This window comes from Coturnix japonica, chromosome 3 (genome assembly GCF_001577835.2).
Source record: "Coturnix japonica isolate 7356 chromosome 3, Coturnix japonica 2.1, whole genome shotgun sequence".
NCBI classification, from domain to species: domain Eukaryota; kingdom Metazoa; phylum Chordata; class Aves; order Galliformes; family Phasianidae; genus Coturnix; species Coturnix japonica.
Window position 1 is genome coordinate 57,875,316 of NC_029518.1, and position 72,089 is coordinate 57,947,404.

Sequence of the window (72,089 nt, forward strand, 5' to 3'; positions counted from 1 at the left end):
CTAGTTTCAATAATATTTACACAAAAATAACTGTATGACAATGCTGATTTAAAACTAATGGCAGATGGATGTAACATAATTTATCTCTAAGTTATAGCTGAGTATAAGATTTACAGTGCCAAAAATCCAAATAGATTTCCCAGATATTTACAACCAATGAGAGTAATGCCTGTAATGCCTGATGGAGGATGCTGCTTGAATGGATTTGGTGACTTCTGGCTTGGCTTTGTCTAGGAGCCTCGTGCCTCCCAAACTCCCTGCCTCTGCAACAGGGCTGGGTGCCATCTCTTCCCCTTCTTTTGGTTTTATTGCAGGGCATGCAGGGTGAGCATGTCCAAGCACAAACTCCTTAGAGAAGGGGAGATAAAAGGAAACAAACTTAAAGGCAAACTCCAAAGCAAGGAACTTCCTTTATTAATGCAAAATTATGTTAATTATGTTAATGTTAATGATTGCCTTAAATGTATTTGAAGAGAGCTTGAATGTTTTTGTTTTTTTTAAATATCTTGTGTAATACCAGCAAATGGGTTTATAGACTATCAGCCTCTGTAGATATCGGGATATACTTTCATTTCCAAATCACATGGTACTTCACATTTTCTAGCTCATGTTGTTCAATAAATAGATTAAGTGGAAGATATATGAAATAAAGCCATGCAATTTACCTCTTGGTTTAAAAGATATGATTGCAAAGGGGGAACACTCTCTGCACAAAGCCTGGAATGAAACTGGTAAGACAGTTGATTAATAGACATAATGAAAAGTAGCCCTTTAAGACAGAAGCACTAAGAAGAAACCCATGCATGACATGTGCAAAAAATGCTAGCAGTCAAAGACACTCTTTGCAGCTGTGAGCTTCCAAGTTAACTGGGAGAGGAGGATTCATATTCACACCTACATACAGGATACAAGAAGCTGAGTTGTGCAGAGAAGGGGGGCCACAAAGTGAAATTCATCTAGTCACAGACTGAGCTCATGCTTGGAGAGAGGACTATCACTTTCCTGAGACTGCCAAGGAAGTACAGAGGAAGCAGAATACCCAGCTAGAGACTCTGGTTATTGTAGAAAACTCTGAAGAACTTCAGACTGGTTCCAAGGGAAGCCTCTGGTTGGACAAACAGGGACAACTCATCTGAACTGTGTGGAAATTACATCATTCCACTTTCTCTGAGCCATGCCTCATAAATATGTGTCACTAAATAAATTCTGTTGCACAGCTGTTGCATTACCACAGTGAAATGGTTATACAATCAAGGAAAAGAAACATTTTAAATGTAATTTGTCATTAAAGGTTAGGTTTAATTCAGTTAAAGAAGTGAAAAACTGCGATTGACCTCAACTGAAGATATTTAGAATCTCAACATCTTTTTCAAAGGGGTTGATACAGTAAACCTTACAACAAATGCTTAGGCCTACGTCTAGGGGTGAGTTCTAAGCCCATATGGCACTGGAAGTCATTTTTATCAGGGATTTTAATGAACTGAGTGGGCTTTTTTTGTTTGTTTGTTTGTTTGTTTGTTTTTTAACCAAAGAAGTATGCTATGGTGAGTTATTTGCAATTGAGAAAAACCTACAAGTATAAGCATTTAGAAGATATCACTGGATCATTTAATTATCTGTCCTGGTAAAGTATGATATCGATATCTTCTCTATGCTCATTTATCTTCTTCACTGTACCTGTTGATTGTACAGGAAATTTAAACTCATAAAGAATATTTGGGAGACTTTGTGATTTTTAGGCAAGGAATTTCAAAGATCTAGCAATAAAATTGATGTAGTCATCGCTGATCATATTTGTGCTTGATCTGGAGACTGAGGGTATTACTTTAACCATTTCATTATCAAAAGCAACCCTCTAAATAAGGGTAGACACATCTCACACTGGGTGGCTGTCCAGAAGAGGTCAGATAAATTTTCCCCCCCCTCCCTCCAAGAGGAATTAGTACAAGATGCCTAGAGAAGCAAAATAATTAGGACTTCTGACTTTAAAATTTAATGAGATGAATCCTGTGTTGGAGAACTACAGTTTGCAGTATAGTGTGCAAAAGGCTGTGCATTGACACATACATATAAAAGAATGTATTTTAAATGTCCCTTTGTCATCTTATGGGCATCAGCTGTACTGTGCTGGAACATGGGTGAAGCAGTACACGGTGATGCAGTTCAAGGCTCTGTCACAATGCATTCATACAGTGAAGAGGTGTTAAGATCATTTGGGCAATTTTAGTTCTTAATTGTGAACGTGAAGTCATTGGCTTATGTTGGATTTTCCCCAGTATAAGTGAGACTTCAGAAGAACTTTAAATTATTTTTTAATGAACTCCATCTTTGCTGGTGAAAAATATGAAACAGTACACAATGAGCAAACTGGTGTTATTAACGTGCTCAGAAAAGTGTTATTTTTTGCACAAGTTGTTTTTTTGCACAAGTTATTTCTATTATTAAAGAATAGAAAAGATCACTTCAAAGTGATTTGCTTGCAAAATACTATTCCTCCTAGGTTCTGCATACTGGATAATGTAGCTCAAAAAATTTCACTCTTTTCCTGCCCTGTTTTAATTCTGTGAAGAAAGCTGTCAATAAATCACTAGTGAAGCATGTCCCCAAATGTCCTTTTTCCTCAAGAGGTGATAATATTCCTCTGGAAGTGACATCTAGCACCAGCTACTGAAACATGTTGTAACCTGATTGTATTGTTTAAGGGTTACTTCATGTGATGAGACTCTCATCAGTAGTCCAAATAAAGGTTTATTTCCATAATGTTTGTTTTAGAACTGTAACACTTATGACAGCTTGGGCTTAATCACACTGAGGAATTTTCCCCTTACAGGTATCACTTTGGTAGACCGTTTGCAGAATTGGTAGCTTTGTAAGCTCAAAACAGTGATGGACTAGAAGGGGTCAGCAGTAATGTTGCTTCATGCTAATAGTATGTAAAAATAAAGAAATAAAGAAATCATTTGGACAAATCTGTCTGTAATTAAGTAAGCTTTTATTGACAGAGTGAAAGAAAAGGGGAAACATAAATCTACTGCTATCCAGTGTTTTACTCTTCCAAATTCCTTTTGTGAGCTTCTAACTTCTTTGCCCTCTCTGCTTCTCATATTGACTTGCAGTACAGAGAAGAAATTATTTTGGTGAAACCATTAAACCCTACTTATAAGCAGACTTCTTAGGAATCTTTATCTGTTACCATATATACCTGGTCACCTTGGTGATTTTTCTGCTATCTGCTTCAACAGTATTCCATATACAACACACATAACTAAGTAGTAATGTTAAATAGTGTATATGGAAAATCAGTATAAAGGATTGTGAGCTAGATAAAGCAGGGGGCATTATTTTTCATGTAGCACCCTGATTCTCTGCGAGCCTTAAGGCTCTATGATTACACAAAACAGTGATGTGAGAACCATCAAGTTCTTTTCTGCCTTTTGGTAAATCTCTTTTATGGAAAGAAGTCAGAGATACTTTCACCCAGATTTCAGCTTTGGAAGATGTTGGTTATTGCTGTCCTGAACTGAGACTTCAACCAGCAACCAGTATATTTTCCAACGTATTACAATGACACAGCATCGAAGAACGGCACAGAGAGACAATTGTTTAGGTATGACAGAGCATTGGTAACATTTTCTGTGAGAAAGAACAAACATAATGTGTGAGATGCGAATAAATACTTCCATGCTGCCTAGACTGATAGGTGATAGATAGATGGGATCTTGTTCATCTGTAAACTGACAGGGATCTATTTACAAATACCATAAAAAAGAAAAAGAAAACATTTTACACTAAGGTTACTATAGTGTCTTTAACTCACCCTGCAATCTGATGGGAACTTTAACTAATGGTTTATGAGTTGCTGTATGATGATTAGAGTTGTAATTGGATGAATTTCAAGATCTCTTCCAGTGCAGGCCATTTTTGATTCTATGATTTCACATCCAGTTCTTAATTCTGGCTCATACAGGGGTGCAGAATGAATGCATTACTTATATCTCATTTTAGAAAAGGTGGTAAGTAAGTGAGATTGCTTTATGGATAAATATTTATTTCCTGCTGTCATTTTTTTCTTCTTTTTTGATGCAGGAGAAGTGACACAAAGGACCAGAGAAAGAAAATATTTTAGTGTGGATTGTGTAGTAAGATAAATTTAGCTCTGCTACCAATTAGTTTCATTGTCAAGTGAAAGCACATGTTGTATTTACTTTGAAAGATGGTAAAGATAACATGTAATCTCATGGGACCTGTAGCTTTAATGCGGAGAACAGAAAAACAGGTTTTGAATATAGAAATCTAAAGTCTTTAATTCTGTTCTCTCCTATGGTGTCTTTTTAAAATCCCTGCTTCCTACATGGAAGCTTCCACTGTAGTGCTTGCAGTTTACATTGTTCTGTAATTCTTTGATTCTATTCAATATTTTCTAGGCAAAATCAAGAAGCAGAATGAATACAGTTTGTGTGCACATCTTTGTTCCTCCTCTTCCTATACATTCAAACATAATTTTTTTTTGAAAATTCATGAAAATACATCCTGATTTTCCTTTGCTATTTATTCTGCTGTTTTATCTGTTACTATAAAACTTGAGGATTTCCACAGATAGCAAGAGGAAAACGTATTTTAATGGGAAGTACTTAATGCTACAGAGCTGCTGGGTGCATCTGACAAACAGGGAGAAGTAGAGGTGCATGTACCTTGGGGATTTGGTTTAGGAAATTGAAACTGCTTGAACAGTGTGATTTGAATGAGGAAAAATAATTCATGGTGATTTTGAAAAGGCATTAACCAGAATTTGGTTTTAGGTACATTTCTACTTTAGTGAAGAAAATTATTATACATTATCATGAGAAAAGAGTATGAAATTTGAGTTTTACCATAAATAAGAGAGACATCAGGGTATCCTTTAGGATCACATTCCTAACCTGAATTTGGCCTTGGCTCTATGCAAACACAAAGCCCACACGCAAAAAGAACATAAGACTCATGCTAGGCTTAATAAAGTACTTCTGAGCCTTATAGGTCATCCCACAGTAACAAATTTGTGCCTGGAAATATTTATTTGTTATGATACAGCCTCTGTGAGATAAAGATGTGTTATCTACTCCATTAAGCCTTCCCTGTTGTCTTTGTGGTTGTTCTACCAGAAAATAATAATAATAATAATAATAACAATAATAATAATAATAATAATAATAAAATCTCATTTAAATAAAGATCAAGACTGAAGCCTAATAAAAATAAAATAAAATTAGGCATGGTCTGGCCTAATTTTAATTATATTATTATTATTATTTTAATTATATTATTATTATAATGATTAGTCATTCATCCCAGTGGGTTGTACTGGCAAGTAGCAGTTAATCCTCTCAGACTGGTGAGTCTTGAAGGCAAAATGGGAACAGGAGCTTTGACATTCCACAAGCAACTCAGTTCTATTGGGTTGGGCTGGAGGACACGAGGACAGTAAGGAATGAGGCAGTGGGGAGATGCTCGGACAGTGAGAGCCATGTGGGATGTGAGAGGACTATCCCTCTGCAGGGAGAGATGGAACGAGAAGGGCAGCTGGGAGGGTGGTAGGGCTCAAGTGGGGGGAGATGAAAGGAGGAGAAACTGAAAATAAGTATGCACGCCTCCGGGTCTCCAAAGGCTAAAGCTGTTAAAATTTGGAACCGCACTGGCTCCAGGAAATAGCTGAAGTTCACATCCTATCCCCACAGTCTGCATTTAGCTGCACATTTACTCTTATGTTTATTTTTAGTTTTATAGCCAGTCCACATGCCACTGATTGGCCTGCGCTCCTGGCCCTGCCGTGCTTACTTGGTAGAGTCAAATAGTTTCTTTCTTCTGTGTTGACGACTCGGTAATCAGTGTATCTCTGGTTGGGGTTGAGCTGGTCTTCTTGCAGATGTTCTTTCTATTCTTTTTTCTTGTCTTGTTCTTCTTTTTTCTGTTCTTCTTGCTTGTCTTTACGATGCAGAGTGTTTAGATGCATGGTTGATGATGTATCTGGAGAGCATCTCTCTGTGTCTCGTTTTGTGTTTGACGCTGATATATTAGATCGTCTATGGAATATTCTTGCAATTTCGAGTACGTTTTTCTGTTTCTTCTTTCTTTTTTTCTTTCGTTCCTTCCTTGCCTTCTTCCTTCCTTCTTCCTTCTTCCTTCTTCCTTCTTCCTTCTTCCCTCTCTTTTTTTCTCTTCTCACGATTGCCTTTCACTTCCTCCTCTTCCTTCCTTCCTTCTTCCTTCTATCTTCCTTCCTTCCTCGCTTCTTCTTCTTCTTCTTCTTCCTTCTCTGCGCTTCGCTTCCTTCTTCCTTCCTTCCGTTCCTTCCTTTTCGTCTTCTTCCATTCCGCCTTTCTTGGCCTGTCTTTCTGCCATTCCTTTCTTCCCTTCCTTTCTTGTTCCTTTTTGCTTGTTGCTTTGCGTGTTGTGTTCTGTCGTCTTTGTTCCTTCGTTTTCCTTCTTTCCTTTTTCCTGTTCGTGTCTTTCGCTGTGTCTCGTTCTTTCTGTCGCTTCTCCTTTCCTTCCTTCTTTCTTTCCTTTTTCTTTTTCTTTTTCTTTTTCTTTTTCTTTTTCTTTTTCTTTTTCTTTTTCTTTTTCTTTTTCTTTTTCTTTTTCTTTTTCTTTTCTTCTTCATTCTTTCATGATCTTTCTCTCTCTCTCTTTTTTTTTTTTTTTTTTCCCCACGCTCCCACTTTGGTACAATTAAAAAGAAAATGAATTCCACATTCCCACAATTCCTTAACTCTTGCTGGTAATTCTTTTCAGGTTTCTTCAGAAACAACAACTTTAGAATTATGCAAAGGGGTCAGATAAGCAAGGTGGTTAAACAGTTAAGATGATGAAATGATAATAACATAGGAATCTGTCACATCATTAGCAAATGAAATGCTTTGAATCAAAATCCTGAAAGCTTGATCTAGGGAGTGGAGGAACTGAGCACTTCTCTGAAAGTCAAGTCCCAGCCCTTCCTAAGACTGGGAATCTCAGCTGGCAAATCTGGATCCTGCTCATAGCAGGCACCCAGCCATACAAGACCAGCTTCTGGTCTTTGTCACTTCTCCTATAGAGGGAGGAGGAGGTGGCAGGAGGTATCCAAGCTGTTCAACTGCAGAAGGACCGAGACCAAAAGGAAGCCCATCAGGGGATCCTCCTTTAGGCTTTCTCAATCCACGGTGGGAATACAAGAGAAAATTCATCAATTAAGGGAACATCTGTAGTACATGGACTTTCTCCACAAACTCTAGTGGAATCTGAACACCCACAGTAGCAGTAAAAATGGCAGTTTTGGCAATAATATTCATCTTAGCTTAGTTTAGACACACACTTCTCTCAATGTAGAATGTTCACAGGGAGATAGCCATATAAACCCAGATGGTAAATCTATCCACAACACAGAAGGGTTTACCATAGATGAAGCTGGAGCTATGGTGAACTCACAGCTAACTGAAATGTCTTTAGATCATCTCTGACTAATTTTCACATGATGTTTAAAGCCTTTCCACATTTGATAGATGAAGGCTTTTGATTGTTTGTTTGGTTGGTTGGTTGGCTGGTTTTTAAACTATACCTAGTTTACTGTACCATTTTTCTCTTGATAAGTCATATTTACATTAAGGAGAACAATTTAGGAAAGCTGGATGAGGTTTCAGGATGAATTTTTAAAGAAATGTCTTCATCTAGCTCATTTGGGGATCATCCTGTGTTACATCTGTAGGAAACACTCATACTGTCACTTTAGTCATTAGTGCTAGGACATCTCATCAAAGCCCTGCAAACAGTGCCATGTTTACGTGACATTAACAGAGTTGACTTCTGCAGGATGTTTTTAAGCACCTAAGTACATGGTAGAAATCTGACATAGAGTGGGAAAAATGAAGGTTTACTGGCACCACAACAGTGTTAAAATGGGGATTAGTATTAGCATGTGCTTTGAATTCAGAGTAATAGAAGTAAAACCAGGCGCGTTTTGTTTGGCATCCATTCCATGTCCCAGTGAAACTGGCATACCACCATTTGATCAGGCACGAAGCCATCTCAACAGATGGTCTCCAGCAGCAGCAGCCAAGAGACCATGTATGAACATCAAATGTGTTTGTGAAGGGCAGGACTCCAGGCTGTGAATGTTGAAATTGTTTTCCATTCCCAGCTTCTGTGCTGATGGGGAATGGGGCTCTGCTGGTTTTGGGACATCCCAGTTGCAGATCTGACAGAGCAGGCCCTGCCCAGCACCTGTGAGTGATTTTTGCAGTGCAGGTGTTTACCTGACCCCGGTATGTTCCAGCTGTTCTCTTCCAAATTCTGCATCTTTTTCTTGGGGAATAAAATCACTGAGGCTGTGCTGAGCCCTTTGCAGACCCTGGCTGTCATCCTCTGGTATGTCATGGGACAAACTCCTCCTCTCCTCCCTTCATGTGTTCCTCTTCTGAGGGAGGACTGTGTTGCTTTTTTGCTGTTTGCTGTACAGTGCTGGAATGGCTGTGTTCCTTGGAAAGGCAACAGGGCTGACACTACAGACACAACATCTGTTTCTTCCTTTCTCTTACCCTGCTCCACAAGGGAGTGTGTTTTGGCACCACTCCATTCACAGTTTCCCTGTGTGAGAAGGCCCCTGAGCCCACCTGGCTCTGCCCAATGACACTGGCATGGCATAGAGAAACCCCCATAAACCTAAGGGGTGATCCCCAGATTGTACAGCATGCAGGAGTCACCATCTGTCTTCTCTGCATGGCTGTAGATACGATGGAGAGGATTTTTGCCCTTTCATCATTCTCTGCAAGTTCTTCTGCTTCACCTTTTTGAAGTACAAAAATACTTCAGATTTCTTTTGGAGGCCTCAGGGCTGAGGATCAGCCTCTCTTTACTCACGTTAATGGCTTCATTGCCATCCATTGCACATCATGGTGTTGTCCATCAAGAAGGGTGCTTTCTAAGGTCTAACAAGCCAGACACATAACCATCACAAGCATGCAAATATCGATGTATGTAGTCCAAATGACTTCTCTCATTGCTGAAGTGCAGCCACCCTGCCATGAATTGTGGCAGTTTTTCAACAATGTGCAGCTGCATTACAAAACTGTGCAGGATAGGAAGTGAAGGATACCTCATTTCAAGGAAACCCAGGAGGAATCTGAGGTAGGCTAAACAGAATTAATCCTATGGGAATTTATCTCCTGACCAGGTTAAATAGTTGGCAAGTGAAAAGGAAACAAAAACATATTTTGTTAATACCCGGGCTTTAATTTGCTTGTATTTGAACCCCTTTGTCTGCACGAACCTTGGAAATAGCTTGTGATTCAACATCAAATGCTTTCGTACAATTGTCCCGCCAAGTGAAACTTGTTCGAGCTTCATTGATGTTCCAATACCAACAACTGATACAATCTGGCTAACCCCTAAATTTCCATTTGTTTCACTCTTTGAATATTTCTGATACTAAAATAAGTGTCAAAATTGAGATGGATCCACAGATAGGCTGGAGAGCAAAAAGAGGGATTGTATGGTCTGATTTGTATATTCATTGAATATCAAGCGCTCTTGAACCTGACCAGAGTGCCAGAATTCACACCAAACTAACTCCAAACAGCTTTTCAAATAGCATCTCTCCTCATTAGAGGTCACATGTGCACCCAAGTCTGGAAAACACTGGCAGGGTCAACACGGCATTTCAGCACCACCTCATGAATTGCAAGGCTTTCTCCTGACAATACCTGCAGGTCTGAGAGCATTCCTCAGTCCATACAGACAGAGCCTGAATTCTGAGGCAAAATACATGGCTTGGAAATAATACCTCTGCCTGCAGCTCCAATCTAAAATCTCACCCAGGAATAAGTGAGAAACATCCTGTCTGTAGCAGCTGTAGTTTGGATCAGACTCATCTGACTTAGCAACAGGCTTGCTATGGGTATGTAATATTTTGTATAGGTTCAGTATTTATTTTCTCCTGGAATTAAAACAGTAAAGACATAGCAATGCTACATCAGTTCTCTATGCATGCAGCAGCAGATTCTTTGAGAGTCTGACATAGAGCTTTGCTTGTCACACTGACAGATTTTTGATCACCTTTTTCACTCACTGAAAACAAATACTGGGAAGCAGGGAAGAAAAAAATCAGTTTTTTTTCTTGTCTTTCTGTTATGGAGTTTTGTGGATCCATCGGTGCATGCTGCCATGTAAACTAGTAGCAGCAATGAGCTCTCAACCCATCTTAGCGGACATTTTTGGTCTTTTGAAGCAAGTTGCAGAGCTGTATGGAAGGCTGTGCTGCCAGCATAGTGCTTGAATACTCTTGTGATGCCCAGGAGCAATTTCATATTTTGATCTTTAATGGGATTCTTTACAGTTCAGTTCAAACACCAGACTCTTTTGCCTTTTAAATTCTTCTCCCAGTGGGCACACTTTGCCTCCTCGAACGTCCTGGCGTTTGCTCGCAGGGAGCGGGTGCGCAGAGTTTTCCCAGCTCTCCAGGGCTGTGCTGCCACCTCCCGGTGGATGTCGGCGAGTCGCGGCTGAATCCTGAGCGGGACGGAGGCGAGAGCGCGGATTCTTCCTCCCCAGCAAAGCCAATAAATGGCCTCTGATCTCCAGCGGTATCAGCACGTGCTTTGCAAGGAACCGCTGCCCTCTTCTCTTACTTGCTCTATATGCTTGGCACGAGTGTTTTTACGGAGGAGAGCCGTGAGCACTGCACGCTTATTTGACTGCCCCCCCCCTCCCCCCCTCCCCAAGGGTTTAGGAGGGGCAGGATTGATGCTTTCTGGGAAAACGAGGAACATTTTCGAAATTAAAATTTTCAGAAAACTCAACCTAGATTTTAGGAGTGCTTTTTGAAACATCCAAACCCACCTTTTTGGATGCATTCACTAGATTCCCACCTCCAGCCTACGGCTCTGAGCCCATCTTCCCCCTTCCCCACCTCCGTACCTCGCCCTCACCTTCCACTCCTCCCACTCCGTTTCCTGCGCTTGTCGTGCAGCGCCCGCCAGGGGGCGCCCTAATGGAGGCTTGCGCTGCCTTTCGGCCCCGCTGCTGTCGGCCCCGGCCGTGTCCGGAGGGCTGCAGCAGTGCTGCCTCGGCAGTTTGCTTCTGCCTCAGTCCTGTGACCGATACCGGGCCTTTCCCCTCCCCTGCCCTGTCCCTGTTTCATTTCATGTGTGTGTCAGTGTGATCTAAAGAAACATCACCACTCCTTTTCTTTTCTTTTCTTTCTTTTCTTTTCTTTTCTTTTCTTTTCTTTTCTTTTCTTTTCTTTTCTTTTCTTTTCTTTTCTTTCTTTTCTTTTCTTTTCTTTTCTTTTCTTTTCTTTTCTTTTCTTTTCTTTTCTTTTCTTTTCTTTTCTTTTCTTTTCTTTTCTTTTCTTTTTTCTCTCTCCTCTCCTCTCCTCTCCTCTCCTCTCCTCTCCTCTCCTCTCCTCTCCTCTCCTCTCCTCTCCTCTCCTCTCCTCTCCTCTCCTCTCCATCTCCTCTCCTCTCCTCTCCTCTCCTCCTCCTCTCCTCCTCCTCTCCTCGTGCCTCTCCTCTCCTCTCCTCCTCTCCTCTTTTTATTATTTATTATATATATTACTTTTTAATTGTTTTGCAGGAAGACGTTTCATTTGATTTCCTGTACTGTAAGATTTGAGGAATATGTTTGTTAGCTTGAAAAGGACAAACAAAATCATGGTCTGCCCTTTCCATGCTTTTATAACAATGAATATTTCCCTTGCCAAAACAGGGTGGCTTTCTTGTATCTCAAACAGAGTGATATTTATAATTTTGCCTCTACCCCACTGTTCTCATCTATTCAGGTTTATTTACCTCAATAAGTGAGCCATTATAGGAATATCTTTTAGCAATAAGGCATGAATTTGCTCTTAGGTTCTTTCTAACGCAGTAGTAAAGACTTAATGACAGCATACCACCTCTCTTGCAGTAGGTTTTCAGTCACTAAAGTAATGGCAAGTGGAATAAGAGACAGGTGGTGGTATCTATAAACTGCTAATGGCCCCATCAACATATGTTTAATGTATTCTAAACTATATTTCACATCCTACTGTTGCTAGTATGTTTCCTCTGGCACCTCTTCTCAACAAAGAAATTTGGAGAGGAAAGGAAACATTGATAAATCCAAAGTGTTTAATTTAAAAGCAGATATAAAGTTTAATACTGTTCATAAGAAGGCTTTTTTAACGGGAGATCGGCTTATTATAGACCTCAATAATTTTGTTGCTATCATTAGTGAAAGGCTTTGAAAAAGCAAAGGCTTTTTAGATACAGATATGGCCTTTCTGCTCTGCTGCATTGGTCGTTTGATTATGTCATGCAACAGTATTACTTTCTAATGGATTACAAAAGTCACATAGTCCTGGGCAAATGTTTGTTGGAAGAAAAGTATGGTCAGGCCTAGAACAATACATTTTCCACCACTTAGCTTATGAAAATAAAATATCTTCCTCTATCTAAAATGTATATTGTGCTCTTATGCAAGTCTGTATTCAGGCTGTATTCAGATCCCCTGATTTTCTGAATGCCCTGAAGAAGCTCATACTGTCATTTCATTTCCTTCAGTTCCTTTCAGGCCATAGTCTTGGGAAGGGCCTTCCTCCTCCATGTGCCAGTGCCACAGAGTCACCATCCCAGTCAGCATCACTAAGTTCTTTGGGAACAGAGACAGCAGCAGTGGCAGCACCAATAGCACTTGTGTGGTCAATACGTATACAGAGCCTTGCCAACGAATTTGGAGTGAGATCAGCTGTCTTCAGAGTGCAGATCTCCCATGAAGAAGGACTACCATGGAAGTAGTTTCATCTGTAAGTGTGTGAAGCCAACACCCCCAAGATTAGGACAAAATTCTATTTGGCCTACTAACAAAATCCTAATAAAAATCAAGACTTAGCATGTCAGACAAAGTTTGGAAGCACAGTTTGTAGCTGGACTACAAAAGTTTTACTGTGTGTACTTCATGTGAAATGACCACTGTTTGGTGGCCTGACTAACTAGCATGATCATGAGAAATACTTGCTTCCAAAGAGCTGCTTCTTGAATAACACTAGACCTTCTATGTTAGCATACTTATCTCGGTGATGTGTTTATTGAGTAATGATAGTGGCCAAAATTCCCAGTCTTACTTCATTATTCTTAGCATTCCTCTATTTAGCAGTATCCAATTCAAGCTAAGTCACTGAAATCAATGTATTTTCTCATACTGTGCTCAGGATATAACACCCATTCCAAGCAGTGGGCACTGAATGTGATGCTGGGACTAAAAAAAAACAGTCAGAACCAGTTATGAAGTGTCAGTTCAGGTGAGATGAGGATGAAGATTATGTAGTACCAACCCCCAGCTAGAATTTATGTATGTGATCCATGTGATATGTCTTGATAGTAGCTGGCTCTTCATAAAAGGCAGCCTTCATTTTTTGTTCCTAAGTGGAGCTTTCTCTTAATAACTTTTTCCTCAAAGTACCTGCCCAGGCAAGGGTAGGCCCAGCAACATGTTCCTCTCCTGCTCAAGAAAAGTTCTGAATCCAGCATTGTGCACTAAAGGTTTAGGCCATGGTTATTCTGCGTTAGAGCAGTTATTAAGGAGCTATTTGCTTAAACAGAGAAGTAGTTCAGGAGCAGAAATGGCAACCATATCCAGCATGCACTGTGAGAAGAGACTAAGGCACATACTTGTGGGTTCTGCCTTGGGCTCAGATTTTTCAAAATGCTGTGACTGTGCCTAATTACTTTGAATTGATACCCCAGGTACTAAATACATTCTTAGGGTAAAAATGAGATGTAATTCTGTGAATACAGAAGATATTACTAGAAATTCAGAAGGCCTCTACAAAAGCTCTGAAGGACTATTTTTTTTTAGATAAAGTAACAAAACCATTCATTTAGAAATAACAGATCTAATTACTTTCTGCTGTTCACCCAATGCCAGAGTCATGGTATGATTTTCAACTAAAATATTTATTTTTTTATTTATTTCTGCTATTACAGAGAATCTGTTTGCTTCTAATGAAATTAAATACTTACCCTACACACTGTCTTAACTGAAGGTTAGCGTTGTTACTTATGTATATAAAGTTAATTTCATAAAATTGAATCTGGGATATGTAGAAAATTGCAGGACCAGGCCTTAGCAATGTTTCCTCTTTCCTCTTAATGATTAAACAGGATTATTCTTTAGATTCACAAGGGTATTTCCTGCATCACACTTTAGCCAGTGTAGCTCTCAACCCTTATTAATAACCCGAAGGAAAGAGATCACCTACTAGAAACTGTTATTTAACTTAGTGAGTATGATCTCAGACATCCAAGGACTCTCTTCATCTCCCAAACTCTGTAAAAAAATGTAAAAGCTGTAACACAACTGTGAGAACTCCTAAGAGTTGTAGTGTAACTGCCAGAACCCATTTCTTCTTTTACTTTATGTTCTGATTTTGGTTTGATGTCAGTGTGAAGGGGTCTTGAAGATGATCTCACAGTTATTCATTTTTGCTTTTGTTTTATGAGTCCATATGTCTTGTCGTCAGCACATTAGACTCTGCTTTATCAATCGAGGGTGGTAACACTGCAGCGTCTCACTGCGCTTTGTACGTATCTTGAGTGGTGATTATCCTATGATGAGTCAGGATGGAAGCAGATGGGACAAGATTTTAAGTTGTTGCTAATAAAGCAGAGTCAGGTTTCCTCTGATGTTTAACATAACCTTTATGAGGAACACAAGACAACAGAGGGAGTGTTTGTAAATACTAAAGAATATACAGAAGATCTACACACTCAGTAAAGACCAAGTCTCTCAGCTGCAAAAGTACAGATTAGTGAAACATTCCTAGCATTTGCTGTATAGGGTTCCTGCCTCCCTCCATGTGAAAGGTCAAATCTGTGACGTTTGTGGCACTGTTTCCAATTGGGAATATTAGTCAAATTTGTGCCATCTTTCTTCATCTTTCCTTCTCATATTCCTTCTGATACTGTTACTTTTTTTTTTTACATAGTCTGACATAAAACACCGTTTACTTCACTGAATGGTATTTTCATTTTATGTATTAATAACTTCATCTTCTTGCTCATCCTTTTTCTTTTTTTAATTTATTTCTTACCTCTGTATTAATTAATTTCTAGCCTGGTGTTAATATTTGTCTCTGCTGTGTGATTGCAGTGCTGGACATCACACACGCTGTCACTGAGACTCACCTTGCAGTATAGTATTGCAGTTTGTTTCCTTGGGTTTGTTTGTGACTCTTGCAGCAGCCCATTGATACTAAAGCAGAGATGGTTAACAAATACAAGCTGGGAAAATCAGTTGATCTTCCGTTTACTGAAGGCCTGATGGAGAGCTGTACTGCAGTAGCTAATGCAAAGTTCTGGTTAAATATTGTCCCACCGTTTGCACTATGCCGTCTGTTGTTTTTACACTAAAGGCTTAGCAGAGGTTGGAGGCAGTATTGACTTTGTAATTAAACTATTTTAACTTCAGGATTTTGTAATCACTGTACTTAAACCATCTGTTGTGGTGTATGGGTGATTTCCCCACCTCCACCCCTACCCCTACTCTCCAAGCACAAAGCGCCATAGTGTTTTTAATTGCAAAGCAGCATATTTCACAACCTCTCTTATGATGGGGATAATGAGGGAAAATGAGGGTAATTTCCTTTTTCTAAGACAACTCATAGAACTTCCAGTTGTTGCGAGGGGATGTGCACATAGGTCTTCCACTGCTGGCTTCTCTTATCCCTGCTCTGGAAGCAGAGAGGAGATGACACCTCAGCACAGCACCTCCTGTCCCAGCTGAGCTCCATCTGCCTCTCACTCAGACAGAGAATGTGGAGAGCCCTTCAGCTCCTTGTGCTGAGGCAGACCTCCTTTGACCAGTGAATGAGAAAAATGTACTCTCACTTTTTTTCATATAAGCCTAAAACATTTTGAGAAAGAGAGAGAGATATAAATGGTGGTGGATCTTCCCAGCTGTACCAAATATAATTTACATTTTTTCGTCTTCTAGTTTGCCAAAGAAATTCCTGCTAGTACAGACAAAAGTACTAAAATCAGATGACAAATGCCCTACAAACCTGAATATATGGGTCCAATTGTTCTCCCACATATCATGCCAAATACACACCTCTTGTAGACCTTGGGCTTTAATCTCAACACAAGCTTGTTTGGTATTACAGCTTTGGAAGATTTTTCAGAGGACAACAGATAAAATAGTGCTCAAGAGAGACTGGTTTTTTTTGCTGTTAAGTAGTATAGACACGCTAGGGATTTATTTGCATGTCCAGAAAGAAGGAGGGATACCCTTTGGTGTGTCTTGCATGGCCAGCCCCACCAATTTGCTTTGTAAAACTTCCTCCTTAAAGTTCCTGCAGCTGGATGAAATTGATCAATGCAGTGTGATTGTAGTCATGTGAGATTCTGTCTGGTTTAGTTCTGTGTGACATCAGTAACCACTGTGAGTTCTCCACAAGCTACTTTTCTTTATAAGCCAGCTGTATGCTTTGTATGTGTGCCCTAATGAGATTGGAACTGATGATACTGGGTTTCACCAATTTATTTTCCCTTTGGAAAGAAACAAGGTGTTTCTATTTATTCTGTTTTCAAAGCAAGGACCCTTGTATCATGATGCAATAGTTTCTGAAAAAGCACAGTTTTTGTACCAATGGTACTTTAAGCAAGTTATGTGAAGCAAAAACTGCCCAACCCACCCACCCCCATTCTATGAATTTTGTTTGTATCTCTATGGTTCTTCAACATCTCCTTTTCTGGTAAAGTAATTTCATTAATGCCAGTAAGCAGGAACTGCTGAGTGTGCAACACTTTAGAAAAACTGTTTGCTTAATTGAGAAACTAAATGAAGATAGAGAAACATTAAGTCACTGTTCTAATTGTCAATAAGCTGAAAGATCCACAGCTAGCATTTTTAGGTGTTGGCCTTTCAGCTGTGTGGGGTTTATTTACACATTTAAACTTGCTGCTATGCTCAGCATGGCAAGGAAGAAGGTCTGATTCTTTAAAGATGATTGGGTAAGTATTACTGTAGAAATGAATGTTCTATAAAGTAGCTCAACATTTTTAGAGAATGCCTTCTATTACTCACAGGATTAAAAATAAGGTACTCATATGCATTGAAAGTTCATCTGTATTAATAAAGTTAGCCTCCAAAGTCTATTTTTTAAAATGCTTTGATGCTTTTTTGGTGATTGGTCTCATCCCCTTCCAGGTTAGGGTCCAGGACCTGTGTTATGTAGCTAGATGTTTCTAAAACACGCCTTTTCCATTACACACTGTCTGGACACGATTCATTTCATCTCCGAAGCTGTGTGATGCTCAGTTCAATCTGCTCTGCTAAATGGCTGTGTATTTCTTAGAGGTTGTTGCTATGCTTGTTGATTTGTTGGCTCCAGCCAGCCTGGAGAAGCCAGTTAGAAGGGCTCATAAGGATCTTTGAGTCCAACTCCTGCATGGCCCAAGCAGATCACCATATGTCTCACACTGACTTCTCCAGCTGCACTGATACTTGTGAAGACCTACAGCCACTGAGGGAAGAAAAACTGTCAAGTTGCCTATTGCATAACTACCAGATATTCTGTTTCCAAACAGAATGATGAGCCTTGGCTGAAGGGTCTAGTATGTCTGTATGACACATGGACAAGCTTGTGTTTCACATGGAAATCCTACAAGTCACAACTAAGAATCTGTGTGAGCAACAAATGCTAAGCAAAAGGATTTACTGAGAAAAAGTGTTATTCAGGGACAGCTATCTGCCAAAACCTGAGAGGTAGAAGAGAGAGGGCCATAGTTCCAGAATTTACAAGCCTTGCTTGTGTCCAAGTTGTCCAGGGTTCAGAGGCATAGCACTTATTGATGGTAAGTCATACCTTGACTGCTGGAAGAAGTAGTTTGCACTTCATTCCTAAATCCTTGAATAGAGCAAGAGACCTGTGAGGACACCCTCAGAAAACAATAGGGCTGTGAAGAAACTTCTTGATCACATCAACAATGCAGAGCATATGGGAACCTTGTAGAGGATGAATGCTTGATTTATAGCTTTCCTGCAGAGGGTAGTGTGTGGCTCCAAGGTGAAGCTGAGATGTACTTGTCATACCAGACAGACTGCATGATGGAGAGATAAAGGCCATTCTGCGAAGCAGAGAGACAAACCAACCTGACAATACCGATATCTTTTAGTTTCTCCCAATGACACTGTTCCACTTCATGTAAACTTCAACATGACAAAACAAGACCAGAGAACTTAATTTCTTACAAGTGAGCAAACATAATGATCAGTTCTAATAGCTCAATAGCAAACTTAATCTGTAATTCTGTTCACGTTTAGTTATTTAATCAGAAGTGCTGTATCTCTGGTACAACAAACTGGTTCCATTTCAGACTCATCCTTAATATTTTGCTTGTTTAAAATTAGTTTTCCACTAATTCACTGTTTAGAATAAATTTTGTGTTTCTAATTCAAAAGAAAGTTATTAATATTGGTAACTTTATTTACTCTAAATTTATTTGTAAATTATCCACATGATTTTTTTATACAATAATGGTTATTATGGTAAAAAATTATGGTAAAAAAATGTTTCCAAAATGGAATTGAAAGAGAACTGTTACACTTGGAGCACATCGGCTCTCTTCCAAGAGCCGGAAGCTGAATAGCTGCTATCATAAGTGTGTACAGAGATGGGCTATGTAATCTCTAAAATTACTCTAGTTACCAAGAGCTGAAGGCTGTGGGCTGTGAGGAGCCCATTAGGTGTACAGGACTGATTCAGTTTATTAAGCACAGCTACTTGTCAAAAAGTGCGTAGGGTCAAAGTAAGGATGCTGCTGGAGGATGCTGTGCATTGGGTCTAGACTTTGATCATGCTGAATATGAAGCTTGGTAAAGACCCTACTAGAGACAAAGGAAGGGCTGTTCATCTTCTTAATCCTTTTATTATATAGACTTGATATTTTTACTGTAGTGTAAAACGTAAATTAAATTTTGAGTGATATCCATGTATCTTGATTACTGAGTTATAGTCATCTCCTGAACAGAGTGATTCAAGAATTAAATATGACAAGAATAAAAAAGCTGTATAATATCAAACTCTCAATGTAAAATTTAACTGTATGTCTCCTTCTACTGTAGCAACCAGGGCACAAGGGCAGTATGAACATGTGGCCCTTTGTTTGATCAAGGATAATAATCAACTAAGCCAAAAGGAAGGGAAGTATATTTTCCTATTTCAATCGCTAATATAATCTACGTGTTTCCAATTGTGTAACCATTGCTACATGCAGCATTGTTAAATGGGAAGAAAACTGCGCAAGTAATAAAGAATCCAGAATATGGAGAAAGAGCATCTAGTGTCACTAATTATGAAATGAGCATGTAGTCCTGCGTTCCTCCATTTCAGATCTCAGCCTTGCTTTTTTCCTGCTTTCCCTATTCATGTCTTTGTTGACAGGCTCAGGTCCTAGTGAGAACTGATTTTGCTGAGCCTTGAAATCTCTGCAAATCTCTGGTGACCATGGAAGCAGCATAGTTTGTGTAAAGATCTGCTTCCATCATCGCAGTAATGTTGACTATCTGATGTTTTATCATTAGCAATGCTGCAGCATCTCCCTAGAGGCTATAGATACCTATGGTCCTTTTAGTTCAAGAGTGTTTGAATGGAGAGTGCTCTGGGCAACACAAATTAGAATCATAGAATCATAGAATTACCCAGGTTGGAAAAGACCTCGAAGATCATCAAGTCCAGCCACAAATTAACAACCTTTCTCTTTTTAACAAATATTTTTGGGTCTTATGATGAAAGATGAGGCATTATTTTTGTCAGAACAATTCTGCCTGAGCCCAAATTTGAGTGTTGTTTTTTTTAAAAAACAAGAAACATGTGGAAAAAGCCAGCATCTAGCATCCATCATTCACATGTCACAATTACAAGCAAGTCTAGTACTTCCTTTGATCATGGAATTCCTGTTACTGATAAAAAGACCATAAAGATTTTTCTTTTTCCCTTCTCACAGAAAAACGAAACAAATACACACGCACACAAAAGACACTTTTGAGTCATATACATTTGATGTGGATTGTACTTGATATCTATTATTTTTTGTCTCAGATTTTCTGACCCACATATATTATAAACAACATATTGTTGCATACATGAAATTGTAATTACACACCACGAATCCCAACTTGCCACTCACAGAATCATAGAATATTCTTGGCTGGAAGGAACCCATATGAATTATTGAGTCCAGCTCCTGGCTCCACTCCTTTCTCAACATTATTTACCATGATGCTGCTAAACAACCAAAAGTAAGTACCTTCCCATGAGTTGTCCCCAAGAACAGAGAGAGTGATTTTGCATCCTATGGGTAAAACTTCTTGAATGTATCAAACTACATATTTGACAGGTCACAAAGTCATAAGATGATAGTTTCTCATTTGGTCTTGCTGGATACAACCACTTTTATTTATTTATTTATTTTTTCCTTGTTATGCAATGCTATGAGAGGTTTCTCCTTGAGTATTAGGGTGGCTTTGCTTTTTTCCTGCTCTTTGCTGTCGATAATGAACTGTGATTTACAATAGTGTGATATTTCACGCTACTCTAAGTTTTGCAGTCATCATGAAAATCTGCACATTTAATGGTAGACTATTCTTTTTTATCTTAGATGGAGTACAGATAAATTAGTTTATAGTCCCCAAAATAAATAAATAAAAATATGAATGTGAAATGATTCACATAAAAAAATGACTGGAAATGATGCATATAAATTTCATAGGAGACACTATGTACCGTCAGCTGTGCTTTTTATGTAGGACTTGATGGACTAAGACTCTGTTGGCTAGTGGCTGCCTACTTCCTCTCAATTACACATATTTACTCACATAAATTCGATCATCTAGAAGATTCCAGTTTAAAGTATAAGCTTTGCCATTTGTCTGTGGAGGGAGCCAAGCATTTCAGGAAAGTGGCATCTCTCTTCCCTTCTCACTCCCCTTCCCCATCTGATCCCACTTGGAATGGGAGGGATCTCTTTACACTGACTACAGCTAAAACTTGTGTCGACCAGATGAGGATCCTGACTTTTAGAACTTTAATATTAGGAGAAAATATATGAAGTTCTAAATAATTATGAAGAAATAATAATTTTGCAGTAGTTCCTTTACTTGCTGTAAAGCCCTGCCCCACAACATATCATTGGGATTTTTTGTTGAAATTAAAACATTCTTGTATCAGTAGAGCATTTTGGTTTCAACATAAGACCTCACCCTGAATTAGGAAGCAATTGAATGGGAGACTTCTTTGTAATTACTGAACTCTGAAATTTCAAACCTGCATAAAATATTTTGTCAGGAATTATTCATGAGTTATTCCTGCCAATGCTTCTTTCTTTTAGTTGTGGTCGGCTTTCTTGTTTGCTTGTTTATTTGTTTTCCTGCAGTCAGAATTTAATTACAAAACATGCTAAAGGAAAATGGACATGAAATAGCCTCAAACAATTAGAAGGTCTGGACTTAAATTCAAATCTGAATCCGACAATGTGTCCATATGTTTATAAAATAACACCTGCTATTTCATGAACACATAGTAAGAAGCTTGTTTTATAAGTGTGCTCATTTCTTCATCCTCTTTAATAACATTAATATTCTTCACCTTGCTTCTTCAGAAAAGTATGTAAATACATGTTTGTATGCAGAATATCATGGCACTCATAGAATAGTTTTTCTATTAAAACAGCTGATCTGGAGAGTTGCAACACATTTGATCATCTTTACTACCCTTGAGTTGAACATCCACAGCTTTTCTGAGCTCATGAAATAAGATGGACACCTTTTTGTGAATTTCCACCAGTAGAAACCTGGGGCTCAAACCACAAGTAATATTAAAAAATCTCATGACATTTTGTGCCATAGTTTCATTTGTTTCAGTTATCCACTTACAGTAACAGGCTACTGACATTGGTTAGCTAATGATATCTGCATGTTTTATTGGCTTTAAGAGAAAGCAGTTTACTTCAAAAGAAAATAGTCCCACAGTATGTTTTATTTATTTCCTGAGAACTTTCATTTACACAGGTAGGCACTAGACACTTGAAATTAGTAAAAAAAAAAAAAAAAAAAAAAAAAGTAAGAATTTGGCTTAGTTTCATTTTAAACAGTAAAAACTGACCTTGTAAACATTTCCATAGGAGGTAGGATACAATTTGACACTTGTCAAATAAGAAAAAGTAAACAGTTACTCTGTTGTCCTAATAAATAGTGAGCAACACAGGCATTAAATAAACATTTTAATATAAAAGATATGTGAAAGACTAAAATACCATTTTTAATAAATTAGGAAGAGATGTAATCATTTCTTTACAAGTTAGTCTTGATGACAAGAATCACTAGTTCTTTATATTCACTCTGAACTTCTGACTGAAAAGTTATAATGAAAACAATCCTGAGTGATTCACAAGTAGGAAAAAAAAAAAGTGAATATTTCTGCTCTGCTGCATGAAGGAGTGCTAAAATCCCTAAAATGGTTCATTTTCCAGCTATATGTAATACTTCTGTAGTCCGCCAACCTAAACGGATTGTCATATAGCCTTAATGTCTGAAGTAAGCTTAAGATATTGACACGCCTCTCCCAGTTCAGGTTCCTCCAGCTGCTGCTCCCATGAAGACTGTGTTAATTGGTGGTAAAGATGATACCATGTCTCTGTTTGGTGGTTCATGGGACTCCAGATTTTCCTGAGGAGTGAACTGACTAGGTGTTCCATACATACACTGCGAAGAAGATGTGGTTTGCATGTTTGAAGCTGTGGGGAAGAAAAAAAAAAATAAAAAAATTGGTTAACATAATTGCAAGTTTTCTATCTACTGGAATTAATAAACAAACAAACAAACCCAAACAAAAAACCACAAACAAGCAATATCAAAAACAATACAACTTCATCTGATAGAAACCCTCATCTACCAGGTGCACCATGTGCAGAACTGAAATTTCAACTGTTTTATTCTTTTGAATTTACATATACTTCTACAGTTTTTCTTCAGTGTAATGTACATATCAAAACAAACATTTGGTAATTAGGTAATTTCACCTGTAATTCACTGTCAGTAGGAAATCTGCCTAACTCAAACAGTTATTGAAGAACAGGGAGGGAAGAGGCTATAATACAGGAAGTATACATCTAGACATTACTGAGCCAGGTTTCATTTGATCTGCTTGACAGTGAGGATCCTGAAGAGCCCTTAGAGGAGCCCAGTTCATTATTAGCTCACTTAGTAGTTAAAAAGAGCTTCCTAATACATAATTTTCTGCAATTCAGGCCATCCTTTCCAATCCTGTGGACAATGAATCACAGTTTTCTTAAAAGGAACAAAAAGTTATTCAGCCCACTGTCCTGAAAATCTAAGGAAACATCTTAGGACACATCCCACACACTTAGCTATTTTATTTTATATTGCATTTTAGATGTTATACATATGAACTATGGTTTAACTCCCAGCTCCTGTTAAGGTGCTAAAAAGTTCTTAACTCCTCCATCTTGGATATACTTACACATAGCAGTTCGACAGACAATTGAAGGTGAGGACTCTGTGTAGTATGAGCCTGTTTGTTTTCTTCCGCTGTCATCCAAGATATTCAGTGGATCATGTGTATCATTGTATGATGGCAATGGTCGAATGCTACTTACACTGCTGATTACAGAAACATGTTGATCCACCATGGATCCAAGTCTGTGAGATTCTGGATAACTGATATTATTTCCATAATATCCTATTGACAGGAGATTGGAAAAAAGAAAGTAGAGTGAAATTATTATTGAAGAGAATTAGTAGAGTAGGAGCCTGTGGTAAGTTGGAGCACAAGGTAATTGCTATTGGCTGAGTTTCTTGAGAATAATGCTATTTACGTACACACATGGCCTAGTCACCTTAATAACTCATGCAGTGATGGACCCAAAAGGGGGACAGGTAACATTAGAGCAAAACAAATCCTAGTTCAGTCGTGCTTTCTGTACAGAACTGCATTTCCATTGTATCACATTCTAAATTCAGAATTAAACAGTGCCCTGCAATCAGTGGCCAGAAGAGACACCATGTGGACTCATATCAGTCATGTGGACTTGTGGAGGGAAGTTAAGTATCCCGTCTGAAAGTGACAAACAAGGAAAATACACACAGGAAAAAAATAAATAAATAAATAAAAAATTCATGGTTATACATACTTGTCATATGCAAACTCACATATGAGCAATAATATTTCCATTGCATTTTTTCCTCCAGAAGAGAGTGGTGCTTTTCTGACTACATCTCTGAAGAAGACTGTGGCAAAAACTTTACTCTTGAATTCTGGGAAATAGTTTCATAGTAAATGTTTTGGGGAATTCTCAAGAGATTGATAAATGCCAAAGTCATCCTAGTTTTTCTTGCTTTGTGCAAGACATGGCAGTGGTGCTAGAGGAAGACTGGTAGAGGTGTAGCAGAGGCTCTTGAAGTCAACTGAGGATTCCCCACAGGAAAATAAATCCTGAAGTAGCTTGTTAAGCTGTTTTACTATCTACGCACGCCATCAGAGAAGTAAAAAACATGAAGGCATAATTAAGAGCTGAAATATCTTCCATAGAAAAAAAGGCAGACAGAAAGCATTTCACTCCAGCAAGAAAAGAGAAACAAAAGGGAAAAATAAAACATTCTTAGTATGTATTATACCGTTGGAAGCATTAGGGGGATATGTTGCTCCTGGGCAAGTGGATGCTGAGTTGCTCAAGAAATTGAAGCTTCCTGTATTCAGAAACTGCATATTGTGTGCATCCTGAGTCATGGATGAGGGACAATAGCTGGAAGGTGATCTGGCACTGTACGGAGTTACAGCACAACTGCTGTTGAAGTAGTCTCTGGAGAACTGCTGTTCACTCAAAGCATTGAATCGGCTGTGCTCTGCTCTGTGCTGGTAAACTCCTGAAGTGGAATGGGCCTGAGTTCTGAACATAGCCTGGTAACTGGAATTGTTTCCATAGTAGTTCTGATTAGTTTGTGACAAAGTTTGATAAAGGGGCTCTGAGTAGGAAGAGCACTGTGAATGTGTGGATAACACAGGGCCTACACTTGGAGGTCTCACAGCCATTGGCCCCTGGTTGATAACACTTCCTCGGCTGACCAGGGCTGGTGAAATGGGTGGAGTCATCAGGTGGCCAGTGCTTTGAGGCAGCTCCATCTGACCTGCAATAAATAAGCATTAGCCATCACTACTGCTCATACCGCAGTTCTAATGAATACAGTAGACTTGTTAAGACACTAACTCTCTGGTGAAGTGCATGTTACCATCTGAAACCTTTACAAAGTGTATGGTTTGGCTCCCACCTACACAGTGTTGCTTCTTTAATACATGACTTTGGGTTAGAAAGTTTTTGACTGCCATTTGCCAGATTGGAGACTGGCACATTCAGTGTGAAATCCCAGCATTTAAAAGCCTTGTATTCTCAGGATGTTATGTTTGTTTATGCCTCACACAAATCTCATCAAGCCATGACATGTGAGATATTTTTATCATTGTATCAAGAGGATGTATTACTGGCAGGTCTCTAAAATTGCTCCCTTCCATGAATCAGCACAGATGGTGAGCTTGTGGAATGTTACTACCAGAGGTTTCCCGTAAATTACTATGCGTACGGTCATTGTTCATTTTACAGTAATGTGATGTTTTGAACTGAAAGTCTAACAAGCAAACAAAGGACGGAAGGACAAAGAGAACTGCTACATACCTGTCAGCTGCATATTCTCACCGTCTCCTGTGGCAAAGGGATTCAGACCTGAAGTCACACTGCTAGGCTGACTAGCTGACAAGGACACATAGGTTTGCTCTGCTAGACACTCATTTTTGACTGAAGCATCACTGGGCAGAGAAGCAGCTTTGTTACGATTTGCTAGGAAGCAAGAGCTCGGTGATGCAGTAAAGGTGGCTTTGCTTGCATCTGGAATAATAAGTAGAAAACTCTTGGTGGCTGTTATGTGTGCTCATTGCACATAAATTCAACACCAATACATAAATAGCACGTGAGCTGTCTGATTTGTTCATAAACTCTGTTTGCTTATTTTAAAAAAACAGTGGAGCCTTCATTTCTTGTTTGCAGTTGAAAATAAATATTGCTTTAGCCTTAATCTTCCCAGATCAGAATGGATATTGTCTAAATCACATTCCTAGGCTACAGATCTATGTAATACATGTCAATGTTATTATCAGCTCCTTACTGAAATCATCATAGTATGGATATGAATCAGATTTATTCCCTTGAAGTACCTGTCAGCAATGAAGTCAATGTACTTGCAGTAAGGCTCATAATAACACATCTTAAAGATTTAACAATAAGAGTTTTAGAATGCTTGAAGCATATCTATTTTCATACTGACATCTAGAACAAAAGCATTTTTTATCATCAGCAGCTTTTTAAGTTTTCCACATACTATTGATAAATTCAGTGGAAATTTTGTTATTTTTCTGGACATCGATGCTTTACACTATGGGACTTCACCAAAACCTCTCAGGAAAAGGCAACTGCTACAAAGGTTTTTCCTGAGGATGAAGAGAAAAGGTGCAGCCATCTAATGTCAGACAAATTCTATGCAAGTTTCTTGCAGCACAGTGCAGATTAAATAGAGTAAAAATAACCAAAGACTTCTATACTGATCACAGATGCTACTGTAAATCAACATAAATTCAGCAGAATCCAATGGAATTTCACTACATTTTTGGGGATTAACTTGGACAAGAATTTAATCCATGTCTTAGGGTTCAAATGCCATTTCTTAATGTTGCTTCATTTTATACCAAAAGACCCTGAGCATGTGTCTTCCAACTGCCTAATTCTGAAGAATCCCAGTATCAGCAAAATATTAAAGATGTTATTTTAAGCTCTTTTTGTTTTCTCTTTCACGGTAGTATTTCAGTCAGTTGTTAAATACACCTCCAACCTGTGTTCCAAACTTGAAGGGACATTCATATTTTGTTAACATTGAATACATTCCTAGTTCAAGGTGTAACTATGCATTTCAGATTTGGCTGAAAAATTGGATTGGGAAATTCTGCTCTCTACACTAAACATCCTTTTCACACCAGTTTGTGGCCCTCCAGTTGCAATGACATGAGTGTTAGTTGCACCCAAGATCATTTCAGTGATCCTGCACAGTAATATTCCCCTCCCATAAATTTTATTAACTAAACATCAGCTATGGTTGATGGTGAGAATGAAAAGCTGAGTTGATGGTCACAATTATTTCAAGTGGTTTTGACAATGTGACCTAAACCTACAACTTCAGGAAAAAAGAGCATACATCTACTTTTGTTTAAACAAATAAGCAGTTTTCTAAAAATGCAGGAATACATTCAAAAGAACCAAGCTCTAGCTACCTAAATTCTTCATGTATTTGTCCAATAGATTCTGGAGTTCTTGTTCTTTGTCATTGTTGAACTGTGTCTCCATGGCAAGCAGGATGTACTCATCTAGCAGCATGCGGATCAAATGAAAAGAACCTTTAAGGAGGAGAAAGAGGGAGAGCAGCCAAGTTATCTTTGTGACCATCTCTCAACACTCTACAAGAAGCTGGTGAAACAAACAAATAATTGTGGACTTTAAATGACCTGGCAAGACCAACACTGGATAGTGCCTAACTTCTAGCTCTAATCTCTCTTTGTGCTGGCCCACATAGCTCAATTGTTTACTGTCCTGTAGGCTATTTGACCACTAATTACATCAAAGAAAAATACTGATGAAAGTGAGACATGCTTTATACTTGAAGAGAGCACACAGTGGAGCTAGATAAGGCTGAAGTCTGCTAGAATGCCTCTGCTCTATTTCTGTTTACTTTCTGCTAAGTAACCAGACAATAACTGATGAAGTCTTCGACCTTATTTCAAGGATGTATCACATTAAAAATGTGTCTGTCCTTGTAGACATTTAAAATAGCTGCTGAATTTTAGATAATGAAGTACCTACAACTACAGAGATAACCTGAGAAACGATGCACAGTGTTTAAAGTTAATTTCATTTGCTCTAGAAAAATTTCTATATTATAAAATACTGTTTCCGAAAGTCCTCAGAAACATAAACATTTCTAAAGACAGACAAGTGAAACTTAATTTTTAAAAACCACAAAATGCTGTTGAATGCTTGCTCATTTCAGAACTGAAAACAAAACTGACCTGTCAAATCCTTTTTGCTCTTCTAAACAAACAAACAAACTCCTTATGCACAATAACAATAGTGGGGTTTTTTTGTCCATTTATAAAATAATTAATTAGAATTTTCTGTCTTCTTTCAAGATTCAGTGTAAGTGTCAGATTAAAGCAAACACAGTTTCCAGTTTGCAAATGGCCAGGCAATATCAAACAGCAATGTAAATAAAAACTATTTGGAAAATGAACATGAGACACAGATCACCAATAAATGATTTGTCATTTACTGTGAAATGTTAGATTGAAAAGCACATTACACAGCATTTGTGGCTTTGATAAAAAAATCTTTAGGCTAGGACAGGCTCCTCTGCTGAGAAAACAGCATAAGGTGGATAAATGTTGCCACATATGTGCAAAAATATGAGTGTTTATACAAAGTCCAGGTACCAAAACTTGAGGCGTTGTTCAAAGTGAGGTTATGCATCACTCGTGCACCAAAAAAGCTCCATTTGAGAAGAAAGTCTTGAGCTCTCTTCTTTAATGACCTCCCATTTTGTTTGCTTGCCTGAAAGACAGAAGTAGCAGAATACTGTAGTTATGCTGACTTGCTTTCTACACAGAGAAAAGGAGAAAGGAGAAATGAATATGCTTGAAAGTTTGAGGAATTCTTGACTCAGGCTCATGTGGCAGTGGAGTTCAAGCAGCCTGATTTAAACTGTCTTCATAAAGTCTGTCCTAAAGCGACAAACAGCAGCATTGACTCTTTTCAGTGCAACCAGAGTAGAGATCTGACCACATTCAATGAAGTAAACTGTTTACCACTTGGATGCTGCTGTGGCATGAAGGAATATAAAAAAGCTCATATTCTAATAATGAAGATGGGAAATAGTTATGTATGTGTACATTTGTAAAGGATAAGAAGAAAAAATATCCTCTGGTGCCATGTTATTCCACACAAACAGGGAATGGAAATTAGTTTCTATACTTCAGTGTAATACCTGCCAGTGTAATACCTGCCAGGCCTTCTCTTATAAAATGATGTGCCTATTATTATAACAGTGGGGCTTTTCGTGCTCTGATTTGTTCATGTAAAAGTATGCACTGTTGCTTTCTGAAATAGCAAGTAAATGGGAAGTGTTGCTTGAGTTTGAAAGTAACCATACTTCAGCATGAACAGAAGACAACAATGGAAGGATTACATGTTCTGTAAATGCTCAGCTCCTACTCAGTTGATTTAGAACGATATAATGATTCGCTGGTATTTCTTACTCCTAACTACAGGAGAACAATGCTGGGAAACATACCTTTTAATTTTAATAATACAATATTACATAGAAGACAATGAACAGGAGAGTGCTTCTTTGATTTTACCTGGCTTTTTAATTGAGAATTGTGTTTTGAAATTGCAGAGTCAATTTTAGACTGTAATCAATTTGTTCTAAAATAAATTGTGATTGCTCAGCTTCAGCATGAGTTTTGTGCCCAGGCAAGTGCTTTCAAGAACTTGGTTATTTTATACTGCTCTGACTCACCCAAAGCATCTCACAGTGCTGCTCAGAGATGATACTAAATGTTTGTAAACTCAGAGAAAATATTAATGTACCCAGTGAAATTTGGGAAAACAAGTAAAGAAAGGGAAAATAACAAGTCAGCTTCTGTGAAGTGGCAGAGGCACTCTTCTGCAAGTCAAAGCTAACTGCACTGCCTCCTCATCTTGCACCCATGTTGAGGTGGTCCCTAAAATGACGGATAAAGTATCATAGCATTTCCAGACAGCATCGGACCTGATAAAAAGACAAGTCTTCAGAGCTATTAGCAAGCAGTATCACATGCTACATTTCTTTCTGTTGGTTTACATTAACTCACAAATTGGGTTAATATATCTTCCTTGAGCTACAGATGAAAACTCAAGTTACTTTGTTCTGAACTGTAGTAGAATCTCATAGAATTGCTCAGGATGGAAATGACCTTTAAAGATCGTCAAGTCCAACTGCAACCTGACCATATTACCCGAACTCTAACAACCCTCTGCTAAATCATGCCCCTAAGAAAGTGTGATCATTTGTAAATATACATGTATAAAATATTTGTGACTATGAAGTAACTTGTAAAACTGGTAAAAAAAAATAACCCCATTAAAAGCCTCAATTACCAAGTTAAGCACCTTGTGAAAAAAAATGACATGGTATCTTCAGTTCTGGTCTTTAGAAAGCTTTCCACAAGTTAGTTACTTCTGGATACATCTATTGTACTAACCTATATTATATGCAGTAACATCTCAGTAAAATGAAAGAAAAATTTGCTTCTCTAAGAAACAAACTTGGCTCAACATGCTTAGTTTTTTCACAAACGTAAAAATATTCAACAGTACTCAACATGATTAATTAGAACTAATTAAGTAATCTTGAGTCAGACACAATATCTGAAAGGTACCTTGATAACCCTTTGCTCAACCACAGTATCCAGCCATTCAATAAATGACTCCACAGTGGCATTCTTCTTTAGAAGGTCCTTCAGTTCTTGGAATACAGTAATAGAGTCATCTACCATGTAAAAAAGGAGAATATATCATTCCATGTTCTTCTGAACATGAGAAAAAGCCACTCACCAGTCATATGACAATATTGTAGCACGGAAAGGAAAGGCAAAGAATTAGAGCGGTGAAGAAATGAACAACTCTTCAGTGAAGTAAGCAGACAAGCATCTATAATGCATATATCATTACAATGATAAAATATAATTTTACAAGAAAATAAAAGCAAAAAAAAGTATATAACTATTGTTTTACATTCATTTTAAGGCTTATCCTTGAAAACCTACCTATTACTAAGCTTAGTAGAACATCTTTGTCTGTAATGTGACAGACTTCTTGGTTTTCTTTACATCTTACAAGTTAACTTCTCTATTTCCAATTCTTGAGAAACTGCCTGAATAGGATTGTGATTCATTATGTACGAGAGCAAAGTTTTCTGATCAAAATAACAGTACACAGAAGACAAGACCTTGCTATTATTCTTTCAGTTCTCCAAACTCTGGTCAACATGCATCCCATGACAAGAATTATCTTTTAAAAAAATATATAGCTTAATAACTTTTTTTTTCAGTAGCAAGTGTATATAAAAGTAACTGGAAAAAAAAATATCATCCTCTGCACTTGTACTTCACTCAATTTTCTTTATTAAAATAGCTGTTGTCCTTCACAGAAAGTTATGTTTTTGTTTTCATTTTTTTTTATAGATCAGCTTTTGGGAAAAAACAAACAAACAAAACAAAACAAAGAAAAACCAACCAAAAACAAAAACAAAGAATGTAATCTAGCCTGAATATTCATTAAATTAAGCTATAATTACATGTGATTCTGGGGACATTCTTCAAGAATCCATGTTAATACTCCCAACATGATAAGACTGAACTTCAAAAGAGATTTTATTACACTTAGCAACTGACATGGAAGTTGTTATTTTTTCAACAACCATTTAAAATCATCTATCTGGGATGATCTCCCAGCTCAAGCTTATATTTTTGTAGGACATGCTGGGGCAACAAACTGATTTTCTTAAGCTAAAGTTAATGCTGAGCTAGATCAGAGAAAGCAAAGTCTTTGTCCCTCTTCTCTGCCAGTCTCTTCATAGTATGGCAAAGAATGGAGAGTGAATTTACTTTAACATTACAAATACATCACCATGGACTTACATTCACTGTAGACCTCTCCATCAGAGTCTGTGCTCCCTGAGACTGCAAGGAGTGCCTGAGAGCCAATACTATTCAAATCAACTTTTTCAATGTCTGAAACCATGGAATTCACCACATGCTGATCAAAAAGTGCTGGCCGGGCAATCTGTAAGAGAGAGTAAGACAAAATGCTGAGAAGCTTCTCCTTCAGTAGCTGTCTTTTCTTAGCTGTGTTTATCGCAGGTCAGATGAAATAATGTTTTCTTTCTATTAGACTTCTAGTATTTTTGTAATGGGCCTTCCTGTCCATATAATGTTCACACCACCACCCACATGCTACTTTTATCTTAAGATTTATACAACAGAAGTCTAAGTCAAGAAGAATATATGGTGCATCTATAGTTATGACTGACAGTTGCTCTCCCAAAAGCTTGACTCATTATCACGTAAGCTCCAAAAAAGGTAATTTATCCTTGTCAGCAATCTGCCAACCCTCCATGTGGGGGTGTGTTCTAATTGCAGATACCTGCATCCTAACAACTCAGCCGTGGAGCCTTCAGCTATCTATCACATATTCCTTGCAGTTAAAATTCAGAAGGGATAAACTCACTAAAGGACACTGTGGACAAGACAGTGAACTTTTGCAAGGCAAGAAGGAACTAAAGAAAGTTCCCATATATTCCACTTTATCATATGACTGCCAAATGTTCCCATGATAGTAGTTCACTGTACCCGAGGTCTTTTCTCCCCACTCTACTAAAAAATTTTGAATTTCAGAATGTCTAGATAAGGTCTATTTATGGTTTCTTCCTTCTTATTCACTGAAAACTACAAAGAATAAGTCTTCCATGGCTGAACATTTAAAATACAAAGAATTAACTTCTGCTAGCCAGAAAGATGAACTTTGTGTACAAGTCTTATTCTGTTTACCTGTGCTAGGTGTAAGAATGATGTCTGTCTTTTCAGGGAGGAAACAAATCTTCGAGCAATTGGCAGTTTCTTATCCATCAGGATTTCTGGTAGATTTTCCAAAGAGGAAACAACCCACTGTTCCCAGTTTTTTGCAAAATTTCTTATATCTGCCAGTAAACTACAATAAAAAAATGTATGTTAGAGAAATATTGATACAAAATGTATTGCATTTGTTCAAAAATAATTCATAGAATCCCAGACAGATCTGTGAAATACTCTTCAGGTATTTCTGAAACAGGAAATGACTGATCATCAAAAGGCCAAAACTGACTATGTATTGATCTGTATCTCCTCTGAGAAAAAAAAGCAAGCTATCTGCCAATTGAAATAGGTTGAAAACAATTAGCTTTAAGAATAAACCTTAAGAAATCCAAGAACCATTACAGATGTCTGAAACTCAAGATCTTAGACAGACATAAAACCCCAAATGTGACAGTCTTCAAGGGAAAGGAAAAGTGAGAAGATTCAGAGGTAATTCATGATAATCCTCTTGCAATTGTTGTGTTGAAAAAAAATGCATAGATGAAGCATGTATACAATACAAACCCGAGAAATATTCTGAAAAAAGAAGATAATTATTTTTCCTCATACAGCAAGAGTATATTTCTTTCTTTTTTGCTCTTCCAAGGCTTTTGACTAGAAAAAACATATTTCAAGATATTCAACAAGCCAGAAAACAGGACATTAAAATACTGTCTAATATTTTAAGGCTGTTCTACTTCTATAGCTGTCCTCACAGCTAGTAGTATTAAAATGAGCTTAAAGGCTGTGAGAAAAAATCTCTAGATTACAAAATTTCTGCTACTTACTTGGAATATATTCCAAGAAATATTCCATTTTCTTGGAACATGACTACCAATTAGAATGTATCATTATTATACCTACCTTTCTGGCATTTCTTGCATTGTTGCAGGGATAAGTACATCTGTAAGAACCTTCAAAAAGGTAACATAAAATGGTATCAAACTTCCACTGGACACTTCATTCTGTTCATTCTTGTCTACTTAGATTGTAAAATGATAAGGACAGTGAATTTATACAAAGTAAAGACATCCAAACTACTGTCCAGATTTTTCACTGCTTTCATCTTTCTCCCATCACTACTAGATAGGTGTATGTGAGATGTTTATACACCTAGATATTTCCCATTCCTAATGTATGCTTTTTTGCAGCATGTTAGTAAAACAATAGTGTTATCACTCCTGCCTTACAGTAGAGCAGTCAGTAGAATGATTAGTGCCTAATCATTTTGACTTCTCAGATATCACTGTTAGTCCCAACATAAAGCAGATATTCAAGAGTCTCCCAAGTCCTCAAGCACTACTAGCTGTCTCTTCCTACTGTCATATTGCACTGAAGTTCTCCAGAGTTTATGACAAATCACTTATAGCTAACTGTGGTATAATGGAACCATTTGGCAAAGAAAAACCCAACAAAACAAACTGCCAATTGACATGCCTTCTGGGGCAGCTTACTGCAGAAGGCAAAGTTGTTAGATCACCTATATTGTCAAAATATTTTTCCACTAAAAATTCAAATGGTTTGATAACAACACAGTGGAACAACTCCTAGGATGTGCTGACAAGAATGTTTAACCTAATAATAAGAAAGAAATGGTGAGAGACAGAGAGGAGGGGCAGTGATAAATTCATGAACTTTGCATAATTCTTTATCAGATTTCTAATTTGGGGCTCCTCTATTATTTCTTAATCCATTACATTAAATATTTATTATCAACAAAGTTAGTATTGCATCTGCTGGGCCAGCAGGTTTAAAGCAGAAAAAGACTCACAAACATAGTGTACAATATATCTTCTGCAAACAAATTAGGTATAATGGCTCATTTCCAGGGTAGTAATTACCATCTCCAGTGATAATTACCTTCTTACTTTATAGCTTGTTATGCATCTAAGAAATACGTATTTTCTTCCCTTGGAAGTTTTCCCTCATTGTGCATTAAAGAACGACAGATACATGATAATAAGGCACTCAGTGCTAAACAGCCTCAAGTATCTTCCCTTGACTGCACAATGTTCATTGTTATGCCATCAGTTTTTTCCTCTCACTGATATATATTTGCAAAATGTGTTGAAGAGAGGATGAAAATTCTTTCCTAATTGAACAATATACTATTTCACAGGAACTTAAAATATTTGAAACTAAAGACACAAGAACTTTGGTGGCATTACTTTGCCAATTTATTTTACTCCAGTCCAGTCTTACTTACTTGTGCCCTTGCAATGTTCCTTAGTTTCACTAGCACAGCTATTTGTGTGATCATGCTGGAAAAAAGATCTAAGAGCTGATATGGCATAAAAATTCTACAAAACAGATGTTTCCTACTATTTTTTTAAAAAACTGAATCAGCTCAGAATGCAGCCAACTAAAGCTTTGCTGATACATCTATAAGTATGGGAATGGAAATGAATCCTAAAAGGCAATAAAAGTGGGTACATCTTAATCCAGTATAATTCCTGCCCTGTACCATGAAACTATGGCCTCACATAGCCTTTGTGTAGCAGATCCACATGTGGAATCACCTTGTTAATATGTTGAAGACTGTCTTTGCTGGTAGAAATTGCAATAGTATTTTATGTAAAAACATGACTTCAATTTTCAGCTTATTCAGCCTCATCAGTGAAACACACAAGCATTCTTCTAGCTAAACACAAAAATGCAGGCAAAGATTTCACCATTAGTGGCTTCTTTTAGTCATGGAGTTCTACTTGCTGATTCACACAGACAGATGCAGAAAACAGGCATGACATCCTGCTGCTATAACTCTGACACTATTTTTACATGGATATAAGCTATAAGGTGGCTGAGATAATCCATGCAACTAAATGTCTAACCTACCTTATACAGAATTGAGTCACAAACACAGAAGATGTCAACAATGATGGGATTTTCAAGCAGGGGAAGAAGATGGTCAGGCATTCCTTGCCAAAAATGTAATAAGAAATGTTGAATCTAAAGGAGTAAGAACCAGAATTACGGACATAAATAATGTTTTCTTAGCTCCCTATGTATATATACCAAGAATGTGCGTTCAAACAATCTTACCTCTTCAAAGTTCCCATTAATTGCATTGTCAAGGACACACTGACAGTGTGTTTTGTACATCATTATAAGAGTATCTACCTATTTTGGAAGAAAGAATAATTAAACAGAGTTTCTTATCTCTCTCCTGTATTGCAATTGATATCTATGTTTCTGCTTTGTGTAGCAGGAATTTAACCATAAAATACAAATTATATTGCATTGCATATTTACAAGTAGGGTCTTCAGAAACAATATCACAAATCTCTATTTTTTATCAACACCTTCAAATTTCAATGTTGCTGCTAGAAATGTAGTATCTGAATCCTTACAAAATGTGAAAATGTGAATATCAAAGTAAGGCAATAGATAGATTAGCCAGTCAGATGGTAAATTCATCTTTCTGAAAGCTAAGATTAATCCTAAAGAGTAGTGCAAGTTAATCATTAGGCTACTATAGGCGTCTATGAGTGTTCTGAAACATCATCTCGTTGGACAAATGAGAAAACAGCTGCCAGTCATTTGGTCAAAGTTTAATCACTGCCTTACAGGAACTGAACTTTAAAAAGCAAAACTCCCTTTCATCTCATCAGGCTAATTTATCTAAGTGGATGTTCGCTTATTTTAAGAAATCCACTGAGTTATTACAAGAGTCTGTAAAAAATTACAGTAAATTTAAAAATTTGTAATAAATTATAAATCAAGAATCTTGTAAAGTATTTTCAGGAAAGAAATATGGATGTTAGTAAAATCACTCTTACTGCACAAAAACATGGGAAGTTTTACTACAGCTTTTTTCACTCCACCAAACTCCAGTCAAATTTCATGCATGTGCTCTCTTCAACAGATAATCTAAGGATCAATTACACATTTCCTCTGCTTAAAAGACTTGGGAAGGACACTTCTCTTTTGTCCTCTGTTAGAGATGTAAAAATCCCTGTGTCCATTTTGGATGCATCTTAGTTTAAGGGACTGAGTGATGAGATAGCAAGTGGAGGGATAACAGTGTGGACTTCTAGAAAGAGCTCAGTAATCATTCGTCAGATAAGCTAAAAAGCTAAAAGTGGGAAAAAATAGGGAGGAAAAAAAGAAAGGAAATTAAAAAAAACAAAAACAAAAACAAACAAACAAACAAAAGAAACCTACTACCAAGAAAGGAATAAAGGAGTAACAGGGGAAGAGAGGGAGACACATAAATATATCTCTGTTCCCACAGCCACTTCAAAACTCCAGGAGCCTGTCTTCAGAAGGGATTCACCCCTAAAGCCTTCTTGGACTCTCCTGTCATCTGGTTCCAGTACCAGAGCAGCTACACTGGTGCCAGTCCAAGAATGAAGAGGAAATGAGTTTCATCTTACACTTCATTGCTGGAGTGGTAAAATCCAGTTTTGTTTGTGCTGCTGTACTTGGGCCACAAGGAATCTCAAATGCTCCCCAGATGTAAGAGTTATAATGCATAAGGCTGCTTTCCTTTGTGATGTCTGTATTATATTTCTGTTCACATTAGAGACTGCTGTGTTCCTGAACTGTGATAGATAACTTAGTTTATAACTAAGTTTATGATATAAAGCATACTACAGCAGTGCTTTGAACTGATTCTTTGGTTAAGAAAGATGGTATACTTGTTTCTGAAATACAATTATACTAACTTCCAAAAAAGCCTGTATACTCTGATTTTCACAGAGTCTTTTCAAATAATTAATGATTGTAAAGTTCATCTAATTATTTGCTGTGAATTATTTGTTCTGATCTAATCAGAACAAAATTTACCTTAAATCCAAAGGCATTTGGAATGATGACAACTCTGTTTGTTTGTTTTGCTCTCCCCATCTTACATACCATGAGTTTGTAAAATACTAGGTCAGTTAATAGGTAAATAATTCAACCATCTTTCCAGCAGAGAGCCAGTTAATCGGTGTTAGTAAAGGTTTGCCCCCTCTATAAATCAGTCACTTCTGTTTGATTATGGACATTTCTGGCTCTTTCATGTCAATACCTCAAAGGCTAAGATATGGAGAAACATTGTGGCAATTTTTGATCTGTAAATCAGAGAAGTAGCTCATACTTTACCTTGTCTTTAGAAATGCATCCTTGAAGTAAAAGATGTTGAGCACTTGGAAATTCTGGGAGGAGAGTTCCAGTTTTGGAACTCAGAGAATATTTCCGAGTGAAACCACCCTGAAATGAGAGGGAAAAATAGTAGCATTGAAATATCTAATTCAATTTCAAATGAAATCAAGAATTCATGCTCAACTTGAATATTATTTGAAGAGTCTCTCCACATTCTAGAATATTTACATTCGCATTAGTCTTCAAAATAACAATGCTTATCCAGACCTGTATTTCAGATCAGAAAGGTAATTAAATATGTGCCTAAATACAAACTCCACCAATTACAGTTATCAGAACAATGTGACCTTGGAACTAAATTATTTCACAGAATTCTATAAGTTTTGAATTTAGTCTGTGTTTAAAAACTCTGTAGAATATCATCAGTTGCTCTGTTCTACTGGATGGATTGTGATATCCTCAGGGCAACACTAAGATTTATTTAATATGCATCTTTCTTGTGAAAGGAGTTTGGGTACTGGCGGTGCTAAGGATCTCCCCTATTCTCTTCCTGCTCTGATAGCACTACGACAGTGGGTTCTGCTGCTTTACTACAATACCTGACATTTTATTTTATCATAACTTTTGATAATATATAATGGCATTATAGGTGTGATGGTACGTAGGGACACTTCTGAACTAAGTATTTATTACATAGCTCCCAGTAATTATGACAGAATTGACACAAAGCTCCAGAAAATTTCTTCTAGTCCTGTCTCCTACCGTACTGAAACATGCACACACATAAACTCATGTAGGAAAGAAAAAAAAAAAAGACAGATTGAGCTGTGTGCCCTTCTGTGTCATGGCACTGACTTTAGCTGGCTTCCTCCTAATCTGTTGAAGTGAATGTTTGGCTGTTCACTTCAGAGAGACTACATCTGGTTCAGTGAACATCTTTGGAGCATTTTGCTTCTGTCTATAAGAACAAAATAAAATTACACTGGGTAGAATAAACATAGACTTATACAATAGGAAAAGAAAAATCCTGTAAAGCATTTCAATCCTGAAATTCAAAGTCAGGAGTCAAAGAATGAAGATGGAAAGAGGAAATGCAGTTTCAAAGGAACTCATATAGGAAATAAATATATGGCTTTTCTAGGGCTAACTCTTTAACAACAAGAAAGAGAATTAAAAAAGAAAGGGTGTTCATTAGCATTAAGATCTCAGTTTTGTATCTTAGTAAGGATGATTTCCTTACTGTGGTTTTGTGTTCTCCTGCTTCTTTGTTGATGCATTGTCAGCACTGACCTAGAGACAAGATACATTTGTCTTGAATTACACTAAATCCTGCTGATTTGAGATTTTCTCACAGTTCTTCGAGTTCTCCAAGTCTCTTTGGCTTTTGAATTCTGAAATATTATAGACACATAATATTTGCAGACTGAGAAAAGATCTGGAATAATTATTAAATGTGAACCTTTGGAGAGATGGGATTTGGGTGGACAACAGCCACCCTGTCTGCATCAGTTCTCAAACTGACCATGAAGCAATACAAGGTAAATCTAAACTCATTTAAATTCCTATCCTCTTACTCTCACAGTCTGGTTTAGTCTGTTCCTCCGCATAGTGTAACAGTCACATCCTGCAGTGATATAATGTTACTATGCCTATATTTATAACATGCACCATATCATGCTTATTAAGCTCTAAAATGATATAAGATGAAACCCTCATCCACAAGAGAAGCAATAGAACCTGTGTTATGAAGCTGTCCTTACTGAATCATGCTTTTTCTCAGAGGACTTCATTCATATCAAGAAGAGGTTATTTGGCTGAAACTCATTGTTACATTTTAGTCCACCCAGTCCTCATGTTAAAACTTGATAGAGGTCCTTGAGACTTTCTGCATATTCCTGTGGTAAATCCATTACATCTGAGCAGATTCCTTTTGTACTAGTGAATGGAACTTTTACCCATGTCTTAGTTGTTCGAATAACACTTTAAGTGCCATTTTCCTACCCCTTTGCATACAGTCAAATTTCACTATTAGCTGGTGTAGCAGGCTTATAGAAAAATATTGCATGAAGGAGAACAAAAGGGCATATTCTCTCAAAATGTTGACTCACCAACTGGAGGTCAGTTTCAAGTTGAATTATGAGAAGAAATACTGACAAAAATATAACTGTAGCTGATTTATTCACCATGTATATTATCCCCTCTATTTCTATAGGGTGATATCTCTATCAAAACAACCAGGAAGTAGAAGTTACATTAGGTAAACAAACTTTGCTTGTGCTACCTACTACCCATCTACATACAAGCTATAAGTCAAAGAAATTGTAGAAATTTCAAGGCATTAATATTTCTTCGTGTCAAAACTTTGCCCATAAGTATCAGAAACTGCTTGTGTTTTTTTGTATGTTTATCTGTTGTGGTTTTTTTTTAATAACAGGAGTAATCTCAATTACTTTAAGATGCAGTTACTCGTTAAATACACTAGAAATTCTATTCAGAAGGGATTAGTTCATGTAAAAGAAGGCAGTGATGTTGGTGGGTGACTTAAAATAATTTGCAATGTTTTGTACCTTGCTAATGGGCTTATACTACTGTTTCTCAGTTCTAGGCTTTATATTTTAACCCACTGCCACTTGCCCTTTCAATTTAATGCCATCTGTTTCTAATGGCCATTTAACATTAAGATAATGACAGTAATAATACCTGCTTAATTAACCATACAGACTCTAATGGTGCACTAACTGGTTTAGATAAAAGAATTTGCTGATATCTCCCCCTGCAGAGAGAATACTAGAAAATGTGATAAAACATGCCAGAAGTAAACAGTGTCTCTGGCACTTAGTAAGTGTTCATTCAAATGCCATTTACTCAGTATATTTAGACAATCAGAGCTTTAACATCTTTTCAATGTCTTTATGTTCCTACTTATGCAACCACTGTAAAAGTTTCTGGAATAACTAATTGCATGTACTTTCAAGCTTATGAATAAGGACATATCACTATTCACTTTAATGGAAAGTATGTTGCCAATTTTTCAATAACTTGAGATAATTAAAATTCAGTTTTGACTACAAAACTATGTTTTTCTCTTAGGAGCCATCTTAGTAATTTCAGACAACATGGATCTACAAAATAGAGATCTCTTGCTCTTTTCTCACTTATTTCCACTGACTTCTTTGTGATTATTTTTCTGAGAGGACCAAGGTATTGAAGTCTGGGGCAGAAATGAGATAGGTTTATAGAAACACGACTCCCACCTCTGAGATGGAACTAAAGCATGTATTCATTTATGCCAAGGGAATCAGAAATGTTTCATTCCTAAACTCTGAAAAAATGATTGCTGTGATACTGCTGATGAATCCTTGAATATGTTTGTATCCAATGGCATAGGACTATCTTTGTTTGATAAGACAGCTGATTATCTGAACAGGAAAAAATTCAGCAAGTCTATAGGAACCTCACTAAAATAATTGATACGGTACTACCATGGGAAATGATAGGCTATGCTGGTGAGAGTAGGGATTAGATGAAGAATGTAAAATGTTTAAGAAAGTGTCTCCAGCTAAACAAGCTCTGTTTACTGGGAAACTTCAGGGCTGAAAAGGAACTGAAGTGAAAATTCTCAAAGACCAGACTTGGGACTGATGTCACAGAGTATTTCATAGGTTAAACTGGCTGACATGAGCTAATGAAATCATCAGTAAAGAGGAAGACCAAGAGGTCATGTAGAAATATCTGGATGGCTTTGAGATAAAGGCAATAAAGGGGCTGAAAATCAATAGAGTAAAGCTACACTCTCAGGAACCAATAAGAATTTCTGCTATCAGCTAGGAATTGCTTATCTGAAAATGAAAAAGGAGAAAGACCAGTTTTCTATCAGTTCATCACACAAACTATATTTAATCTGGTAAATTAAATGGTGTCAAGAACTGTCCCCAGACAATATCAAATCTATATCATTCAGAATGTTTCCTGGCATTTTTTTCAGTTCACACCAGATACAACTCTCTTCTAAACAATTCCCAGACATGCTTAAACTGTTACTTCATGATGAGGGCAATGAGAAGGGACTATGCTGTTTTTGGGAATTAGGTGTTCAGTAGTACGGATGCAGGCTATGCCATGACAGTTGAACAGTGTCAAAGAACAATTTGGGAACATTCCGTAACCATCATAATAAAATGTTATAAAGAGTCAAAAATAGAAGAAGATGTTAATGGTGAAGAGGCATAAAATTCCACTTATCAAAACCCATTAATTTCCAATCAGATCAATGAGATTCTGAGAAAGCCTTCCTGCAAAAGTAATGGATACAAAAAACTTAGACCTTGAGCCACTGTCTAGGAGGCTCTGTTACAAACTGCTGTACTAGCAGGGAACTAGGTTGGAACACGTACCTAGGAATCTGCTTTTCAGTCTTACTTTCCTGTAAGTATTTAGAGGAGCAAATACTCAGTGACACAAAAAAAAGGGTTCTGCAGTCTATTCTTTAATGCAAAATACTGCTGAAATTTTGAAAGAAGTGAATGAAGAAAACCACAGGTCACAAATACTATTTTGTTCATGATAGAAGTGGAAGGAAACCAACTGAAGCACTTACCTCATTTTTCAACTTGCTTCCAGAGAACCTTTGAAAATAAATTTATTTTATTATTTTTTCATAAGCAAAACATTTTTCATATACATACAGGCATATTCAATCATTCTGTCATATACACATACTTACACATCTGTATCTATGTATAAAATAGTTTGATTAGAATAATGACTTACATTTCTCCAACTATGATAATAGTAAAACCCACACTTTTTTCTAAACTTGTTCCATTGACTTGCAAGTGTATGAGTACATCAGGGAAACTTACTGAAGGTAGTTTTTAAACAGGAAGATTCAGACCACTGACCAAAAAAGTAAAGTATAAAAATTTCAGTTTATTTCTTTGGATCTTTGCAACTTCACAAATATCATCAGGGCAACATAGATGCAAGTCCATGAGGTTGTGGAAACTCAATTTTTTATTTATTTATTTATTTATTTTGGATGCTGCTGAGTTAAGTCAGAGTAGAAAAAAAAAAAGTATCTAGAATTTATACTTCCCAGGAAAACAAAGAAACATAGTAATCTCTCACTCTCTTTTACCACAGCACTACTTTGATACAAGCAAAATGCATTTCTAAGATGAAATATTTTGTAACTATCAAAAATACTTTGCAGTATGGTGACTGTGCTTTTAATAGTCCATTCCAGAGATTCCCGATGAATTCAATGGACTAAGAGGCAGACATTAGAAAACACACCTTTTAAATTATAGCTACTTCACTAGAGAATGTGTAAGTATAGAGACTCTAAAGGATCAGTATAATGATAAACGAGCAAGATAGCACTGCTTGTTTGATCACTGTTACTTCCTCTTCTGCCAGCTGATAAGATACTGTGGGCAACACAATGTCTTATAATTATTAGCAGCAATGTGGTCATTCCATATTGTTGAGATGCTTTGCTGGCAGGACTGAAAACCAGAGACTGTGACTGGCCTGGGCAGGTGGAATTCATAGTCTTTCAATTTCCAACATGTGATGATTCATTATGTTACCCACAGAATTTCTGGGTCTGCTGATAGAAGAGCATGAATGAAGGCATAATTCTCAGTTGACTACAATGAGTTGCTGATTAGCTTCATAGCTAAATGTTTTTGTTATGGACTGTTAATTTCCATATTCATAGTATAACATACACAGGATGTACAGCAAAAATACTAAGCAGCATCTGATAGTATTGCTCCTCCAGAGCCTTAATCACCAACTAAAGCTCTCCTTCTCAAAATGCTGTGTATATCAGTAACTTTAGTGTCAGTTGCTCTCCTTTTGTGGTGCAAAGTTTGATATTTAAATGAACTAGGAGGTCAAATTTATAGTGAAATTAACAGGTCCAGTCATCAACAATCCTACATTTAAGGACTACTGTAGTCAGCTTGATTACCAGGATATTAACTCTCAAATGTCAATTACATTGAAATGGAAGTGCAGGCCTATATTTAGGTAGCTAAACCAAGGCCCCTTTTAATCATTTCACAAGCTGCCATCTACTTAACATGTGTTGTGGTAAGGACTTACACATGCTTTTGTTTGTGTTGGAATAGTGTGATCTGATATCATCAAATCGTATATTTTCACTGCCTATTTCTGCTCTGAGATTGATCCAGGAAAAAAAATTTATGGCTCACTTCTAGAACAGTGATTGAGCAAAGGTTAAAGATGGATCATTATATTTAGCAGCCAGCAACTGGGATATTCATTCTCTGTCTTGTCATCCCACACTGCCTGAGTTTTCTCCCCTACAAGTCTGCTATTAACCCCAGACTACTGCGTCACTGTCACACAGCCATATCCAAACACAATGATAGCCCTGACTATGCAAAGTCAGCATTTGAGCTTCTGTTCTAAATCAGCTAGTGACTGCTGAACCCTGAAAATTCAATGGCTCCAACATGAGAGTACAAGTCCAGACACAAATAAAAAGTTCCTAAGCAGCTGATAAGCAGAGTCTAGTCCCTTTTCTCACATTTCTTATTCAAGATAGGGATACCTAGAGTTACTCGTCAACACTTTGGATTCTCTTGGTGTATTTGGCATAATTGGCCTAAAGATTCTGACATGTAGAGTACTGGATTTTCAAAAATGCACAGCTATCTCGATCATATGAAAAAATGTTTTTCAGAAGCATTAAGTACTCACAAGCTTTTTGTTTTCAACAAAAAGGGCATTTGCTGACCCTGACTTGAGGTTTAAGAATAACTATATTCCTTTAAGTGAAAAGAACTGATTTTTGTCAATTCAATGAGCAGTTTGCTCAAGATAATGCTAAATTGTGAAAAAAATTATCTAGCAACACCTCCATAGCTTTGGATAAATAATGGGTAAGGAAATAGCATATTCCATTCTATTACACCTTAAGGCCTTCAGTAGATAGAACTCTCCTTTCCAACATTACTGGTGACATTACCCTCATTTTTTACACTTGTTTTGTTGTTTGGAAGAAGGCTCTTTGGATATAGCCTGAATCTGACAGCAGCTGAATTTTCTGTGTGCGATTATAAGCTCATTTACTCTTTTCCTTTCTCGTAGTTCCCACTTACACGGGCACACTGCTATAGACAATGAAAGCCGTCATTCAAGCTGTATGTGAACACAGACATTTGTTTTACTAACTATTAATCTTTGGCAAACCAACAGGCAGCTATCGTAACATATTGATCCTGCTAGCTGTCCCTTAAATAAATATAATTAGAGCTTCCTGGGTTAGGTTTAAACTGATATTAGCCAGTTAAAGGACTTGTAAATATTAATCTACACTAACCCCTCCTCCCTCCTACCCACAGGTGCCAGCTTCACACCATTCTCCAGACGTTTCATAATGGGAAGCTGTCCTGGGGAAAGAAATCACAGGATGATACACAAGCAAACAAAATGAGACAAGTATTCTGGAAAATGTGTTTTGCTGTTGTATACTAAAAAATCCTCTTATGGAATAAATTGATGCAGCTCTGTGCTGACTATGATGAAGTCATACTGGTAGATATGAGTAAAAGATCCAAATCAAGCTATAAAAACAAAAATCTATGTCTCTAGGGAGCAAACTGGTACCTAAATCTTTGAATGTCAGATATTGACAGTTACAGCAATATTAATTCTGGTATCAACAGTAATTAGTGTCCTACAAATACTTTTGTTAGGGAAGTTTTAAGTTGCACCTCCACTGACCGTCTTTCTAAAGCAGGGTCAGAGGCTTTATATCTCAGGTGTATGCTACTGTACCTGGTTAAGCCTTTGCCAGAATAAACGGAGTGGTAGTACGCACTGCTTTCTTTAATGCCAATTCCATAATAGTGATACCTGTGGGAGGGGAAAAAAAAAAAAAAAAAGAGTATTTTTATTTCTGTGTGACATGTCAGATAAAGTAAACTGTCAAATTCAGTGCTATATGAAAGCTTTCCTTTACAGTTTTTACTAATTTCTTTCACTGTCATGGAAAAAGATAATCTGATCTCATAGAAAATAGAGTCGCCATGATTTGATCCAAAATTCAAAGCTAACATTTTCTCTGAATTTAAAACAATTTCTCTTTTACAATCATGTTACTTGGAGGAATATATCTACCAGAAACCCGTTGCATCTCTTTTTCTTAATGTTCATTGTCTTTCATTTTAATTCCAGCTTGTTGCAAAGGTTTGATCCACCAGGGGTAATTATTCAGGTATACTACTGTTATATCTAGGAGATTTCACAGAACGCTTTTCAGGTAAAAGTAACTCCCTACTGCATTTCTTCCCTATAAATTAGTTTTCATCCATGTGCAAGAAGCAATGCTAATGCATTATTCATTCATTCATTCATCTCTCAAGTTGTAGGCTGACTAACTCTGCTTTAGCTGCTTAAGGAGATAACATCTCCATTCCCCTCCCAAACTGCTCTCCTGAAAATGATTGCCCCCAGAACAGAACTGGAAGAAAGAAACTTTTACTGTATCTTCCCTGCTGCTCTGAGCAAAACACCTTAACATTAAGAGCTGGTGCTAAGAAATCTGGTTATGCATAAGATACTGTTTTCCACTGATGTTGCTACAGAAGAAGTGACCTTCCTGAGCAGAGTGCAAGAGCAAGATTTGGCCATAGAAAAAATCCACATTGCACTGATTTCACTAAAACATCTCAAAAACTTCTCAAAAACTTCAGTCTTAAAATACAATCATAGAATGGCTTAAGTTGGAAGGGATCTTAAAGATCATCTAGTTATGAGCCCATGCCAGTGGGCAGGACTGCCGCCCACTTGATCAGGATGCCCCTGACCTCATCCATTCTGGCCTAGAATACTCCAGGGCACAGGGCATCCACAGTTTATCTGGACAGCCTATGCCAGTGCCTTACCATCCTTTGAGTAAAGACTTTCTTCCTAACATCTAACCTATATCTCCCCTCTTTTAGTTTAGAGCCATTTCCCCTTGCCCTATCACTATCATACCAGTTAAAAATTCTGTCTCCCTCTGGCCTGTAAGCTCCCTTTAAGTACTCCCTGCAATGAGGTATCCACAGTGCTTTCACATTTCTAAGCTAAACAAGCCCAACTCCTTCAGACTATTTTCATAGGAGAGATACTCCAACTACCTGATCATCTTTGTGGCCCTCTTCCGGATCTACTCCAACACCTCCTCATTCTTCCTGTACTGGGGTCCCCAGACTTGGACACGGTAATACTCTCCAGCTAGTAGTTCATAGACTATATGAAGATTTTCAGCTCATTTCTGCTATTCCTGATGATGTTTATTAAAAATAATAATAATAAAAATTACTATTCTACAGTTTGTTTTTGCATGGGGTAGCTGTAGATAAGAACAAAAAGCTGAAATGCTTTATTCTTTATAAATATGACTAAAGACATCAGATACAAAATATAGTAAGAAACAGTTTGTTGGTGATAAGTTTGCTTAGCTCTGAAGGTCTTAGCTGACATACTCATTTCTGTTTTCATTGGGTGCATCCAGAATTTCATAGCTAAACAACTGTGGCAAAAAAGGTGGCTGCTGTTAAGTATCATGGCTTTTACTGTTTGTCAGAAATTGATGAATCTATGTACTACTGATAGATCACAGTGGCAAAACCCTTAAGAAGGCCAAATGTCTCTCAACTATTTATTTACTACAGATTAACTTTCCCTGAAAAAAAAACATTTCTCTTGGGATGGTTATGTGATGAACAGAGCATTTTAAAATATCTTTTAATTGTCAGAAGATCGGACATAATGATATATGCTTACTACAGTTCCCTTTTTACTGAGTAAAGTCAAAGCTGAGTAACTAAATCAGAGGAACACCTCAAGATGGTTTAGAATGCCTTACACTAAATATGACCTTTCATTAAATGCCAAAATGCTGGACAGTTGTCCTCAGTTTCAGATCCATTAGTGCATCATCTGTATTGTGAATTAAAGTCCTGAAGCTTTTCAGATATTACTTTTGCTTTAGGGCCATTAAACAGATGGACTTGGGCCAAACACCCATATCAGAAAATGCCTAATATTTGAAAGGCTTCTGACAAAAATGCTAAAGGCATGAACATTTTTTTCTCTTTCATGAAGGTGAAGTTATTTTTTATGTGACTTAAGTAGTTTTGAAAATGCATATGTATGGATCCTGTGAAAGAACAGTGTGTACTTAACTTGACATTACAAAGTTTGTGCATTGCACAGGGTGAAAACCTGAACAGAGCTCTGATTACTTCTTTAAAAATGTTATAGACACAACAGTGTGCTTGGCGTTGGCCATACAAGCAAACATTTCTCTGCATCCATTCTGACATCCCAAACCTCTCAGTTTTGATTATGTGCCATTCTTTAAATTCTAAAAATAAAACTTCACACTTGCTCCACAAATTTGGAACTCCCTCTTGTTAAATCAGAAGCCAAAGAAAAGCAAGATTTCTTCATAAGTTGAGAATCAAGATCTAGATTATTCAATATGTAACTTAGTATTAACAGATTTGGGGCTAGAAGCAGGGACTGTTGCGTGATTTGGATTCCCGGGTTTGTAACAGCAGGTGAAACATTTGTTACTGTTCTGGAATGCCCCAGGATATCAGAATTTCAGGTGTGACATTTTATTTCATGAAGAATAGAAGCTTTTGGTACTTATTCAGTGTGCCCTAAAAGCAGAGCAACTATCTTTCTAATTTCCTTTAATGTTAACTAAAAAATACTGTAAAATAACTGTAATAACTGTAAAATAGTACAGCCTTCTAGTCATGGCACAGAAGCAATAAAAATACAATCTGTGCTTTTCAAGTTCTGTCTGGCATGCTTCATAGATAGATTTTTATTCTCTTGCAGCCCAAAGTGATTATTTGAATATCTTTTTTTTTTCTTTTTATTTTTTTTGACTTGTTTTTGATAGTAATATAAAAAATCTTTACCCTACAACTTCAAGTACCCTCTTTCTGTCTCCTTATACTTGTGTTCTACTGTTTTATTTCTATCATATAATTCATAACATGAAATCAGCCGGCATAAGAAACCTACTTTTGATTTTTGTAACTGATCTATTGAAAAACAAACTGAACTGCTTTTCTCTTAATTTCAGTGGCTTATTGTAACATATGTTCCTATGCAAGTAGTAGCCCTGATTTTAGCATACACTGACACAAATGATAGCTGATAAGGAAATGATAGGCTTAAGCTGCTCAGGGACTTGCAATAACTTGTTATCATGGGGCCAGCTGCCATATCAGTTTTATTAACCCACTAAATCACTCCTAATAAATAAGATAATAGTTTTCAGACATGATGGATAAAAGCTAAGATTCAATGTTGGTCAAAGTCTACGTAGAAATTAAATTGTAACTTGAGCTCAGCAGCCTACTGTGTGTATTTTCCTGAATAACTGCTCCTCATAACTCATGTACAATGAAGACCAAAACTAAATTCTACTAGTGGCCACAGTATATTCAAAACTGCCTGTGCAAAAAGAAGGGTTCAGAACCTGTTCTACAAACAACCGTTGCTTAAGAAATGGTATTCTCAGAAAAGAGTTTGCAACATTTATTTATTTGTGGTGCTGTGCCATCTTTCAGTCAGATGGAATATAGAAATTGCCTCTGCTGTTTAGCAACCTGGACTGATCAGCATGGGCATCAGAGATAACACAAACACTGCTGACAAAACTCTGCCCAATATGTTGTACTTTTTTGGTCAAATGCTTAAATGAGTATTTTAGTATTTACATTTTTTGTACAAATATACTGTTGGATATAAGCAGAGAGAGGGATGTTCTGACTGAGGACCCAAGCTATTGAATTTATTAGAACCACTTTTAAGGCCACCCTGGAACCTCAGATAACAAATGCTGCTCAGAATCTGAGGATAAACCAACATTTGTCTGTATATCTCACACCTTAGAGCAGCACCCCTGCCTCACATCATAGAACAGCAGTGTTTTCTAATATCCAGTTTGAGTATGGTGTAGGAGAAAATTTTTGTCACCTTCAAGTTGATAGAAGAGAGAACTGATTTTCTTTGCTTTCTTCTGACCACAGCCAGGCTCTATCAAACTGTTACCATGTGTGCATACAGGGTAGGTGCAGGGCTACCTAGGGAGTTTACTTTTCTTTGTAATACAAGAATAATGCCACTAGAGAGCATTTCCATGCTCTGGAGCAACAACCGCTTTCCAGGCAATATCACACCACCAAACAACAGCCAGAAATAGCTAGTGCTATTACTGCTCTTCTAATGTTATATCCAATAACAACAACAACAAAATTGAGAATGAAAACAGCAAACAAAACAAAACAAGTCACTTCCACTACCATGCTTAAAATACGGAATTTAATTGCTAGAGGAAACCTCCAGTGGAAAAAAAAAAAAAAAAAAAAAAAAAAAGGAGAAAAATACGCCAGATGTTCAAACAAAACCTGCTGATGCCTCATCCTCCTTTGAGGAAATTGCCCAAGAACAGTTAATCCATATGAAAATAAGGCACATAATACCATCAAGGTCAGTAGGGCTATTGGATCTGCTGAAGAAATGTTATGTATGAAGTATATCTGTACTAGCACAGATAAATGTCTCAGTAAAAAGAGTTATAGAGACGCAATTAAGTCTATAGTTAGATTCCCATGTAAAAAACAAGATTTGAAACATACCTCTTTACTTAGTGGATGCTAACATACTATGCTTTAATTACTTAGATATATGACATGTTTTGGAAGTTTGGATCTTGTTTATGAATTTATTAGATATATCAGATCAAAAATATAATTAGAGTCTTTGCAGTATTTTGCCTTTGCATTCTCTCATTTGTTAAAACTTGAAAGTATATCTTTAAATATGCTGGCTTGTGAACATGATTAAGACTTAACAGAAGAATTCATGAATCGGAAGGTTGTCAAATATTTCTGCACAGCTTATGAATGCCATACCCCTCAAAAATTTAAACACAACAGCAAATGTCCATCTGCAAAGCTGACCAAATCTGTAGCATCTTGTGCCTGTAACCGTAGCTGAAATTTGGCACAACAGAAAATGCATGAAATCTCTATTCTTCCCTATACATGGCTTTTCTAAATGTGAAACTCCTTAAAAACTGTCCATACAGCATCTGCAGATCATTGATCCTCTACATTGCTTATACCAGTACATTTTCAAATACTCAGAAAGGGAGCATTCCATACTAAAAGTTTAAAAAAAGAATCAGACCAGGGACAATTCATCAGTTCATCCTCAGCAATCTTGGCATGAGGACATAGAGGAAAGAGTGGAGGTAAGGGATGTTGTTACACTGTTCACCACTGCTTTACACTCACTATATCGCAACTAAAAATTCAGTGCCAGAACCAGAGCAAACAAAACTTTTCACCACAAGTAATAATACATAACTGTCTGCAATTTGTTTCCACATTTTAACATTGTGCAGTTGAAATGTACAATTCAAATGGATATATCATATATGAAATGACCATGCAACAGGCTGTGTACTTATCAGAGCTTTTAAAAATTATCCAGATATATACTTTCTTCTAAATTTAAGACAATGCTTTTTTTTTAGAGCCTTTAAATTAATCAGTATTGTTATGGATAGAACAGTTTGAAAGTAGTCAGGTTTACAATAGGCAAATGAAATCACAGTTAAATTGCACATTGTTTATAGCGAGGTGAGCAGCTGTAACAATGATATATGTTATAAAATGTTTTATACACACATACATAACATTGTGATGTATGTCCTCAAGAAGCGTATGACTCTACAAAAATAATTGTGCTTTAGAAGATTAATCAGTTTACTTTTAGAAATTATGCCTGCTGTAATGTTTTTACTTAAATGCTACTTCAGTTTCATCATGTACATCACAGATTATCACTTAGAGCTTTCCATCCGAATAACCCCTCCTAGCAATTAGTACTCATTAGAAAGGCATGGAAATACATTTGATTCCTAGAATGTATGCGGTAAGCGGATACACAAATAACTGCGCCTTACTTGGAATGGCCTCTTGTTCCAAGCCGCCTTGTGGTAAGGAGAGGGAATTTCTGGCGAATGGTCTAAAGAGAAAAGAATTGTGTTAATGTCTAACAGCGGCATACTTTCTTAGGCATTTTTCTCATGGAAGAAACTGGAGGACAAATGAACAGCCTAATGTAGTCTGTAAATAAGTATGTGCCACAAATAAGACAAAACATAAGCAATTAAGCATATTGTATACTGCAGAGGTCCTTCCAACATTGTCCATCTCTTTGTGTACCTCCACTCTTCCCAAGTTCCTTTTCTGGACTTCCTTTCCATTTTTACTTCTACAATGCAAAGTCTTTTCCCCATGATCCTGCCCCATTCAGATCCCTAGGGGATCTGAATCTGTATCTTTAGCTTCAGAGATCTAAACATAACCAAGGGAAAGATTTGGCTGCTAGCCATTCAATTTTCAAAGTCATACAGCTAGAGATAAACTGATTATTTTATTAAAAAGAAAAAAATAAATAAATCAAACTTTGATTTCAAAACTGACCAGAAAGCTAAGGAAAAAAATATTTCCTTGCCTTGCAGGTATTTCTATGCCCTCCACTATCAAAAGGCTGCACAGTCTTAAACATATTTATGCTCACTGAAACAGTATGAAAGTTTACATTAGGCACATAATGTGATTTAAATCAAATCAAGAAAAACATTCTGACACTGGACTCCTGAGATTCAGATTACTGCCATAAAATCATCCCAATCTTCCCATAAAGAACAATGCTTATTGAGAACAAAACTCAGTAATAGAAGTAGAAGTAGTAGACACAGCTAATAGACCTCTGTCAAAATAAAGTTTAAATGGAAAGCTGATGTCTTCCTCATTTATGCTGGAACCATGTAATGAAAATTAGATATACACTGAGAAAGTGTATCTTATTTGGGATGAAAAAATTAGTAAGTAATTTTATGAACTGGATTTGAAATCCATTATTATTATTTAATTAAATTGATGCATTTTGCTATCTAAGAACAATGAAGAGATCAGCATTTTTGGTTTCCTCTTTCACCAGCTACTCAGAGTTTAATTAGGAAAGCTCCCATCTCTCTTTCATTAAAATGATTTCAGGATTAATTGTAGGGAAAGGCAGAAAAGGGGCTAAATCAACTTCTTTTTATTCCCATTCAGGAGCTCTTTGTATTATTAACTTTATTCCCCTTCTCATATCACTTCTCACTTAGCACTTTAGTATAATTAAAAGTGCCTTCTATGTCTTTTATTATTATTATTTTAATGGAAAGAACCACATTAATGTCATTGTTAAAAAGAAAAAAATAAGAAAACAGTTGGAGAGAAAATAAAACAAAGAAAAAGAAGCTGGAGTTCCTCATAATTCTCCTAAAGCTGCTGTCATAAAATCTTTTCATATTTAATCACTTAATTAGTTTGATTATGTGCATTAACAACAGAAAGAAACCGATGAATTCATTAGACATTTTAACACGTGTACCAGTCTCTAAGTCTATCAAAGAACTGGCCTAACAAATGATGAAGATATTTACTCTTTACCTTCCCAAAAGTTGCAGCACAGGCAGGTTCCAGCTTCTCTTTTCTGCAGAAGTCTAAATAATGTGCATAAAGGATGCATCTTGGTAAGCAAACTCCCTCACAGACAATGTAGTTTTCTTCCAGCCTGTACGGAGAAAGAAACTGCCAGGGTAAGAAGCAACACAGCGCGTTTCCCCATTTTATTTCCCTTCCCTTTTTCTGACACTGCCCTCTTTTTAAGTTTTTTTTCCATTTTACTGAAGATTTCTACAATGGCACATAGAAGAGTTTCTACTGAATAACACAGACACCAGAAATTGACTACACTTATTGAAACTGACTATGCTTAAGGCAGCTGCAGAATATGGAACACCTGAAGCCAGGACCCTTTTTCCTAATGAGTCTTCTTCAATGCAATTTGATTTAAATGATTTTTATTTCAATGACTACCACCTAAGAACCAACCTTGCTCTGAAAAGATGAGCACCAATTACGCAGTGAAAGACCTGGGTTTAAGTCTGACTTCTGAACAGAGCAGGGACTTCATCTTGCATCATCTGCCCCAGTGTACGTTTAACACCCGTAGTTAAGTCTCTCTTTTTCTTCCTACTTTGGATTTTCAATTTCCATGTGGGATCTGAAGCTGTTTCTTGACCAAACCATGGTAAAAATCAAAGATCTGACATTTTCTGAAGAGTACACATTTCTGTGCATCTGTTTGTAAGATACGTGCGCCTGATAGTGGTCAACAAAGTCTAATTTAAAAACAAGCAAAAGCTATTTGTCTTCTCTTTAGCTGAACTACTGGTAACAGCAAGGTGGTCCACTCCTGATTGTTTCTTTTCTTTGTCAGCATCAATCATTTGCTACTCCTGGAATTATCTGCAATAAATTTGTTTTCTAAACTACACAAATGTGTAAGAAAATACCTTAGCAGTAAATACTGCACATGGAATAATTTACAAGTCCTCAGACTCAAATCCTTACAGTTTACTGTCTGCTCTAAGTCAGATGTAAACTAAAGTAAGAAACTGAGATATTCACATTATTCTTGCTTTTCGGTTATAAGGAAAACTCTAGATTTACAGCCTGTGTCTGGTAACTATGCTCCCATTTAATTCAACAGTACTGCTCACTAACTTCCAGAGTACTTTAAGAAAGACCTGTAGCAGATAAAGCCTACAGAATTTGAGCTCCACTTTGGTTTAGTTTTTACCAAACTAAAACAGAGTTAGGGCGTCTGTGAGTGGTAGAATTTAATGCAAAAAGTACAGCGAGAAACAATGAAAATGTAACTGTTGTTCCCATTTAGAGTAATAAAAGCTAATGTAATTCTTAGGTAATTTCTCGTTTCTAAACTTTTTAAAGACATTTGGGTTTAATGTTTCTGCAAAGAAGACATTACAATGTTATTTTACTGAAACAAAATAACAGAGAAACGACTATATACATATTAGTACAGTATTCCTACTAAGCCAGGATGACCAGCTAAATAAGCGCAGTTTCTTTCCATATTGGATGCCTGGATCACACGTCCAGGTACAATAAGCTGATCCACAGTGCTTTCTGTCCCGAATAAATCTGATCTTCCATCACCTCTCACAGCCGTGTGCCAAAGGAACCAGATAGAGGTTTCTGCTAACAGGCAAACCTCCGCTAATTCAAAGCATCAGGAATTTGAGGGAGACAAGGGTTATCAAAAGTTGGAATAAGCTCAAGGAACCCAACGAACGCAGCCACTGCCAACGAGCGGTGCGATGCCGCTCCTGTTGCTGGCACAGCCCCGAGGCGGAGGAGCGGCCCTCTGGGAGACCCCCCCCGTCCAGCCGGCCCTACCACTGCAGGGTGAGCTGCGTCTGCTTCTTCTTGTCCTTCATCATCTGCGTGATGCTCTTCTTCGGGGACGGGCTCTTGTCCGCAGCTCTCAGTTTGCCGTCGCGAGTATTCGCATCCTCTTCTTCCGAGGAGAGAGTCTCGCCGTTAAAAGGCACTTCTGCGCGAGAAGGAGCGAAGAGAGAAGCAGCCCGGGGACGGCATTAGGTCGGCAGCACACCGTCCCCCCGAGCATCCCGTTAAACCGGCGCTGCCCCACGGCCGGGCCCTCCCCAGCGGCTCTCCCCGCGGTCCTCACCCGACTTGACGGCAGCGGGCAACTCCGTCAGCCCCCTCCCGGCTCCCAGCCCTTCCTCGGCGTAGGGCAGCAAGCCGCCCGCCAGCAGCTCCACGTAGCACTCCTCCGGCCCGGCGGTGGCGGACATCGCCTGCGTGGCCGGGAGGTGCAGGAAGGCGTCCTCTTGCTCGGGCCCCTTGGCCATGCTGCTCAGCGGCACCTGCCTCGCCTCGCCGCCGCGCCCATGGGCTGCCGAACGGGACGGGGCGGGCGTAGGGCAGTGCGGGCCGCTTGTGCGAGGCTGCGGTGGCGGGGATAGTCGAACGAGAGGAGAGGAAAGGCGAAGAGAGAAACAGGTGTGACCCGGGAGGCGGCGGGTTCAGGGCGCCCCTCCCTCCTGACGGCAACTCCCGGGGGAGTCGGGGCTGGGGGCACGAAAGAACGGGTCTGCAGGGGCTTAATGATTAACTGCCGGCTGCGTGCGGAGGAGCACCTCGGAGTTCTCTCCTTACTTCAGTCGTGATGCTATACACAGCTTAATTCGTATCACCGTGTCTGTATATGACTTCTGTCAGCTCTCAGCATAACTCACAGAGACAGTTCAGCTTCTGTTCTGAGGCTACAGTAAAATCTTATCCCGTTCTCTGACTTCTCTAAGTACTTCAGAGCCTGACCCACGAGGATCAGTATTTCTACAGTGTGACAAAACTTTCCAGCTACAAACTTACACCGAATCTCTAGTAAGCAAAATCCTATATGCCACTGTCTTCCTGGTAACAGAGAGCTAAATGTGGTATCCCTTGTGTAAGAACAGGATTCTCCTTCACTGTTACTTCAGAATATCTTCCATGGCACAAATTCTAGCCATCAAGACATGAACCAGGTCGTTTCCACCCCTGGGCAACAGTAATTTGTAGTCACTTCCTGTTGCATCTGTGGGTCAAGAGCTGCTTCATCGTAGAATCACAGAACAGTTTGGGTTGGAAGGGACCTTAGAGCCCATACAGTTCCAATCTGCTGTTATGAGCAGGGCTGCCTCCAACTTGATCATGCTGCCCATCCAACCTGGCCGTGAATACCTCCAGGGATGAGGCATCTACAGCTTCTCCCTTTGCACTGCCTCTGGACTGCCCCAACCCTGAGACCACTAAGGGTAACATCCCTGTGACTTTCATTCAGGCATCCCTTCAGTTACTGGAAGGCAGTGACGATATCTCACTGGAACTTTCTCTTCTCTGAGCTGAGCAAACCCAGCATCCTCAAGCTATTTTCATAGGAGAGGTGCTCCAGCTCTCTGATCTTCATAGGCCTCTTCTGGACCCACCCCAACAGCACTGTATCCTTCCCATACTGGGGGCCCCAGGCCTGGACTTCCTACTCTGGATAGGCCTTCACAAAGGCAGAGCAGGGAGGCACAATCACCTCCCTCACCCTGCTGGCCACCCATTTACCTGAAGCTGATTCTGATTTAAGAACTCTTTTGGTAAATGAAAGTTATTGGATTTAATAACTTCCTCAGGCTCATACAAACACTCCTATCTCTACTAGCTCCTCCAAAGCAAGTGAATGGCTATCGTGCAGCATTAACAGCTCTGTATGAAACTGGGCATATGTTTGCAGCAGTAAAGAAAGAAAAATGGATTGGCTAGTGCTCCTGAGCAAACTCATGTTTAAAGACTGCATGAGAAAAGTGCATCATCCACTGCCAATATGTGAACAAACATATCTGTTTTGTAATAAACAGAAATGAGGAAGTTCTTCCTGTAAGTAATGATAAATTACATACAAATTATACTTATCTGACAGGGAATAGTGTTCCTTAATAAAATCTAATTGTTTTTATAATATTCTACATGAAATCACTGGTACTGAAAATAACTTATAGGAGAGAAATATTTGTCCAGGCAGGGACAGGTAAATTCTAGAGTTCAAGCTGTGCTCTCGCAGCTGTAAAACAACCAGATCCCTCTGCTTTATGGAATAGATTTTACTCCACGTTGTCTACTGTATGAGACACTGATAGTTGGTGCTGTGTCTGTTTGCAAAGTCACAGGGATTGCAGGGGTCAGCAGCAATGGCATATTTCTTATCACCACAGAAACTTTCTTTCCCTTACATGTTAACTTCTCAGCAGCCATCCTGTTGTGATTTGTAGTCAGGGAGTTCACAGAGTAGTTTTAAATTTGATGTCTCTGATGCCGGTGTGGTACATCCCTAGTATTTGAGTGACACCATGAAACTCCTGACATGGCTTGCCAAAACCAGTCAAAAAGCCCAGAGAATTGTCCACAAGTTTGCAGCCTGCAAGTAATTTTCTTTGCTAAGGTAATTGCCCTTGATTTAGTCTTCATCTTTTATTTTACTTATTTCAGCTCTTTACTTTCTTTCAGGCCATTCCTGTTTCCATTCAGTTCCTATCACTCTCTTTGTTCCACGTTCCTTCAATTTTCAATTCCAACAGTATGTTAAGCAGGATGTTCCTTGCTTGAAATTTGCTTTCAGTGACAATTTTGCTATCAATTATGTTTATTTGCCTAACTGCCCCAAACCCTTTTCCTCACTAAAATGTTCTGAAGCACTTATTTCATCATAAGCAAAATACCAGAAGTCCATCTTCTATTTAATGGACCTTAAATGTGAGAAGTTGTCACACCTGCTTATTGAAAAGTGTTGATTTAAGGAAACTGAAAAGATCTCTTGCAAAATAACCAGCACAGTGTATACTACTGGCCTTACTCGAAGGAGTTAATTCCTAGTTTTCTGCTGTTTGATATAATCTGGGAAGCATTCATCCTGATGGAAAGGTCATATTACATATAAACAAAACACACTGCTTTCATTATCACTAGCATTCTTATCCTGGTGCTCTATGCCAAGGCTGGAAATGTGCTCTAAGACCCTTTAGCAAACATCTTGCAAATGCAAAACCAACATATTCACAATGGTTTTCATGATAGAAATTGCCAGAATGTAGCTCCTGCTTTAAACTGTTGCCCAGGAGTCCAGGAGTCAATAACAGACTCCTGGACTCAGCCTCCTGATGTAGGAACTGCATTTGTTGTTGTTGTGTTTTTTTGTTGTTGTTTGTTATTTAGTGCATTGTGCACAAGTCTGAACACAGAAGCATCTAACAAATAATGTAGTAGATGAGGTTAAAATTCCCATATCTCTGTTGACTACGGGTGTATCATAGAACCAAAGAATCATAGAATGGCCTGGGTTGAAAAGGAACACAGTGATCATCTGGTTTCAGCGCACTGCTATGTTCTACTAGTGTCTCAGAAAACAAATCAGCAGTATTTTAGAGCATGATATTTCATATTTTGACTAAAAAAATAATAGAAATGTAAGCTAGTAACACTGTAAGAAAGAAAACTGTTTCCCAAAGGCTAAGTCAGATTTTCATATATGTTTCAAAACTCCTTTGCTGCTCCATAGAGCTGGGTTTAAAGTTTTGCAGAAAGATGGGAACACAGCTCTCATATCAGTCAGGAGGTTGGTTTATGCTGTAGAGGTAAGGATGGAGAACGGTGCTTTATCATTTCCTGACTATAGATTAAAAAAGCACTGTGCACTGCTACACTGGAGATGAGCCCGGGGAGGCTCCAGGTGGTTTGTGCTGGGCTGGAAGATAATTTTCATTTTCTCATGATTAACTCCACATCTGAGTTCTTGATGACTTTATTCTTTGCAGCTTCTAAGCAGCAGCAAAGTGTGCTCCATCTCTTTGCTGGAACAAAGCAAGGACACATAAAACTGAGGTAGCTGGGCAATCCCCTTCCCCCACTTGAGCCCCCTAAGTCTGCCATGGGCAATCCACCCAGCACTTATTGTCTCTGCCTTCAGAAGACAGAAGGGAGAGAGCAAATGTGGAGTTGGTCTTGCTGGGGACATATGGAATAATAACATAGACATTTCAGCTGACTAGGAATTTTAATAGTGTTTGGTGCTGGGTACAATGAAGATTCTCTATCAGTGATGCTCATTACTGAATGAAAGCTAAGTTATGAACTATACCGGAATCTGTTTCTTTACTATTTTCCTATACCAAAGCTGCACATTTTTGATAACTGCAATAATGATATTTGTCCCTGTACAAGAAGCATTTGATATATCTTGTCTAACTTTGTTTCAGAGGTAGTTATTGCAACCTCGCTTCATAGTGGAGAAAAATGATGTCTCCCAGGAATAAATCGTACAAGGCACATTACTGGTTGGAAGAAATCATCCTCTCACAAATTCGTTTCTCTGCCATGTATGCGGTGAGGAAGGCTTGTATGGTTTTGAGTGAATTTTATGTTGGTGTAATTCTACCAACATAGTACAAACAAGACCTATTCCCCCTTCTTTATTACTTTATTTTATCCTTTGTCCTTGACACAGTTCGGTGTTTACTTGTGTTTTGCTTTTGACAGAAACAATCTGCACACACCTATAAGCTCCTCCACATTCAGCCCTGTTACTGCCAATGCCTTCTGTTGAAATGAATCCAGAAGGAAGTTCATTAATCACACAAGTTTATTTAGAAAAGTATCTATGTATTAAAGGGTTGAAGCATTGAAGCATCTTCCATGATCTTTATTGTTTTCAATAATTATCCAAACACTCCCTTTGATAGAAATAGAGATGGGTTTACATTGTCACTCATGCAAATTTCTTTGTCCTTTCACAATTATTGTAGCTTTTTAGTCCCAAACCCCTTCCCAAGGGAAGAAGAATGCATGAATATTCTGATGGTCTGCCTGACCGTTCGTATAAATGCAACAAAATGTAACCTTAGAATGACAAAATCACAGAATCATTAAGGTTGGAAAAGTGCTTAAGATCATTTAGTACAACCATCACCCCATCCCCACCATGCCCAATAACCACGTCCCTTAGTGCCACATCTACATGTTTCTTGAACACCTACAGGGACAGTGATGCTACCACCTCCCTGGGCAACCTGTTCCAGTACATCTTCTTTCTTTCTGAGAAATACATTTTATTAACATCCAACCTGAACCTCACCTTGTTCTAAAAATAAAATTAAAAAAAATATAGAGAGAAAGTAGTGAGAAAGAGGAGAAAGGAGGAGAAAGCAGAGGAAAAGGAGGAAAAGGGCCATCACAGCTGTAACACTTCACCATAATATCTGCCTTCTGCTGCAGAGGTGGGTATTTGCATCTTCCTTTGCTGCCACACAGCACTATGGGTTCTCTGGAACTTGGAGAAAAAAGCTGATGGAGAGAGACATGGAGAACGGACTTTGGGCAAAGAAGTGCCATGAATATTAATGGAACCAGAGGTTTCTGTCCTCAGTGGGAAAGGAGGTAGCATTCCATCAGGCCCCAACACTTTACTACCAAACTGTTTTTTAAGTTGCCATTGTGGCTTCTCAACACCTTCAGTTTGCATTGTATAACACAAAAGTTTTTGCATTTGTATTTAAAATGCTGAAACACTTTTCTCATCCTGGTGCTGGAAAGGTCCACAGATGTTGGTCTGCTAACAGCCATATGAGCAGTGCCAGACCTGGGAAAACAGGATCTTGTATCACAGATTAATTCACTGTAGCAACCTAGGGATCCTTGCAAGGAATAAACACTAGCTTCCAGTAGATGGTGATGTTTAATAATGTATTTCCTTCTCCGAGTCCAGCTGTCACAGCCAGACATGTCCATTTCTTTACATTTGAGTATTTTACTAATTTCCTGCTCTTACAATCACTGCATTGAAAACCATTCTCTTTTATAGAGAAATGAACACTTTTGTTTATCTCCCCAAAGTCAGACTAAATAATCTGTCATTATACATTTGTATTTCAGTAATCCATTCACAGCTGCTATGTCTCCATCCTCTATAAAACCAAAGAGATCCCATGTTCTGTAGTGGTCGAGGCAAACCACAGCTTCATAGTCTAATCTTACATATCTACATCAATGAAAGAGTTTCTTGCTCACCTGTCAAGAGTTTGTTAGACAGTTATCTTAGTTTACTTATCATCGTTTTTATACATGTTTTTCAGTGGTAAGGTATTCTTTTTTCTTTTGCCTGATGGTAAGAAAATGTTTGTATTCCTACAAGTATGTGCTCCTACGAGCTTGCAGACTGAACAGCCACTTCACTATTCATGTATTTGCACTGTGCTTTCGTGGGCAGCATCCCTGGGAAGAAAAGTAAGAAGGCCAGCTGCGTTTTAATCTGGGCAGCTATATAAATATCTCTGATTTCACTGGGAATGGTCCAAGAATAGAGCTGAGGATACAGAATATGTTCACCCTTGAAGAAGTGGCCCTGAGAATTTTTGCAGATACTCCCAACAGCTCTGTTAGCAATACTTGTTCTTGTATATCTAGCCTCTCTGCAAATAACTGCTGCATAGGTGTTAATAGAAGCAAACCACTGAAGTCAAGGGACTATTCTCATCATGCAAAGCCAGGTCCTAAATGCTTTGCCACCAGGTGAGTGCAGCTCCATAGTGCACTGCATTTCATAGGCAACTCAGCACTCGCTGACAGCAGGCTGTTTTCCCTCTCTGTGTCTTACTGTTCTACCTATCCTTGGACACAAGCCCCTGCTGCTAGCTTTGCGTCAGCTTCAGCTCTTGTCAGTCACTTCCATGCGCTGGTTTAATTCACTGACATGAGGACAAGAGCAAGGAAAAAAAAAGAACAAAACAAAACAAAAACAAAACCAAAAACATGACTTGCTTTCTAATATTTCAGTCAGTGATATCAGCCAATGAGTGCTATGAGTGGTAGGTAGAAAATGGGTTGCATCTGGGAAAGGGAAGGAGGACTGTTTAGGCCAGAGAGGGGAGAGGCTGTGTGAAAATAGAGGGGAAGTGAGATCTCATGCCTTCTGCAGAACTAATCTGTCAGATCTGCTGAACTGCACGTGGAGCCACACAACTGCTCATGGTTGCAATGGTGATGTTTTTATGTGGCTTTCTTTGAAAAATGATCTCATACAGATACTGTTCAGCATTATGCTTCTGTAACTTGTTAACTGACTTTTTTATTTTTATATTTTATTCTAATACTAGAACTCAAGTTTCTATTTCTATATAATTTGATCAATGTTCTTCCCGCTAGGCATAATTGGAAGCCAGAATTACTGGATATATGTGAATTGAGTTGGGTATTCTCTTTCTTTAAAATTGTTTTTCATTCTACAGAATCTTTTCTTTTCTTGGAATTGATTTGCCATAGAAAGTCTCAAGGACAGACAATGCTTTCACTTGGAAACTGGTCTTCAGTCAACCCAGAAGCCAGACCACTGCTTGCCATTGTGCTTATAATTTGTGTTCTGATGCAGGAGTGAGGCACTGAGTCTGTTTCCTGGGAGGAGAGATTAATTCAGTAGCTTATATCTGAGATGTGATAATTGCAGTAGGATTTTTCTAAGGTCAGGACCAACTACCTGCAGTTCTCTACTTCAGATTGTCACTTACACAACAGTGTTTGTCAAAAATGGATGTATTATAGACAGCTACTCTTACATGGGACAGATGAAGAAAATGTGATGCATTTCTGCATTGTATCTTTGGATAAAATTTTTAAAAACATTTGATATAATAGGTATATTTGGTGACATACACCCTCACAGCAGTTCAATATGTTATCCAAAAGCAATAGTAGACTCTGCTCACTGACCTCAATGGGCTCTTGATTGGGTACTTATTTGCTAAGCAAATAGTAGATAAAAGTTCAATTTTCCCCATGAACATAGTCATGAAAGTATTGAGCCCTAAGTAAAATCACAAGTTCTTGCAAGTGACAGGTTCTGGTATCTGGTAGGGGAGAAAATGGTCTTTGATACCCATGTCAGGAAAGCAATGTTTCTTACTGTCAGAGGCTTTGTGTCTCCAAACACAAAGAGGTTTCAATGTTTACAGATCTTCTAGGCATAAATGCTGGCCAAGAGCAAGATCCTTGAGATAGAGGAGTAGTGGGCAGAAAAGCAAATGTGTCCCAGAGAGGGAGCTGCATGGAGCCTCACAAGCAACAGAAGATGGAGATCTGAGCTGATGTGTGCTGCTTGGCAGAGAAATACTAGATAGGTAGGCTCAGTAATGGTCAGGATGCTGGTGGGTAGGGCACTTTCCCATACACTGATAGTAAATGAGTAATCTTGCTTACCTTCTCTCCTTTGGCACAGCAAGCCAAAGGAACCTGAATACTGCTTCAGCTCCAGCCAGCCTCAGCTAGTCCTTTCCTTTTCCTGGAACTGCTTCGCTAGCTCCTGCTGAATCTGCTAAGTGTTGTGAAAACATTGGATAGGCCTTGGCTGTGTCTCTTATCAACAGAGTAATTGAACAGGACAAATCTGCTGGAGTTAGCAGTTCATCCCATTGCAAACCAAGTGACTGTGTGCTGCAATTCATGGTATATCAAAGTGTCACTGCAGTTGGAAGTATTTTTCTATTTCCATTTCAGCACTCACATCATAAAAAAGCAAGGCACAAGCAAGAGGTTGATTGTACCTCAGCTCTTGAGTCATTGTGGTTCTCTGTTAAATGTTTTGATTTACATCTCAAAACTGGACAACATTACAGTGGTTTTGTATCATCTGAGCAGAGATTCATTCAAACTTTAATCTGTCAAATCTTTGTCAGGTATTTTTTTGTTGGCTGACAGGAAAGGTTGAGTAATTATGATAGTACTCAACAAAGGGTGGTATAAAGTAGAGGTTTTGTAGCTTGCTTACAGAATGTCTGATTTGTCCTTGCGAAAGTGACCTTCTCTATCAGTAAAATAAAATTGAATGGTTCCTAGAATTCAGTTAACTTGTACATTGTTAAGGGAAAGGATTGTCTTTTCTTACATGTTGGACAGAGTCTACTCCAGCCTTTTCATTCCATCTTAGGCTACAGAAATATTACAAGTAATAGTGTGTGCTGATATCTATTTAAAGGAATATTACAATTATTCTTCACAGAACAAAGAAGTTCTTCATTTTTTTTTAGTTGTAAAGTCTTCTTACTTTTCCATGCAACCCTCCACTTATTCTTTATAAGGATTCAACAATGGATTGTCTCATAAAGTTTGTATTTCATATAGGGGAATCTCATACAGGACTTTGTTGATCTTTTCTATTTTGGGTTCTGTGTGATAAGACGTTGTAACAAAGATCAGCCTTTGTTGCTCTTATCAAACTACTTTTTAAATTTCTCATACATATGCATACGAACTTACAGAAAATGGATTTATCTGCTCCTTTATCTAAATTCCAATCAAATGCTGTTGCTACACTTCATTAAAAGCAAGGCATTTGGGCATGCACTGTTTACAAATAAGAAAGAACATAAACAAAACAGGCTAAATTAGGGCTAGACATGATGAGAAAGCTCTCAAGGGAATGTAATTTGTGATGAGAAACTCTGGAGATTAAGTTCTTCAAACTATTTTGGGTTGGATTTACGAGAATAAAGAGCTCTAAGATTCATGTATGATATTTTTGTTGAACACCTACTATGTGGATTACAGAAGATGCATTAATGGCAACTGAAACAACAGTAACTTCTCCAAACATCTATTAAATTAGTCCCGGAAAGACAATTTAAAGAATTACTTTTAAAATTTGTATGCCTAAATTAGTCTTCAAACAGCTGTACTTTAAACATAATGTAAGCTTCTACATTTTGTTATCCTACTTTAAAGGAGTTTTGCTGTTTTTGGTAAAAGGGGTAGGACAGGTGATACAAGCACCAATGTCTGGCTCAGGGATATCAAGCTGTCATATTGGATGACTAGGAAAAAGTTAGATCATGTTTATGTGATTATCCTCCTCTTCTTTGTGCTGCCCTTCAGACAGAGGATGGGAGGAGAACTGTTTGATGTACATATACTGAATGATGTGTCAGAACCCTTTGTAAAGCCATATTCATTACAATATTCTGCAGTTGTTTTCCTGGTTCTAGATCTTGTTTTCATTGCCCCTTGTGCAAATATCCAAAGCATGCATTGCTTTCTGATGAGTCATTACCATTTCTATTTATTTTCTTTAATTTTTCCATTAACATTTGGATTTTATTAATGCAATGAATCTGTTACACTTCTCTGTAATAAAAATGCTCTTTTCATAAACCTTGTTAGTTAACAGATTGTACTGAGAATTTATCTAAGGATATATTGGTGCATTTCTAAATTTGATAGTGTTGCAGTAAGTCTGGAAAAGGTCTGCCATGGTTTAGTACTGGAATGTACAGAGCAGTCCAGTTATCCAAGACACCTCTGTAGAACCAAGCTGTGAATTACTCTAGTGTGATTCATGGCAGAATTCAGTTTTCTGTCTCCTAATTTCTTACTAATGAGATAGAACTAGATATTGTGCCTATGCAGAGACCTTTCCTACCACCTCACTTCTATGAATCTTGTAATTATGAATCACCTTTAGTTAATTTAAATATATATTCACAGACTCTAATGATTTAGATGCCAGAAAACTAATAGAAATGCTACCCACCACCACCACCATTATCAGTATCATTCCATTTTAATTGTGAAAATAATAATGAAATTACCTTGTAAGAATAATATGTGGTCTCCAGAATCTGCTGCCCACATACAACCTAGAGTACTATATATGCTAAAGAATTTTTCATCCATGTAAACAAGAATTATTCTGTAGTTCATGGAGACTGTTAATAAATTAATTTTATTGTGTTTGAGGTATATAAAGGATTTTAACCACCTTGAATATGAAAGTTATTATTAGCTTATGGTCCAAGTTAGGCAACCATTAGTTACAAAATACAATTATATTTTCTTTTAAATAGAGCGATTTTTTAAGCTAATGTTTTTAAGCTAATGTTTTTCTAAGGTGTCTCACAAGCGTGACTTTTCTTATCACTGGAAGCAAAAGTGAAAGCAGGACTTTTTCAGTGAGTAATGTAATTCCAAGTAAAAAAAGAAAGATGTATGAAAAGAAAGAAACCATACCGATATAAAAACATGAAGAAAACAGATGGGAAAATTCTACGTGTCCTGGCCTCAAACTTTTGATACCTCTTTCTTTCTCATGGAGTTATTTCTGTCTTATGGAATTAAAAAGCCGATATCAAACCCTTTTGCTGCTGAAACATGGGAAGATTTCAAAGTAACGTAGTAAAACGTTTAGGGCTCAACCCCTCAAATCTTAAAGGGAATAGCTTAATATAAAACTCATGTGAAAGACATAACATTTATAAAATGTCTCTCTAGGAAAATACTAACTTAAAAAAACAAACAAACAAACAAACAAAAAAACTACTACCAATTCTCTATGAAATCATGCAAATTCTGTCCTACATTGGGACACATTTCATTTTTCTCCATCCTTTATAGATTTTAATCAATTCTTGCAATCTTTTGACTTGCAGCTGACTTTATTTCTTCCAATTAAAGAAGATAATAATAGTTGTTCTACAACTCCAAGTTCAAGCACTGGATGACTGCAAAAAAGTTTATATCAAAATTAATATCACTCATGTTTTTATATACTGTTAACCACTCTGTTATGTATTTCTTAAAGATACATGTACAGGTGTGTAACTGTAGATTAATGACTTGTATATTCTTGTGGTATACATTAAAAGACAGTTACTTGTCAGAGAGGAGAAATGGTTTAAATATTTTTCCATTTTTCTGGTTAGTCAAAGCAAGTAGTACATTATTTTTGTGTATATGAGCTCTTTTTAACTGACAGTGCAAAATATTTTGTAGGAAATATGTTGAGTTCTATTCTAAGAGATTTTAAGAATGAGTTTTTACCAGGAACCATTCCCAGTTTGAAATAATTCCTTTTTTCTGGGTTTTTAGCTTTGAAGATTGAGTCAATATCCAGAGTGACTCCTGCAGGTTTACTGTTTGGGGTTCCTTTCCTTATCTGAAAGGAATTTTTATGAGTGTCACCTGTTCTGTCTGTACGCTTTTTGCAGATGTATGCTTACTTTTATAACACAATCTGTTAAGCCTTCTAATGTAAGTTGAGTTCTTTTAAGATCTCAAAACACTAAATAATTTTTAAAAATCCAAAATTAGGGTGATGATGACAACCTTGAATCAGTGCTCAAAAAACTGTAAAAATGTGTGTACCATACTAGATATTGTCATCCACACATTTTGGAGACATGGTCTCTACTTTTCCTTTTATCTGAAAACATTTAAACCCATGCTTTCCAGAACAGCTCTTGCTAAGCTATGCTGAGGAAGGGAAGGAAATGAATTATCATTCTCACACATAATGATATTTGCATTAAATGAAGGCTGAGTCAAAGAATATTTGCACTAAATGAAGGCTGAGTCAAAGAGTATTTCCCCAACGTCTCTTAGAATCAAAGGCATTCTCTTAAAAGTGGAGTCACTTGATTTTCAAAGTTTTCTCCCAAAACAGTATTTTTTCAGTCCTCATCTTCTAATGATTTCTTATGGTTGTCAAATCTACTTCAGCTCCATAATAACTGAGAAAAAGAAAAAAGCACATATTTTTAAAGAACAGCAACTACAAAACAAGCAAACACAAAGTATTATTCGCAAAAGTGATTCAGTGATAACAAGTACAAGGTCATCAAAACAACTACTTGGATTTAGGAAGCTAGCTGTTCTTTGAAAACTCCATGTCCAGCATTAAGGTTGCCCATGTCCAATTCCTTTGGGAATGTCTAAAGTACTTAAACACTTAGATTTTTAAACTTAATTTTCTATTTCAAGATTTGTTCACTATTAATAATACTAGAAGTTAAGCATCACCCTCAGTCCTACTAGACTTTGATATTTGCATGTGAGATGATCCCTAGCCAGGCTTTCTTGCAGATAGGAATTTCAAGAACATGTGACATACACTACACATCACAAGCATAGGAATTTCTTAACATATTGACACTCTTAGTATGGTTTTTAGCTGTCAGGCTAGCAGACCTTTCTCAAACAAATCCTCAGTGTCATAGCAATGAGTAGGGGGCACTGGGAGTGGAGAGACCTCAGACATCTCCTTTATGTATCAAGGGTCTCACTCAAACACCAAGTAGTTGCTAGCAGAAAGGCCACAGGGTCCTACACTCTGAGGAGACAGTCCAAATATCTGGGCTAGAGATTTGCTTTCCCTCTGGATTGTACTACAGGTTGGGCCCAGATATTTGCACTGTCAATGGGTGAATGACATTTTTATTTGTTTTCCTAGAAAGAGAAGAGAATATGGAAAAAAAGGTAAAAAAAAGAAATCCTGGTAAATAGTTCTGGAAATAGCACTTTAATCAACTAGATGATGGCTGTCACAGTGTATTCATGAAAAACTGTTCTGCTTCTGTCCTACACAGATGATTATCGTCTTGGCTGGGTGGGACAGAAACAGTCTTGCTAGATTATTTTGAAACAACAGCAATAAATCCTAAACCAACAATATAAATACTTCCATTTACTGGCAACTTCAAATTTGGAATGACTAACATGATTTTCCTTAGTGTCAGAAAAGTAAAATTCACTTGATTTTTTCATTTTGAAATTATATTTGGCTGAAAGGCTTATCTAAGCATGTTCAAATATCAGAGAAAGAAAATAAACAAATGTCTGCTCTGAACTCAAGGATCTTAGAAATGATCTGTAATTCCCTCTACATACACACAACTTTGCTGAACCAGAGCTACTTCAATTTCTTATAGGCTTACTGTAGCATAAACAGCAGAGATGCATACACAGCATTGACTATTAACCTTTCTGAAGAAGGAATTACTATGGGACTGCCCAGTGAACGCGCTGACAGCTAGGGCAGGAAGCTAAAGGCACTGTCACAACCTCTTCTTAGGCTCTCTACTAGAAGTAATCTAACGGGGCCATTTGCATCAGAGGACATTCAACTTTCAGAGAAAATCATGGGGCACATTATAATGCTGTGACCTGATGGAGAAAAAAAGGACTCGTCCTCTCCACTGCTCAGCTCAGCTGACACATTCTAGAGGACAAACCCAGTGAACCTGAAAATTGAGTTAGTTTGCTTCTCAGGAATTAATGTTCTTTGGCTTTCACCCAGGTTCTATTTCACTGCTGGCTTTTTGTTTGGATTTTTTTTTTTAAATGATTAATGATGATTTTTAATTGGACACAAATGTAAAAAATTGGTATTTTCCTTTATATTCTTTAATTTTAGCATTGATATTAAGTTAAGTCTATTCCCAGTTAGTAGAATACTTTTTTAGAGATAATTAAAGTGAAGTAATTCAGTATATGCTTCTTTCTACTTAAAATTCTTTCTCAGAGACTGAGTAATGTAACATCTTAGTGTTGATTATAACAGTTCTATTAATCTACAGAGTTGGCAATTCTAACCAATATTTTCTCTTCATGATATTTTTACTTCAATTCCAACTATTTTGCTGTTGTAGTTCTTAGTATAGATGCAGTCTGAGATTTTGAAATGTAGATATGATATTGAAATAGACACCTAGAGCAAGGCTCATATGAAAACACATGACTGCTTTGCAGTCAGTTTTCAATAGGAAGTGATGAAAAGCATCTTTCTTCTTTAACACTGTCTGACTATATATATAGGGCTTTACAGATAAAGTATTTCTGTTAGAATTTAGTGCATTGATATATCCATAAAATAACTAAATCTGAGTCAAAGAAGTACTTATTTCCTGCATGGAACAGTCTTCTTGACCAAGCTACTGGCAGTTGCAAAACATCCTTCTGCACAGACACCATAACCTGTCAAGCTTTAGGGGCTGCAAAGATGGGAGAAGCAGGTGGTCCATTTGCACGTATCCACTGCTGTATCCACACAGCTATCTCTGGCTTCTCTTGCACATATTGAATTGTGTAGACTTTGAATATATGTGCCACTGCTGCCAAAAACTTAAAAGCTGTGAATTTGCAAGAAGCCGCCTGCAGGATTAATGCTGAACTTGGCAAGACCATTTCCTAAAAGTCTCTTATTCTGGTTCTTCTCAAAAGGAAGCTGAAGACCATGTGGAAAAAAACATCTTGGCACGGTAGCAAGACACTCTGTGGCATATAGTGACACTAACAGAATATCTCTGTCTGCAACCCGATCCTCTAAGGCCTCTTATAATTCACCTGTGTCTCTCATCTTATCTTTGGGTTTGGTAAGTCATACTTTCTGCCTTTCCACAGTTTATTAAAGGATGCTTCTTAGACATGGTGATACTAAAGGAATTCACTTGAACTGACTGCAGTCTTACAACTGACATATAGAGGTGTCACCTTCTCCTGTGTTTTCCCCAAGAAATATTCCTGTGCAGACAACTGAGAAGACTGTGAAAATCCAATGATATGTCATTAAATTACAAAGAACAATTTTATTATACACTTACTTCTATTGGTACTTAACTACCAATGAAAAAGCATGTTCACAAGCGCTTACAGTTGGTTCTTCAATACCTGAGTAGGATGATTTATTTCAATAAAACATTAAAGTACTCCTCACCACTAGCAATAGTTATGAGATGTGGGTCTTGAAAACAAGCAATAACAATAAAAGACCCCTCCCTGTGAAAATATCGTCCTTACAATGCACTATGACACAAACTCAGTGTAGCTGAATGTAAAGCACACTTCATATCATTGTGTTTTTATAAATAACAAGAAATTGGGAACCAATTATTTGTGATGTTTATTTTGTCAACTTCCACTTTCCAGAGAGAACAAGCAAGAATTTTTGTTTCTAGGTAAAATCCTCTTCTATATAAATTAATATCTTTTAAGGTATTGGCCAGAGGAATGTTTATTTCCTGCTTCTAATAAAAAACAGTAATACATTTCAAGTTCTGATTTTATTTCCATTGTATGCTTAAAGTAGTACTTAGTGTTAGCTGCTTAAATGGTGTATTTTATACTAGAGGCTCACAGCTGCAGATTTCTTGTGACTTGCTCAACAAAATGACTACCTCCAATCCCAAACTTTAACAGCATAAGGTATTGTTTGTCAGAAGGTTTAGAAGTTATATGCAAAGTCAGGGAAAGTTAAACATCTGGGTATCTGGAATTAGGCTTGAGGGAGCATTACTTGGGTGGAAAGAAGTAGGTACATGTATTTTTGCAGGTGGATAACTCGGGGTCAGGTTCTAACTATGTTTATGCTGCTATAAATCAAGAGGAATATCTGTGGAATAAATTAAATTTTTACAAGTCAGCACAAAGCAGAATAAACTGGTATCTTAATCTGCTCATAAGTGCATGTCATTAGATACATTAAAGAAAATGTAGATAGCTGTTTACTGTATACAGTGAACTACCAGTGAGATTACCACAGAGAAAGAAAGGCAAGGTTCTGTATTATAAAAAAAGAAGCTGCTGAATGGTGATTTAATAGATGATTAGCTTTTGCATTTGTGGTTAATATTTCTGTTGCAAATGGATACTCTATCTATAAAGAGTAAGTGAGAAAAAAAGGCAGAATATAATAATTCAGATTTACTTTTTTATTTTTGTTGATTGTTTAGGGGTTTTTTTTGTTTGGTTTTTTTGGTTTTTTTTTTTTTTGGTGTTGTTGCTTTCTTTTGTTTTCCTCAGTCTGATATAAAGACCACTGTAGCAACAGGGCCTTTTTTTTTCTGTACTCTTTGGATCAGACT

General features: G+C 37.6%; 1 protein-coding gene across 2 annotated transcripts; it reads right to left on the minus strand.

The window, feature by feature from the left end:
* Nucleotides 1–20,084: 20,084 nt before the first annotated feature.
* On the minus strand, nt 20,085–57,334 carry RFX6 (regulatory factor X6). 2 transcript variants are annotated; one of them, XM_015858800.2, is made up of 19 exons: nt 55,559–57,334; nt 55,264–55,420; nt 53,449–53,572; nt 51,909–51,970; nt 45,701–45,778; nt 42,486–42,513; nt 37,889–37,996; nt 35,843–35,920; nt 35,636–35,749; nt 33,665–33,714; nt 32,738–32,897; nt 31,829–31,973; nt 30,569–30,678; nt 28,583–28,700; nt 27,371–27,493; nt 25,728–25,937; nt 24,676–25,185; nt 23,522–23,740; nt 20,085–22,775 (listed from the first exon to the last, which is right to left on the minus strand). In XM_015858800.2, the coding sequence occupies exons 1-19, from the start codon at nt 55,740–55,742 to the stop codon at nt 22,609–22,611; spliced, it is 2,745 nt and encodes a 914-aa protein (XP_015714286.1). In that variant the 5' UTR covers nt 55,743–57,334; the 3' UTR covers nt 20,085–22,608. The 2 variants fall into 2 exon arrangements, with proteins under 2 accessions (XP_015714286.1, XP_015714287.1); XM_015858801.2 differs by lacking the exons at nt 51,909–51,970; nt 53,449–53,572; nt 55,264–55,420; nt 55,559–57,334 and adding an exon at nt 47,047–47,163.
* Nucleotides 57,335–72,089: the final 14,755 nt, after the last annotated feature.

Coding starts and splice junctions, on each gene's coding strand:
- RFX6 (XM_015858800.2), bottom strand. CDS start 55,742: ATGGCCAAGGGGCCCGAGCAAGAGGACGCCTTCCTGCACCTCCCGGCC. Junction 25,186..25,727: donor TGAGAATATGCAGCTGACAG/GTATGTAGCAGT, acceptor TATTTATTGCAG/GTCAGATGGAGCTGCCTCAA. Junction 23,741..24,675: donor TCCCCCTAATGCTTCCAACG/GTATAATACATA, acceptor TCCTGTCAATAG/GATATTATGGAAATAATATC.